The sequence below is a fragment of the Cyphellophora europaea genome (genome assembly GCF_000365145.1).
Source record: "Cyphellophora europaea CBS 101466 unplaced genomic scaffold supercont1.3, whole genome shotgun sequence".
NCBI classification, from domain to species: domain Eukaryota; kingdom Fungi; phylum Ascomycota; class Eurotiomycetes; order Chaetothyriales; family Cyphellophoraceae; genus Cyphellophora; species Cyphellophora europaea.
The window spans coordinates 2,599,545-2,665,532 of NW_008481809.1; the positions used below are offsets into that span (position 1 = coordinate 2,599,545).

Genomic DNA, 65,988 nt, shown 5'->3' on the forward strand with positions numbered 1-65,988 from the left:
GTGCTAAACGTCTTCCAGGATAAGAAAGACGACATCCTGAACTGGGCTGGCAAGGATGGTTCCTTCCAGCGGCAGCAATCGCAGTTCCGTAACTGGATCGAGAACAAGCCTGACGCCCAATTCCCGGCGGAGAAAGACCGCTATCACCTTTACGTTAGCTATGCTTGTCCGTGGGGTAAGTGGCACGCCGAACCAAAAGGGCTCGTACTGACTCCATAGCTCACCGGACACTCATCGTCCGCAAATTGAAAGGTTTAGAAGACATTATTCCCTATACCTCGGTGCACTGGGAGATGCTAGAGAAAGGTCTGGCCCGCTGTTCTGTTCGGGGACGTGCTCTGACACCCCACAGGCTGGCGCTTCGCACGCTCTGATGAGAAAGTTCCCGGGGAAACACACCCAGACCCGCTCCATCCCGACTTCACGCACCTACGCGACATTTACTTCTCGGTCAACCCGGATTACTCTGGCCGCTTCACCGTTCCAACTCTGTACGATAAGAAGCAGAAGACCATCGTCTCCAATGAATCCGCGGAAATCATCCGCATGTTCTACAGCGCATTCGACGACATCATCGACGAAAAGTACCGCAATGTCCATCTACTGCCCGTCTCGTTAAAGTCCCAGATCGAAGAGACCAACGAGTGGACCTACAATGACATCAACAACGGGGTCTACAAGTCCGGCTTCGCCACCGCCCAGGACGCATACGAAAAGGCCGTGACACAGCTCTTCAAATCTCTGGACCGCGCGGAGGAGCACCTGGCCAAGAACGCCGCGCCGTATTACTACGGCAAGGACATCACCGAGGCGGACGTGCGGCTGTTCACCACGATCGTTCGTTTCGATCCAGTCTATGTGCAGCACTTCAAGTGTAACATCCGCGACATCAGGTCGGGCTACCCTGCCCTGCACAAGTGGCTCCGAGAGCTGTATTGGAAGGTGCCGGCGTTTGGAGAGACGACCGAGTTCGAGCATATCAAAGGACACTATACCAAGAGTCACAGGCAGTAGGTTTTCCACAGGATTTTGTATGGTCGATGGGGATGTCGGTTGGCTAACGAGAAGACAGGATCAACCCGCACAGCATCACGCCGGTAGGGCCCATCCCGAATATTTTGGAAGTAGATGAGGAAGTGCCAGCCGTGAAGGCGGCAAAAGCTTGAGGTCCGATGAGCGGCGTAAGGTACGCGTGAATGTCGGTTAAACATGAGCAGGAAGAAATACAAGTACAGTTTGAGCCCGACATTCTCTACTTGCTCTCTTAGTAAACCTAACAACACCTTCCGACTGTAGGGTCATGAACGGTTTTTATTGCCTCGTATGAGGCACGAATAGCTTGATCGCTTCAACAGTATGGTATCAGAAATGCACCTCCTCTCGTTCTTAGACCGCTCCGCCGCCACCACCACCATCTCCCCCTCCGCCACCACCGCCATCCCCTCCACTCCCTCCAGAAGCATCGCCCCAGTTCCCCACCGATTCGCCCAAAGCCCCCAATGCTTCCGCGCTTAGCTGCTTCTTGCCCTCCTTGACGTTGCGCCGCATCTCCGCCATCTGTGCCACCGCACTCAACACCACCAGCTCAAACAAGCTTTGCGGCAACCCTGGCTGATGCACCTCGACGCGCCCGCTCTTCAGCTTGTCCTCCAGCCACACCACGGCCACCACTTCGCCCAGGGGCGCCTTACCCTTCGACTTCCGGCCGGTCCACCGCGATGACCGCTTGCCGGCGGAGTCGGGCGTGGCGATGAGGCGCGCCACCGCGCGCTTGGGGCCCATGGCTGCGACTTCCCAGCGCCAGGTCTGGCCTGGTGGCGTGCAGGCGGGTGGTAGGGGTTGGGTGGGTTTGTAGCTAAGGAGAGGAGGGGCGGCGCCGTGATTACCTCCGAGGGCCAGGTCGATGCGCGTGGAGAAGGTGTGGAAGTTGGCGGTGCCGAGCTGTTGGCCGTCGCTGCGTACGAGTTTCAGCGTTGGCTCGGAGGAGAGGCTGTGGCCTTTGTGGTGGATGGCGAAGAGTGGGGTTGCGTTGCGCATGTTGGCTGAGGTGAGCGTTTCGCGCTTACTGCTGCGGCGAGAGGTGCGTGCGAGTAGGAGGGTATATGGTGTTGATTGAGGTGTGTGGGAATGAAATGGGTTGTGCGGCCGGTGATGAAAGGACTGTGGTTGAGGTGGAGGACCCCCGTAGTACAGGCTGGCGTAGCCTCCCGGGGGTTTGTGTTGTGGGTGGGGGTGAGGGGAGCCATAGTATGGCTGGTATTGGTGTTGTGGTGGTGCGCTGTTGTGGAAATGCATAGTAGCGAGTGTTATGGGGAGAAGAACAACTTCATCCTGGAATCCGAGGCCCAATATATGCTTCGACTCCCCTTGGCTGTATGAGAGGCATACGCAGATCCCCCGCGGCCGGGCTTGCTGTGGTGGTTACGCAGCATCTAGTGTAGTCGCTCGCTATGCCAGCTTACGACGCCGAGTTGGAACTCCGCAATGCGATTTGCTACCCAAAATACCGAGTCATGATGCAGCTAGGGTCTTTGTCATGGCAAGCCTCCAGGCTGCAAGAAATGAGGCTGCCAAAATGGGGTATAGATCGTAGACTGGTGGCTGTGTCTCGCAAAAATTAATCCTCGTTTGGCAGGTCCCCCATAAGCTCGAAACTGGGGCACCCCCGGACGTAACCGTATCAGTACCGTACTTGTATCGCACCCTGGTCTCGAAATAGGATCAGGTGTAGCTTGGCGTTTACTTAGCCACGACATTGGTGATCGTCGTACAAGTCATCCGACTCTATGATTGACCACTTGATTTCCATTTCACGACATGGCTTTCGTCATCTTGTCGGTGTGTCACTGGCCGATGCGACGAAACGACTCCACAGGATCACTAGGGACTGGCAGAACAGAATGCGGGTTTCGTAGAGACACCACGAGACAAAGTGACACTTCAGTCTGCTCATTTCTTGATGTAGCTCCAGCTCAAGATATCTTCAGGATTATGGCCTTAGCTACTCGGACGCCTTTCATCTCACTCAAGCTCAAGCGTTTGTCTTGCTTCTTGTCACTTTACGCGGCATCCAGACCATCGTTTCCGTGATGCAGTGTGCTACCGCCCCAGTTCATTACTCATGAGCACAGACTTGTCAGAAACAGGGTGCTGCTGTCTTCGCGAAGAATGCTACACACAGCGGAGCGGGGTTGGCGAAGTGCTGAATGCATTTGCAGTTCTTATTGCACTGCTCGTCGCTCTTTCCGTATGGGCTATCAAAATCACCGTCCCTATGAGCAATCAGTAAACTTGCATCGGTACCGCAGAAGCTTGAAACGGTGTTGTTGACAAGTGACTTCGAGATTGCGTTGAGATAGTAAACTAGAAGAGCAACAGAGGCCACACGTCCGCTCCGACCCAAGTTTGCTGAGGAATACTAACGCATCACAATAGTACTTGTATGGTGGGCCGACGCTGTATTGAGGACTGATCAGTATGACTTTCAGAGCAAGACTCAACTTGTGCGCGAAAATCCGCACAAGGCAAAAGGGACACATGGCAACTCACCATCTCCGTGACAGCTCAATGTCCTCTATCGGTTGGGCCATCGTGTCTCTTGCGTAGCACACGAAGGTCCAGAGATGGCGTTTCTCGAGCTTGCTATTGGCGGGAGCCGAGACCGCGTGGTCATTGATCTGAATGGGACTTGCAGCGGCGGGTGCTATGAAGGCGGCAGCGAGAATGATGAGGATGAACTTGGAAGTCTGCATCTTAGGTAGGTGCCCTCGTGTGATCGTGAATCTATCAGAGAATCGGAGGTGGGGAGGTGTGGACAGGGAGAGGTGAGTTGCGTCTGCCTTGGTAAAGAAAGTGGTAGGTCGAAGAGAGTCAGGTGTGTTTGCATGAGATGAAGTGAGAAGAGGTCGGAGTGCGCAAGACACCTCTGAAAGCATCAGACGTGCAAATGGGAAGTGTCTGTCGGTGGACGCTCCTGCCAACTTCACTTCGGATCACCTCCATCTCACTCTTCCGACCTCTGAATTTCATCTCTCATTTGACCACAAGCTATTGACTACATGCATTAGGTGCCTACAATCTATACCGAGAGGATTGTAGCTCTTCATTTAGGCTTGGGCGTTCAACAGAGCTTCGCAATCCATACAAACCTGCCGACACATCAGCGCAGCATCACTGCTGCATTCGATCACGCTGTCAACCTCTTCCGATCCTGAAACTCTCAAACGTCTGGCAAGTCACACACCGAAGCCATATTACAGTCGGTAACAGGGGTGACGGAGCACCCACTTCTTTGCATGCAGTGGTTGCAGTTTGAATACACTTACACCACTGCAGATCACCGTCGACAGCGCATCAGCATATTCGTGCAAAGGTTGTAACCACGAGAGTTCTTGAGCATTAGTTTGCATCATAGGACAACAAGGACTTCCAGATGTCTCGCTGGTCACTGTTTCCCGTTATGCTCTGCATCTTCTTTGCCACCTCTGGAGCCATTGCACTTCCAACCCTACCTACTGTTGCCAGCATCGATACTCTCATGCCATCTCAGCAGCTCTCGGACGCGTCCTCTGGTCCTGAATTCACGGCACATACTCTCACCAAGCGCCACCAATACGCCATGCTCTGTGGAGAGGAGAAAAACGGCGTCTATAAGGAAGATACCAAGCTGAGCAGGAGATGCTTGCTGCCTCCAGAAAGTACTGTCTAGCTCCTCATATTTGAGCATTGCTGACAGTAACAGTACAAGTACATATGCGACGCTGGTAAGTGGCTGCACTCTTGGCCAAGCCTCTCCGTTCCCCATTCAGCCGTGTTTGAACTCGTGAGGGTGTGCCCACTTCGAAAGCGAGCTATTGACAGCTATCACTCCGTAGATGGGGATTTAGACTGGTATACCACTCTTGGCAAGGAGAACGAAGACTGCGATCGAAAGTGCAAAGTGAGATTGTCTTTCCACCAAACGAGGAAAAAGCCATTCACAGCAGTGACTAACAGAACGCAGTGTGTAAAGAGGTTTGAGAACTCTGCTCCATTATGCATTGCTATCGGAGCACTGGTCGTGTTGGCATGTGGCAACGTATGCGCGCGTGAAGCAATACGCCAATATAGGGCCAACAGGCTCATTTCGACCCACGAGGCAGCGTCTAGATACGCTTCAAAGCATTCCATGGGAAGCAGATGGCTGGCATGTTGTCAAAATGGGACACTCGCAACATTATGATGTGCCTTTCGGGTCACACAACCACAATCCTAGATAACTTCACCACTACTGGGCCACTTTCCACATTTCTGCCCCGAAAGTATGTCACGTCTATCTCAGCCATCACTCCGGCTCCATTAGATACGGTCACAGCGCGCTAGAGAGGACCCTATCAGACCGACTCCACCCATATTCATCTTACCAACCGGGACTACGGTTCAAGTATACTCTACGGTCCGATACGCTCTACCTTCGACGTAAATACAAGCCACCCACTCTTGGTTGCTGCTATCAAGAAGGTCTTCGCGATCAGTATCTCCAGAAGAGTCAGCACACTCTACCGACGATGCATGCCTCCGACGACCTCATCATGCCCTTGCTCACTGACAGCTCAGCCTATCCTACCAACAGCTTCGATTGCCCAGAACCTCCCGAACTCAACTCTCGTTCCTAAATTTTTTAAAAGCATAATCTGGAGAAAAGATTCCACCACCCCCTGGTCTGCCGGACAAAGGGTCCAATGGAGGCCCCCAACCTCGCTGAGAACATCACACTCGAAACTAGACGTCTTGGTCCGCCCTACAGGTATACCTGCAAGCCATATCCACTTGGGATGTTTCCAGCTTATTATCTCCCTATTACGCAAGCCAACGCCGCTAGTGCTCCTGGCACAGTCCTTGACGCTGACAATGAGGACTACAGGCATGGAGCTTACCTACGAGCAAGCCGATGCCGCTTGCGACTTGCAATGTGAGGTAAGGCGCCACTGGACTTACTGCCGATTCGTGCCGGCCGAGTTGGGCTACGAGAACCCTATATTTGCTGCTGGGAATACCGCGGAGCATGACTGCTGACATCGTGCCGTATATTATGAAGATAAGTTCAATATTCCGATTCCGCCCTGTCGTATAAAGGATGTGCGCCGCATCCACGATCATTACATGCTGAATTGCTTCAAGTGACCCGGAGAGCGGGGCTGGAGCCGACGTTAGTTCCACATAGGCATACTTGGTGAGAGGTTCAGAGTCTGTGAGAGGCAAGTGACTTGGAAGGGGCAAGGGGCGTACGAATCAGACTAGGTTGATAGCTAAGCATGAATATCACTCCAGCTTTATTCTTCAATGGTCAGGACGGTCGTTGCGGCTCTGTTGCTAACAATTTCGCAACTTATCGTCGCTTCGAGACGTCCACCCATCTGACATCGCTCGTCACTCATAATGCTGGTCCACTCAGGGATTATCGAGATCAGTGCTCCAGCTCACCTCCTTCGACTCGTCCAAGACCGCGATGACCTCCTCACACTTGCCACGGATACTTTGCCACGCATCCTTTCCAATCACCAAGCGCAATGGCACCGGCTGGCCCGTCTTCTCCGTCAACGTATCCACAATGACCTTCGCCCCCTTCTTAATATCCCCCGGCTGTTTGCCGTTATAGGCCTCCATCAATGCCTCGCCTTTACGCACCTGCGTGCCCTCATAATCTTCAATCAACCCGCTCCTGTCCTTCTTCGCATCGGAGCCCAGGAAATTGCTGCGGAAATACCCGGGCTCAACCGTGCACACCTTGATTCCAAACTCCTTGAGCTCCAGATTCATGCTCTCGCTTAGGCCGCTCACCGCCCACTTGGACGCGCAGTACAGCCCCACACCGGCGTACCGGTTCCACGCGCCGACGCTGGAGATGTTGGCGATGACACCGCTGCGCGCCTTGCGCATATACGGCAGGACCGCGCGCGTCACGTTCAACAGCCCAAAGACGTTGGTGTCGAACTGCGCCTGCGTCTCCTCGGGCGTGATTTCCTCGAGGCCGCCCGTCTGGCTGTATCCGGCGTTGTTGACGAGGTAGTCGATGCGGTTGTGGATCGCGAAGGCCTGGGACGCGATCTCCTTGAGCGTAGGGAGCGGAGCCGTGACGTCGAGTGCTAGCGTTGACGCGCCGGCGGCGGCGAGGTTGGAGAGTTTGGCTGGGTTGCGGGCCGTGGCGATGACGGCGTCGCCGCGCGAGAGGGCTTCTTGGACAAGGGCGCCGCCGAAGCCGGAGGAGCAGCCTGTGATGAGCCAGACTTTAGGAGACATGGTTGTAGGTGGCTTGACAGGACTAGTGGTGGGAGGTCGATGCAGATTCTGGTTCTCTACTCTGCAGCAAGGTGCTGGTGCTTTGTGATCTGTTGGGGTTTGAGAGGAGGACGAATCCTTTATAGAACCCCGATGCGTCGACGTTTTGGTCTCTCCACATGCGTCGGTCTCAGGCGTATGAGGTCGTCTCTGCGCCTAGAACATTAGTGTATGTTGGTCGATGACAAAGAGCAAGCTAGTTGTCGACAGGTTGAATTCTCCAGCCCTGATCGTATTATATGAACACTCTGGGGGGGAAATAGTCGGAGATGTGTCTGCATACTGCATGCGGCCGATGCGGCCGCAAACTCCGCATGTGCCAAGGCGGGTGAGAACAGTCGTATCTGCGGTCGCTATCCTGGACCAAGAGCCTGGGCAAAAGCCTCACGAAGCTAGATGACACCGCAAATTGCTGTAGACTATCCAGAACAATCGTCTGTCAAGCCTGAAAGTAGTGATGCTGTCTAGATCCTGCCAATCTTGAATCAGCTGGCGGTCCCATGAGCCAAGAGACCAAAAAAAAGCGAGTGAGTGGTCATCAAGGATTGTCAGCATCTTCATCCAGGTCGCCTTGCATTATAGCCTGATAGCGCTCCCAGTGCCTAGACGACTTTCTCGAGATCCCTGTATCCACTCGCTGACACATGTCGTCAAGCCAATGCTGTACTGCGTTTGTAATCTATTGTAAAAGAACCCGCATGAGACCTGTCCGAAAGCCCTCAGGCATTCGAAGAGGGCACATCAACAAGTTACTACAACGACCCGATTTGTGCAAGAATCGGTCGTGCTTCTGGCTGGAAACGTAGAGCTTTAACGAAGTCTGTAGCTCGTCAACATGTTGGTCGCCGATGAACCTCACACCTGGCGAGTTCCCGAGGCTGCGCTATTCTACTTTTGGCAGGTCCACCAGGACGTCATTTTCGCGGGCGACCAAAGTTCTTTGAACAATTTATGTCAAGCAAAAGATCTTGAGGGCCTCGTCGTGTTGGCTGTCCGCTCCTTAAGGCTCAGAACGAGCATCAGAAGAATGCGCGAAGATGAGTGACCGTCGCCGTGTCAATGGCCCCAGCGGGGGTACGATCCCTCCCACACCTCTCCCATCGCCCGAAGGACGAACACAGCGGAGCAGAAAGCCAAACCAACTACGTAACATCTGTAGGTTGAGGTTTCAGGCTCTTATGTTCCTGTCAGCTAACCAAGCAGACCTTCAGACTGGCACCATACCTGCTGCCAGTGGCTCTGCATACTACGAACTCGAAGCACCTGCCTCAAACAATGCGCTCGTTCCAACAACATCTACAATCAAATTGTCGTGCGCAATACACGGCCCAAAACCACTTCCTCGAAATAGTAACTTCTCACCCAACCTTCAACTGAACGCTTCCGTGAAATACGCACCATTCGCTACACGAGTCAGAAGAGGCTATATTCGAGACCCTACCGAGCGTGACTTGGGGGTACATCTTGAGAATGCGTTGAAGGGGTTGATCATTCCGGACAGATGGCCAAAGAGCTCAATCGATGTTGCGGTCACAGTACTTGAGGGGGAAGACAATGAAGACACATTTCCAGGGCAGTCGCTGGGAAGTGTAGCAGCTCAGGTGGGACTGATGAATATTCTTGCGGGGTGCATTACCGTGGCCACTGCAGCACTGCTTGATGCGAGAATCGACAGTCTCGACATGATGACAGGTGGCGTCGCTGCCTCCGTTGCAGCGCCTGGTCCAACAACGATCCGGGTTCTGGATCCCTCGGCCACCGAGCATGAGTCTTTTCAAGCTGCATGTGCGGTGGGCTATCTACCCGGAAGGGACGAAGTTACAGAGGTTTGGACTACTGGTGTCACATCAGAGAAGGCGCAAAGCAACGTCTCAGGGTTCGATGAGCTCTTGGATAGTGCCGTTGGTGCCGCGAAGGCAGTACACGCTGTGTTGAACGAAGTCATACGGGAATCAGCTTCACGTCAGTCCGAAGTCTCTTCCGGCAAGATTAAAGGCAAGTCAGCCATGAATGACGAGATGAATGATATCGAAATGAAAACTTGAATCGGCCTTCTGGGTTGCGACCAGCAATTCAACTCTTTACGCAGGCCTTGTCTCAAAAACTCCTCCGATTTGATCGCTGTGCGATGAGAATTGGTAACGTCGGTGCTAGCTCACCTGTGGCTTCAATATTCACTGCCGGAAAAAGTGGTGCCTGATGAGTCCCTCGATCCGGTCGAGTCTTACATCTCTACTACTTCTTCGACCCACCTACGAAACCACCAGGTAGCTCGATGCCGCACACCCTCAACGACCTTGTCCCTCATCGGTTGGCACGATGTCGTCCAAGCCGGTCAGTGAGGCCGCTTACTTTCTGTATCAATGCATCAACCACGGTGGCACCAAGGTGAGCAGAATCGAGACTGCAAAGACGTGTGACACTGACTTCTCAAAGCTCGACTTCAAGCTCATCGGAGAGGCTCTCGATCTGAAGACTGGTACTGCCAACATGAGATACACTCGGTTCCGCGAGAGAATCAACAAGGCTGGCGTCGTTCAGGGTAGAGCTTGGAGTGGTCAACTAAACGATGCCGATGCCGTATTCCTATTCCAGTGCATTCGAGCTTGCGACATTAAGGTCCCTGCATGTATCATCCCTAAATGACTAGGAGAACTAACATGGCTAGGTTGACTTCAACGCCGTCGGCGACGCGCTAGGTCTGAAGGCTGGAACTGCCCACATGAGATACACCCGGCTGCGACACAAGTACGATGAAATCGACTCAAGCGCTGGTGCTGCTCCGTCTGCTGCCGTCTCTGCTCCTCCGTCGCCCAACGTGTCTGTGTCCGAGCCAACCGAAAAGGCCGAAGACGACGTTGCAAAGAAGCGAAAGGCAGCCACATCGGACGAGTCTGGCAACGATACCAAGCGCGCGACACCCAAGAAGCAGAAAGTTGACGCAAAAGCGGCACCCGACAAGATCAAGATCGAAGAAGAGCCGGCAGTCGAGAAGCGTCAGACCCGCGGCAAGAAAATTGACCTGGCCGAATCTCTTGACAGTGACGACGACTCTGCTGCGATTCCCTCCACTGATGGAGCCAAGGACTCGTTTAGTGATGATTACGAGCCGCACGACACCGATAGCGACTACATCTTGAGTGACGAGGACACTCCCAAGGCGGCTGTGGTTGGACGACGTCGTGTCCCTGGAAGCACTCGTTCTTCTGTTCAGAAGGTCATCAAGCGACGACTTCAGCACACCCCAGCTGGTCTATCCGGAGTCAAGATGTGGCAGACAAGCAAGACAGTCCGTCACGCTGCGAAGCAGACGATTCCAGCTCCTGTCAAGGCTGTCCCAACTCCTCCCAAGGCATTTGCAGTTCCTGCTGCTTCCGTGGCTACCACTCCCACCCTTAGAATTCCAGACGATCGCGAAGCTACAGCCACTTCCGACGCAAGCAACGAATCAGTGACGCCTTCTTACCATGCTCTTCAGCTTCAGCACGATCTCATCACCACTACCAGTGCAACCCCTCCCGGCGAAGAGACCGTTCTACCGTCTGTCGAGGCCATCGAGGACAAGAGTGAGTTGCCTCACCCCCCCCCCCCCCCCCCCCACGACTACAGTGCTAATGCATCATTACAGGCCCAGGTCTCTTGACACGCTTCGTCTCGTGGTGGAAGTAGTTGCGCCGTTCCGAGTGCGGCTAATGAGGTTGGGACAGAATACGGTGTTAAAGGCTGGAAGCTCGGCAAGGATTTGAACTATGGTTAGCAAGCATCGATTCGACCAGGCGATAGCTGAACTATCAGGTGGTGATGCTCATGATGCATTTGCAATGAACCATTCTCCGTGGTGACTGCATTCTGAGAGTGCAAACTGGCTAGGGTAGTCTTGAGGTCTCGAAGCTGACACTCGAAACGCACGTAAGTGTAGGTACGCAGTAGAGAAGGACTTTTGCACCAAACCTCGCCTGGCCCTGTGGCTGCTGCGGCTGAGACGGTGATCGCCCTAAGACATTACTCATCTGACCAGAAACCCTAAAACCCTGTTGGCAGCACCCTGATTAATTTTAGACCGTGGCAACAGAGGTCCAATAAGCATTTGCTTGACCTATACTAGATACAAGCCAAATGTCTCGCTTTGGCCTTCAATTCGCTATGGCAGCCACCGGATCTGGTTCCCACGGTCACGGACGCCCATGGGACGAGCGAGCTGGGCTGCTTCGGGGACGATGGGCTGCGCATCATTACACACTGACCTGAACGCGCTGGTCTCATTCGCCGCACGATGGTTGCCTCTTCCAGCCAAGTGCCAGGAACCACGACAAGCCGCAACCATGAACGACGGTTTTGTGGCTCCCAGGCTTTCCGATCTAGCCAGGATCTTCCGAAACACAGCCCTACGCTTTGCCTGCTAAGCCATTATGGCCCCTATGAATGTCCCTAGCCGTTGGCGAGGTTGGATCAAGATGTCCCCGCTGCTAAGGATTACTTGCAGGCCTAAATTCCTTGAGGCGCAGTCTCTCGAGGGAAGAAAAACAAAACCCCATCATGGTACCACTCTGAAGACCACAGCGCCTTGCGTCTGATGTCCACATTGCGCACTCAATGACAGCCATGCGACAGGACGATGGCTTCTGGAGTATCGACAATGACAAATGTAAGGCAATGGCACAGCGCCCATCAAGACCAAGGACTGACAGCTGCAGCACAATCATGGAGACCGAGTAAAACAGAATCGCGCGAATATGCGCCCTTCACTACAAGAACACCATGGCTCGTCACTCTGCTCGTAGTAATATTAGGCTGCATTGCCGCGCTCGAAACTGCTTTTCATTCAGGCGTCGATGCGGACGATCCCAACGACTCTGCTACCCTGGCTCGGAGGCAAGAAGATAGCACAACTCTACCCGAGTTTTCAATCCTCACAACTACCGATTCCGAGCCTACCATTACAACGTCTATCGAGCCCTCAACGACTGTTATCCCTTCGACAACATCAACTCCTACAACAAGTGCTGTGACGTCCCCAACAACATCTGGCCCTACAACGAGTCGTGTGGCATCCCCGACAACATCGAGAGACAGCACTTCCCCCACCGAGATCACTGCCTCCTACGCCAATCCTGACGGCTTTATCACCAACAAAACGCCGACAACCTCGAGATCCAACGATGTCACCGCAGCAAGCACGGACGAGGATGCGCATATCACCAACGCGACCCCGACAACATCGCTTTCCCCCGATCCGCCCGTCACAGAATCCGCAGACCCCGAGTCGTTCATCACTACTGATGCCCCTTCGGGTGAGACTCTGCATCTAACTGTTGTCACCGTATCACCTGAGACGGCGACACAAGTGACCACCGATTCCATGGGGTCTACGGTCACTAATACTGTGGTCGTTTCTGTGAGCTCTACGGTCACCACTTCAGAAATCATATCGAACGGACTGGTAACGCTGGCAATTTCGCCAACAGTTCTAACAACCGTGATTGGCGGCGAAACTCAGGTTATCTCGACGTCTACAACAGTCACAGCTCCAGCATCGTCGAGCACGCCAACGGCACCAGCTGGCGTCAAGTCTTCGCAAGTGCAAATCTCGAAGACATACAAAGACCACGACTTCTTCTTGTCATCATATCTGGCAGTCTTAGTCGCTGTGCTGCTAAAGCTTACCTGGGGTCTTGTCTTCTCGGGTCTGAAGATGCTCGAGCCCTTCTACCAGCTCTCAAAACCTGGTGGAGCCACACCGTCCGAATCCTTGCTTGCTGACTACCTGTCTGCGGCGTATGGATGGACTCACATTCGTCACATCTTCAGTGGGCACTGGGTCATGCTTTTTAGCACCTTTGCTTACATCGCAATGGCCACACTGAGTCCCATCGCATCTGAGTCCATGGCGACAGTTGCCACGCAGTTCTGTCCCCAGCCATCTGGAATAATGCAGCCCTGCAGTCCAGTGTGGGTCATCAACAAGGGCCCCGCACGTGCTCTGGAGGGCATCCTGATCGCCGTTGCTGTGCTGATCATTCTGGTCATCGTCTTCAATTTCCGTCGCAAATCTGGCATCCACAGCAACCCCTCTTCGATTGCCACCATGGCCTCACTTCTTTCCCACGACGACATGCTTCAAGATCTTCGCCAACTCGATCCCTCTGCGTCAGACAAGTCCATTCTCGCCGCGCTATCGGGCACCCGATATGTTCTCACATCCTACACCGACGCAACCGGCCTCCCGCGTTATGGCATCACCAAATCCACCTCTTCAATGACCAGCAACCCCTACTCGCTCGGAAGCGCCAACAACTTCGACGCCTCGTCAAGACACCAATACGCCGCTCTGACCAACCCAAACAACATGTCCCTGCAAGAGTACCCAATCAGAGAGCAAAAACCCTTCTCAGTCTCCTGGCGCCTCGTCCGCGACGCCATCTTCATCCTCGTGATCCTCGCACTCTTCGGCATCGTGCTAGCATACTATCTCGTAGGCAACCGCTCGGCCTTTAACAACTGGTTCAACTCCGGCGGCTTCGGCCCCAAATTCACCCTCACCCTCATCGCCGCCCTCATCGACTTCGGATGGAAGACGCTGGAGCGCGAGGTCCGGATTCTGGCACCCTACCGCCGTCTGGGCGCCCGCCGCGCCCGCGCCGACAAGAGCGTGCTCGTCGACGTCGCGGGCGTCCCGCTCAGCGCCCTGTGGGGCGCGATGCGGCGCGGCGAGGTGTTTCACTCCATCGTCGCCGTCACGGCCATCCTGTCGGACGTGCTGATCATCACGGTCGGCGGCGTGCCCTTCAGCCAGGGCCGCTTCTTCGACGCCTACCTCTACAGCTCGTACATTTCGCTGGCGATCCTGGGCTGGATGGTCCTCGTCATGCTGGCCGTCTTCTGGTGGCGCGCGCAGGTCAAGCGGCTGCGGCTGCCGCGCGAGCCGGACACGATCCTGAGCGTGTGGCTGATGATGGCCGATGAGGGCAACGGCCTGCTGCGCGAGTACGGCGGGTGGGAGACGACGCGGGGCGCGGAACGAGATCGGGCCGCGAAGCGCAGGGGCGCGATATACAGTGGTGGCTGGATGAAGGTCGAGGATGGGAGCGAGAGGTGGTGTATCAGTGTGGATGATGGCGTGGCCGGTGGTGGTGGCGGCGGCGGTGGCAGTCTGGTCTCCTATGACTATGGTACGGTCAGATATTGAGGTGTCTCACGATCTGGTAATGAGCGATGATCTATATACAAAAAAAGGGGAGGAAGCGATGGTTTATTACGATAGGTAATGAATATACATATATACATATATATGAATGCAGAGTGTTGTGCACTGTGCTTATAAACCCCCCCATCGGTCGTTCTAGCATCCACATTTCCCCCCCGTCCCGCCACCGCTGCAAATACGGCGCCCACCCCTGCCCTTGGCTAATTGGAAAGTCCGCCTTCACGAGAGACTTGCCAGGAGGGGTAAGGAGTAAAAGGAAGCTGGATTTGCCGTCATCGCACGAGACTGCTCAAAAGGAAGTATCATTCATTACTCATGCAACAAGAAGCACTACCTGGGACGTATCGCCGTCGCTGATGCGCACCCTCCTCCGTAGGTCATTGCGGTTTCCCCCGCGGTTTCTCTGCCGCGTCCCTATTCGCCTCCCCCCGCCCACTGCCCCATACCAGCCCTTCCCACACTACACAAACTCCTTACTATTCGTCTCCCTCGCGTCCTCCCCCTTGGCGTGCTCCTCCTTGAGACTGCCCGTCCGCTTGCGGCCCTGTTGCGCACCGGCACCAATGCTCACATTGCTGGTTGCACCGGCCGCAGCACCGCCAAAGCCGACGTTCTGGACGCGCTGGTTCTGGGGCAGCTCGAAGCCATAGTCTTCGTCGGCGCCGTCGTCTTCGAGGTCGAGGTGCTTGCGGCGGTGCTCGGCGGATTCACCGGCCTTGTTCTTCTGGCGGCGGCGCCAGACGATCCAGCTCGCGGCGGCGGCGAAGAGGAAGAGGAGGCTGTAGTGGGGAAGATGGGGTTAGTTGAAGTTAATGAAGTTTTGGGATGTAGTGGCTGCTGGAGTGGGGACACATTGTGTCGATGGAGACGAGCAAAGGGGAGAGGCAGAGGGTTAAAGGGGGAAAGGGACGTACACAAGGCCAATGACGATGGGCATCACCGTCTTTTGGAAGTTGCTGACGGGCAGCTCGGCTTCGCCTTGGACTGGCTTGTCCTGGTCATCCTCGGCGCGCTTTACGAGCGCAGAACCGGCACCGCCGATTGCATCCTCGAGTCCCTGCTTCGCGGCCGCGAGTCTCTGCGCAGCGGAGTCATGTGAGAGGTCACGCCGGAAGAGCTTGGATGATGATGAGATGGAGCCTTCGAGGGCGGATTTGGCGGCTGCGAGGCGGTCGGCGGCAGAGGCGGCGATTCGATCACGCTTGGACAGCGGGGAGTGAGAGGCTTCGAAGACGCCTTTGATTTCAGCGAGGTGCTCCTTGGCGACGGCGGAGAGGTCGCGCTTCGAGAGTGGTGAGTGAGAAGATTCGAAGGCGCCTTTGATCTGAGCAAGGTGCTCTTTGGCGGCGGCGGAGAGGTCACGCTTGGACAGCTGGGGGTGGGACTGGGTGTAATAGGATTCAAGGCTGCCTTTGGCGGCGGCCAGTCGGTCAGCTGCTGAAGACATTTTGGCGGTAGAGATTGTGGTGGCAATGGGGGATGGTATGTAAGTTGGACCGAGAGGTCGAATGCGGCTGTGGTTAGGCAAGCGCGCGATGGAATGAATGATGGATCAAAGCCGTATTTCAGGATAGGCGCGAGGTGCAAGTCGCTATGACGGTTGTCCAAAGGCGATGGTAAGTGTCTGCTCGATGAAGCTGTAATGACCAGGTGGTCCGTGGCGTATGTGCGAAATAAACAAAGGCACGCTTCACGTTGGTCGTGGTGGCTTGAAATGAACGTCGAGAATTAAAGGTGAACAAGAAACCCAACGGAACGTCGATCAACACATGGTCCTATCCCTTTCGACACCTGTTTCTGCGGAGTGACAGAATCTGGATTTCTGGGGAAGGAGAGGGAGGAAACAAGGGAGATCTTTGCCTGGTCGCTGAAACGGGACCTGAAGCACACACGCGCGCCCGTCGCAACGGGACATTTGCAAATCAAACCTGAAAGGTTGCGGGGCGCAGGCACCCCAGGCACCCCTGACTCCCGAGCTTTACAGGGGCGGGTTTCTGCATTCCGCACGGAGATTGGCTGCAAGGCACCACGGGGAATCCATCGTGCCAAAGGCGGAAATTGCCGTGCATATTTTCGGCAACGGCGCAGGGCCGCAGTGGTGGAGGAACATCGTGCGCAATTGGCTGATGCGAGTAGCATGTCTCAGGAAAGCAGATACAGGTACTAGGAATCAGTCGTCATGTCGAAGATGTTGTCATTCACTCAACTGTCGCCCTGTAGGCGAATGGTCATGGCCACCACGTAGTTTCGGTGACTCGCAAGCAAAAATCAAAACAGAAACCAAAAAGCCCAAAACACTCGATCGGTGAATACTCGTGGTATTCACCACTCATTCCCGGTCAAGACGCTTCACAAACAACCAAAAAAGACAACACGCACACGTCCAGCCAACGCCGACACCCCAACGCCACCACAAGGCTACTCGTCGTCGAGCACGATGTGCTCGTTGCACGGGCACATCATGTCTGGGAAGCCTATCGAACACCAAATTAGCAAATCTCTTTGTGAAGCACGGAAAGGGGTGAATTGACTTACGACCGCAGAACGCAACACAGGCACACGGAGCCCAGCACACACAAACACCCGCCTCGACGTACTCCTCGACCGTCATGTGGCCTTTCTCGTAACGGTGCTGGCCCACCGCCACGCCGTTGAGGCGCGCGATCGCAGCCTCGTAGTGCACCTGCACGCGCTTGAAGGCTTGCTCGCCGCTGCGCTGGGCAGCGACGTGCGCGGCAGAGGCCAAGTCGCTCTTGAGCTCGAGGTTCGTGAGCATGCCTTGCTCACGGCGCGTGAGGCGGTCGCCGGCGGCGAAGCGCGCAGCCAGGTCGATGCTGCCATTGCGGGGGGCCTTGGAGAATGCCGAATTGGCATACATGCCGTTGGCGTTGGCACCGGTGGGGTCCCCGTAGACGTAGTAGGATTGACCAATGCCACGTGTACCAAGGTAGTCGCTGGTGATGGCTGTGAACTGTCCTGGGTATGCGGCGAAGTTGGGAGTGCACGGTGTGAGATCGGACTCGACCGAGGGGACTGGCGAGTTGAGACGAGACAGCTCGTTCTCGATGTGGTCGTCAAGCTGGTCAAGAAGGCGCGACGCTTCGATGCAGTCTAGGCGAGAGCGCTTGGCAGCCTCAACGGCAGAGCGGGGCGTGCGAGCCTCAGATGCGGAGCGCTTCTTGCTGTTGGCTCTCGTAGTGATGAGCTCAGGAACGGTGGTGACAACGTTGTTGACCGATTGGTAATTCTTCTCTGCCGAAGACAGCATGGTTTGGTGCTTTTCCAAGCGGCGAAGCGCGATCGGCGTGTGAGGAGGAACCTGGTAGATCTCGTATGGACCGGGGGGAGGGACGACCGGCTCGACAGCGTACTCATAGGCGGGTTCCTGGTGGTTGAAGTCAACCTGCGCACCGAAGTCCTCGTAGTCTGGGAGATCAGAGTAGTCATCCTCGTCCATGAGCCCAAGCACATCGTCAAGCTCGATGTTGGAACGTCTGGGGGGAGTGATCTCTCGGATGTAGTGAGTACTGTCATCATCTGGCTCGGAGTCTGTGCCGTGGATAATCACGATCTCTCTGATGTAGTGCTCGCCATTCTGCACGTTCTCAACGTCAGACTCATCTTCTTCCTGGGTCTCGTCACCACCTTCTTCGCCGGATGGCGCCAGCTCCTCACTGGGACTGAGGAACAGTGTGCAAGGGACCGGAATGGGTTGGCCTGTGGGGACAAATCTATCGGAGAAAGGCTCAAGGTCGCTGCTTGACTCTGCCTCGTCATCCGCATCATCGCTTGGACGATTATCGAAGTGGGATGGACCAGGGTCAGTATCGATGCCGGTGTTGGGAGCAGCTGCTTGGAAATCGTTAGAAGCTTTGACTAGCAACGAAGCAAATGCTTACTGGGAACATTGACAAGACGACCGTACTGGTCGACCGGACTCTGGCTGAAGAAATCAAGGTTGTTGGTAGTTTGCTCAGCGGCCTCATGGGGAGTGCCAGGCGTCTCGGATAGGACACCATCATCTTCGTCATGAGAAACGCCGTCGTTGTCCTTCTTGACAGCTTGAATCCAGTCCAGGATGTGGTAGTGTTGGAACGGGTCGACCACAAAGTCTTCGCCCTTGAGGCCAGACTTGCCGAGCGTTCTCTTGAAGTGGTAGATGGTGTCAGAGTCTTGAGTAGGAGATATGACAGGAGTGGCGCGGGAGGTTCCAAGCTGGCGCTCGAAGGCGGCACGGTCGAAGGTGTCAGACATGGTGAAGCTTTGGGAGAGAAGATTCTGTTCCGGACAGAAGGAGAGTGTCTTTTGTCTGTCAGAGACTACTAGAGCTGTAGTGCAAGGAAGTGGTTGAGCAGATGCTTGTGATGAACGAGATGATGATGATTCGAAGGAAGAAGTTGGTAGAGGTCGAGGTATTCGAGGACGAGACTTCTTTTTAGAAGTTTGCAAAATCCCGCTGTCCCGCCATGCTGGTTCCCAGCCTCCCACCATGTAACGCGTCAATAGCACGACTCCTATTCAGAAGGGCGGAAGAATAGGAGGCGGAGAGGCTGGTCAGCGGGGCGGACGCTCGAGGGCGGAGCCGTTGCAGAGTGATTGAGTGAATGAACCCGGAACGCCTTTGCCAGAGGTTAGACGGGAAAGCAACCGCATTGCTCCATCTGTTGTCCCACGCAGGACTCTCACTAGAGCATTAAGATGCTTAGACACAGGTTGTCAATCGATGTTGTCGAGTACGAGACTGCCATCGCCGCCGCGCAGGCCGCGCAGATCGCACCCAGTTGCGCCAGGTCAGGACGAGGATAAGCTAGCACAGTGAATGGATTCCCAGCCATCTCAGGTTTAGCATGCTTCTTGCATCGTATGGCAAGTGTGGTGCGAAAGGTTTGCGAGGCTGGTCAGTATTCACCTTCGTTCTGCCCGTGGAGGCATAAGGGAATGGACTTGGCGATGAATATCGGATGATGCAGCACAGGTTGCGGCATCTTGACCTGAGGCTCCTATTGTCAAGGTAGGAGACGATACAACCACAAGAGGCCGCTCTTTGCTCATGCTGGGGACCACAGACGCTGATGTGTGTCATGCGATCAACTTACTCTGATTCTTCTCGAACGCCGGTGGTGGGCCAGGGTTCATCGGTCACGGGATATGGGAAAACGATGCGACTACGTCAAGTCAAGGCTCTCTGCTTGCCAGCAAGAAGGCACATTGCCTGGCGGACAGACCATGTAAGGTTCAAGATCGTGATTGGAACGAATCAGTAGGTAGGAGGCATAGACACTGGGAAGGTCGCTCACAACGCCCAGCAGTAGAGTCTATGCAGGACAGTGAAGTTGTCGTCTCAACCACGTGCGCTGATTAGCGCAGACTTGAGGTGATATATAGCTCTCTAAGTAGACGGAAGCCATGTCTGGTGATACTCAGTATTGCCCCTGATAGGAGGAAACGTGCGAGGTCCCCGTTGACATGTAGTCTGATTTCTTGGCGACCAGGCTCAGGCCAAAAGGGGCGAGAACCAATCACGTGCTCGTGACGTAGCTGCGGTTTCTGGATGCACTTCACTTCAATCGCAGGCGGCAAGTGTTGAGTCCAACCAGCGTTTACAATTCTGACAACCCTTTCGCTTCATCAGAGGCTCTTAGAACTGGGGACACCTCGAGCATCGAGCATTACCTCACCGCATATTGTTGAGTTGAAAGCGACTCTTTGCGATCATGGCGTCGAGCTCATCACCACCATCCCAAATGCTATAGTATGTTGTCGCCGACAGCTTTGCTTCGAAGTCGGTACTAACGCCGGTCAAGTGCGTGCATTGCACATGGCACCACGATATTGACAGAACACACGTCGCCAGGGACCTCTGCCTCGTCTGCCTCGTCTCTGGCTTCGGTCATTCTCCCCAAGATCTCGCACTCGACACCTGCGAAGCTCACCTACACACACGATAAGCTGTTCGTGCACTACATCGCCGACTCGCCTTCGTCTTCGTCGAACGCACCCGATGAGCAGCTGAGCAGCCATGCCGCATTGACGTACCTCGTTGTCGCGCAGGCGGAGCTTGGGCGGAGAGTGCCGTTTGCGTTCCTTCTCGAGATGAAGAAAAAGTACCTCGGGCAATTCAAGCCAGAAGACACGGATTACCAGTCGCTGCCAGCGTATGGTACTGCTGCTTTCAACAGCCAACTCAAGGGCATGCTTCAACAATACAATGTCTCACCACCCAGCGATTCATTGTCCAACGCCCGCCGGGAAATCGATAGCGTCAAGGACATCATGACGGAGAACATCGAGAGAGTGCTGGAGCGCGGAGAACGGATTGACCTGTTAGTGGACAAAACGGATCGCCTGGGCGGGAGCGCGCGAGACTTTCGTGTTCGCAGCCGGGGGTTGAGGCGACAGATGTGGTGGAAAAACGTGCGCATCATGGTCCTGCTCGTGGTCGTGGTGATTTTCCTGATCTACCTGTTTGTGGGTTTTGGTTGCGGCTTGCCGGGCTGGAGCAGGTGCATTGGATGAGTGATTTGGTTAGGTGCGTTGACTCGAGGAGGCGTTCGGAGCCAAGGAAGCGTGCATAGTGTGCCTTTAAACCTTTTTGTACAACATAGTGTTGAGCGAACAGCTCTAGACAAAGACATCCAATGTATAAGTCGCATGGAAGTTTCATCGATGTGGGCAGCACGGCTGCTCCGCTGATCCCAGGAACTTTGGGGATGGCGGAGCACCCTTCTGGCGAATATAATTGGTGGATGTGTACCCCGCGGATCGAGAGCAGGCAACCACTGCCCTGGTGACCATGCGTCCCAGGCTCACCCTTGACACCCACGACCATTTTCTTTCTACCTCTGTCTTGTTGAATGTCTTCGATACGGCTCACTTCTTTCTTGAACGGTTGCCGGGCTCCGATTTCTGCTTCAGACAAAGGCATCACGTTCTATTCTCTCCTCACCTGTTCTAATACAACACCTTCAGCCTTGTCCTGCATTCACCCTCCACAAACTCCTGATCATCGGTTTACCACTGAACTTTTTGCCAATCAAAAGTCTCTGCATATTAACCTGCCACCAGGAGAATCAACTTCTTTCAGCAGCGGCCCTCTGCCGTCTTTGGATCGCGCCTTGGGCTGACTTGACACTTGGTGGCATTTCATCCAACTCTCTCAAAGCGCAAACATCTGAATCTTGGGATTCACCAACCTCTTCCGCCCGCACATAGCCCGTCACAATCCCCAGCATGACTTCGCCTCGAGATACTGGTCAAGGAGACCCTGACCTCAGCCATGCCATCGCTCAGTCAATATGGGACGAACAAGCTCGTCAGGCCAGAAGCCAGGAGCGACGTGACAGTGTTGAGCCTGAAAAAAGTATTCCGGACAGAAGCCCCGATAGCATTCCTCATGATCCTATCAAGGCTATGACCATGAACGTCGACCTCCGTCTAGGAAACGAGTTCACTCCAATCGCCGATGAGGCTGGTGACACTCTTATCTACATTGGCATCCCACCACCTCTGCGAGATCAGTCACGAGACGAGTACACCCACATCCGCAAACACTTCGATACTTTTTTCTTGGTCAAGAGCAGCGACATCAAGGCTCTGCATTCCAGCAAGTTCGACAAGCTACTCGGCGCTACCCCGTGCATCCGCGCCGAAACGCGCTTCAAGAAGCTCGACACGTTCAAGAAATTCAATCCTTCTCTCAAAGCACGGGTCAAATATCATGTGGATTTGCGCCCGCCAAATGAAGACGACGAGGCCGTCCTTCTGATAACTGACTTAAGTTGCAGCTACGGTATCCGTGCCTGGCACCTAGCCCAAGACATGTTCGACCTGCCGCCTTCTGCTGTTGCCGGAACAGACCATCTTGACTATCCCTCAAATCCTTACTATCTCGAATACCGACGAGCTCGCGAAGGACCGTACAAAATCGGGGACCTGCCACTTGCAACAGAATACTGCCCTCTACGCCACCATTCCGGGCTTGAGCGCCTCTTCAATGCAATGACTGGGGGCGATCCAAAGCTGGATTCTGCTCCCAAAATGTGGACATACTTTGCTCTCGCTCGATATTTCGGCTGTGCGCAGAGTCCGCAGATCAACAAATGGATTCTGCAGTGGCTCCAGAAGACGGGAAACGCCAACTTTGTCCAGAACAACCCCGAAATTGGCTACCGCATCGGCCTGGCTTGCGTTTGGCCAGATCTCACCCGAGATTCCTTCGCCGTTTTGGTTGGCGAGAAGGCTTTGATGGACGTTTGTCACCAATTTGTCGGTCAAGTCGCGAATTCCGACCATTCGATGCATGGCCGTCCCCTAGAAATCCTCGACGACGACGAACGTAATCGCGTTGGTCATGCTGCATCGTCCATGGTCGTACGGCTTCGTCGGGTCATCGACACCATGGTCTTGGAGCCAGACTGGTTGGGAGAAAGTCCTGCATACCAGAAACTCCTGCAATGCGCCCCCAGAAATGACTGGGAAGCCCAGATTGTTCAGGTTGCGCAACAAGCCGTTGTAGACTTCGTCAAATACAGGCTGAAGGCCATCATGATCAAAGCCTTGGTGGGTACCCACGACCATCTACGGCCCGCAGGCCGCGAGACTCAACTACCCCATGCGAAGCACTCCCTGTTCTTCGTTGACACTTACAACAATCTTCCATATCTTGCACGACCTTTTACTCGAAGTTTCTGGATGGCCGTTGCGGAGATCGACTTCAAGAAAGACGTGGACCTGCGCTTGGATAACGCATCCGCGTGGGATGGCGATCTGGCTGAGCAGAAAAACACTATTATCCGAGACATGACTTTGGAACCGCAGGATAGGAATAGGGCATCTGCGGTAGATCGCAAGATCATGATGGTCAATGACTTGTTGTATCCTCCCAAGCCGATATTTCCTGAAGCGAGGTCTAACACATACAACGACCCAGGTGCCTGGGATGGGCACTCATTTGCTGAGTCCCAGATCTCGATAGCAACGAACGCAAATACCACGCCCCTTTTGCAGCAGAAACGTGAACAGATCGGCGAATTTGATCCTGGCACTTCCCCCGGGAAGCGGCGCAAGACGTCCGACGACGGCCCAGCGCTTGCCTTGCCTATCCGACCAGCTCCTGCGCCCACTACATTCCTCGACGAGAGACCTGCCTTCACTTCAACTCTTCTGAACACTTCGCCCGAAAAGAGAACCTTATTCGCAAGCCGAAGCAGCGGCACGTCGCCCATAAAGGAAGAAACTGCAACCACCACGACAGCTACCCCCAGATCCAACATCTCCTGGCCCCACATGACCCAAAAGTGGCCTTCTATCGGCAGCGTTTTCGGAGCAAGGTCCAATCTGCCACAACCTGCAGAAGACGGGTTTTCGCACCCAGACGACGCTTGGAACAGTGGAGTCTTCGGTGCTACCCCTGGAGATGGACTCCCTGATAGTGTTCGGCCAGGTAACAGCAATCTTGATGGTGTACAACTGGCGAACATGGCTAGTCAGGAGTCTGCGGGCTCTTGGGACGATCCCACAGAAGGGAAGGCTCTCAAGTCCAAGTGGTCCGCCGACTTAGGCGCCGGGGATCCGGACCACCTCCATGTCGACTGGGAGTCCGTGTCAAAGGCTCCTAAAATGAACCCAAAGAAGAAGCCTGAGCGCCGCGTGTTACAGCAGTTCTCCGATCTACCCTATCAGACTCAGTGGAGCTACGGCAACCAGATCAACTTTGTCGATATGATGATCCAGTTCAGTCGCTCTCTACGGAACCGTGCACAAGAAATAGTGTATCCCGCGCACATCTTCCACGAGAGCTTCTCGATGCCGACTGATCTTATTGACCACGTCTTCTGTCTCACAGACGAAGAATGGAAGTTCCTGCCCTTATCTGTTGGAGGTTTCGATGACGGCACCGGCGGCGTCTTCGACGAAACTATCCCAAATCTCGAAGCTGGCGGATTTCGGGGCGGGAAGCGTGGTATTGGCAAGGTCGATACGGCCACCGATGACTCCGAGAGTGGGTCGAGCAGCTTTGACGACGTGGCGAGTGAGGCTGTCAGCACGGTCGGCAAAGCCAGCAAGATTGCCACGGATGGCACAGAGACGGTCAAGAGCTTTGATAATGATCAGGAGAGTGATACTGACTTCGACTACACCGACCTTTACGGGCAAGTGCAGCAGATGCACATCGAACAGGCTCTCAAGGAAGCTGAGAAGGGTGGCGGACATTTTCTGGCTGACAGTGACGATGGAGATGTCTCAACCATCATGGGTGCGGGCAGCGATGTGCAAGGCCACTTCTTCGGTGACGATGCCGATGACTTTCTTAACGAAGACGACGGTGACAACATTGAAGAGTCGTCCAAGGACAGCAAAGGCAAATACGCAAAGCCTGACGATACGAATGACGACGATGACGATGACGACACTTTCGAACTTGTCGACATATAGTGCGATAAGCTTCACCACGGTAACTTTCATATGGTAACGATGTGGGAGCTAAGTGTCATGATAACCACGGCTGGCGTACTCTTGTGGGAAAATAATCAGTCATGAGAGTATCAAGCGCGGGCACTAAGATTCTGTCTGCCTCTCGAAGAATATCCCGGAATCACACAACGTGGGCTGGCGGCGTTCCAGGGCCGCATCCAGCGCGTGAATTTTCAGGGCTTTATCGATGGGCATCGATCACGATGGACTGTGTCTCGTGCTCCGACTGCGATTTCCAAATCCAAAAGGGTAGAAGAAAAAGAACTCGAAAAAGCAGAGCAGATGCGAACAGATCATTCAGTAGCCAAATAGGTTACACAGATAAAAGAACGAAATCAAGGACCATCGTATTCTGCAACTTGCCCGCGCCCCCCTTTTCCTAACTTTGGGATCTCTAGAATGCTTTCTTGAAGACGAGGGCGGAGGCCATGAACGTGTCATGCCCGGTCGACGCTCGAACACCTCCTTTTAGGCAACCGGCACAGCTCTGCCTAGGGCATCATCTCAGGGACCCGCGATGAAGCATAGTAAAGATACCCCTCCTTGGACTAGAATGGGGCGTGAACGGAAGGCTAGTAACAGCAGTTTCAATTTTGATTTTGGATCAATAACTATGTGGAACGATCGACACCATGCCGTCCCGTGATGCAAGGCTGTTGAAGGGATGTGTGAGTAATGCTCGACTTCCGACCTCAGTTTGTTAGACCCTGGCTCCTCCTCGAATCGTGCCGCCCAGCTCCAGCTTCGAGTGCTCGTCCAGATAATTTCGCCTTGGTTTATTTCGATATTCAATACATTCTGAGAAGGGTTCCTTGGTTGATAGTTGGCAAGTAGTGATGAGCTCGACGCAATCTCCACTGTTCGATCTCTCATTTACTTCACAACACGTTAGTGCCAGCGTCACACAATGATATCGAAAGAGCTAACCGAGATCTCATCCATGCCCATGTCATCAGCAGCGGCTGGGGCAGCGGTAGCAGCAGCTCCGTTGGCAGCGACACCTTGAGCAGGAGCAGCAGCATTATTGTTGGCGTTGAAATAGTCGGTCATCTCGGCATCGAGTTCCTCAGCCGTCTTGGGCTTGGAACGCTGCGTGCGAGTCTTCTTGTTCGTGTTGGCCTTGCGACCTTTGGCACCATCCTTGGCAGTAGCCTTGGTGGCAGTGGCAGACTTGGGCTTAGCCTTGGGGTTGGCACTGTCCTGCATCAGTGGACCTGACTTGGAATTGTGCTTAGGATTGGCGTACGCAACACGCTCAGACAGTGGCTTGGCCTCCGGGACCGTGACACTGCTGGCTTCGACCACCACCTCAATCTATCCGGGTTAGAAATGGCCCAGTCGTGTAAAGAGTTGTTGCTTGCCTTCATTGGACGCTTATCGACCAGCATGCCATTGAGCTCTTTGGCCGCCTTGGCGGCGACGCCAGGCTTGTTGAAGGATATGTCGGCAATGCCACGGCTCTGGCCATTCTGGTTGTACTGAAGAGAGACTTTCTTGACCTGACCAACAGATTTGGAGAAGTATTCCTATTCGCGCCAGGTGATCAGTATGATGCTGCAATCGTGCTTGGTGTAAGATGTCGACATCCGCCCATCCTCGCACCCTCGTCCCCGGCCATTCGTCCTCGTGTCAGAAAGCAGCTCGCGGTTCGAATCAGGGATCCAGCTCCTGGAGAACATCGTCCGTCAAAGCAAATCAGCAGGAGCGTGAGCAATTTGCGCACAACCGCGCGGAGCTAAGAACATGGCATCGAGCAGTCGAAAGTTGTGCGTGGTATGTTTGGAAACAAGGCGTAAAGTGGCGTGTAGTTGATGCAGAGATGTTGTGGTGATGTTCCAATGCGTACTTGATGTGTTCTTAACTCGATGCTCGTGGTGGGGCTGCTCAAGGATCAAGGCTCTTTTACCGAGTCTTGATCCAGGATTGCTCGGCTCAACTGCAAAATGCGATGATTTCGGATGTTCGTGAAGTGCTTGCGCACAACGGGAGGGATGAGCATTTCTGCATCAGCCTTGTCCCGAGTGGTGTGCACCACAATCGCACAACGGTGGCTAGCCGGCACGATGTGGTTCTGCACGATCGAAGGGGAGTCATACAGAGCATCAAGGACCAAAGGTCAACTCAAGCGTCTGTTCCAGTCTCAACCCTCATGCCAGCATTCCAGCATGGCTAGGTGAACCAGTTGTCACTCTTGTTCAACAAGGACAACACGCTCTCAACCGCTTCGGGTCTCCAAAGCAGGATAGGAATTGCACGCGGACGGCGATGGAAATCCAAGGTCTCTAGGCCTCTTCATCAACATACCTTGATCTGGGCCTCATTGACGTCGTAGGGCTAGACTGTTAGCTAGGAATCGCAACTGAGGGCTTAAGTAGACTCACTAGACCACTGACGACAATCTTGCTGGGCTGAGCGGAAGCTGACGCGCCACCAGCGGGCTTGACGGCAGATTTCGCAGGCTTGGTAGCCTTCTTGACACCACCAACAGGAGCAGCACGAGCCTTGACACCAACAGGCTTGCGACGGCGCTGATTGTCGCGCTTCGCCTTCTTCTGGCTATCGATGATGGAATCGAGAGATTGGTCTAGCCGGCCAGACATCTTGATCGATTTGAATCGGATCGAAGAGAGGATAGAAGGATGAGGATGAAGCGTTTACGCGTGGTCCTTGCGCGCTTTGGCGTGTTTGTCGCAACGAAGCGGAAAAGCCGGATTGGATGAGGGTATTATGCAGTTGAAGTCGCCGAATGCGGATGTGCGAAAATAATCAATGGAAGTGAAGGAGTGAGTGATCTTTGAATGAAAAACGTCGACAGGTTTGTATTGAGGACGACGTGTCGAGATGATAAGGAAGAAGAACTGCTGAGGAGGCAGGGGAGGTCGCAAGCGCAATTGCAGCTCAAGGCAGCCGCGCCCCGGGCGACGCATTTGGCAACCGCAGAGCGCTAGTCTAGATTGAGTATTGATCACGTGGTCTTTCCAGCAGCGATTCAGCGGTTCCTCGAAACAACAGGCTTGTGGCGACTGTATCGTGTCACTGAGAACGAAGATGCCCCGGCCTCTCTACCGCATTCTCCATCTTGCGATCCAGTAGATCGTGGTGGGTTCGCAACACCGTATAGCAGACATTTTATCCGGCGGAATAAGTTTGGAGTGCATCGACTTTCTCAACGCTCATGAACCCTCGTGAAATCCGTCAACTTCGTAATGCTTCCAACTTCATGCGCATATTGGCAATGTCCTGTTCCGACACTTCATTTGATGGCTCCTCAATCTGACTAGGAGCCTCTGGAAAGGCTTCCTCGGACTGTTCAAGATATTTGTCCTTCTCCTTGCCCAACGCGTCGGCAATGATCTTGTTGATCTCGGCTTCGCTCTCATCAAGCCCGTCCTCTTCCAGTTCTTCTCCTGGCAGCATGTCATCGACCATCTCCTCGATAACTCCAGCCTTCATTAACTCCTGGCTAAGCTCATTCATTGTACCGGCCAGCTCAGGTAGGCGGATAAGCGAGTTGACGTTTTTCATTACAGTTGTGCTGTCTCTCAAGCTGGTCTGTATCTTTTTGAGCGCAAAGGTCTCATTGACCTGCATCTGGATGCTGTCAAGCTGCGCTTTGTTGGTGTTGAGGCGATTGATGCTTTTCCTAACTCCAGCCGACTCCTTGGCTAGCTGTCGTACCGCCTGCAAGGCTTGCTTTCTTTGCGAAGGGTTCTTCTCTGCTCTGCGGAAGTCTGCTCGTATTTGTGCTTCAGCTTTGCGTCTGGCGTTGGTTTGATCTTGGATCTGGCGATCGATCTGCCGCCGGCTCTTGCGGATGAGGCTATCGCATTTTCGTTTCTGTTTGCATCAGTAGAGCCGCTGACAACCATGCGCGTAACATACCTGCTCCTTAGGATCGGGCTTGAAGAAGACCGACTTGAAAGTATCCATTGCGCGGAATGGGATAGGTTGTGTTGATGTTGCGACTGCACGAGCGACCACAATTACATGACGCAGGCCCCGCAGAGCGTGGCTGTTGACTCCACGTTATAACCCAATCCGTCGTCTCCAGCATAAAATTGTAATTGATGCCTGCGATGGACGACGTTGCATGTGTTAGGGTTAGATGAAGGCAACTACGACACCGAGAGGGCTGGGCGATCCCCGAACGGTGGTGTGGAGGGGCTTCAGGCACCGTTGCCTAGACGCAGGACTGCTACCACGGTAGGGCGCTTAGCAGAACGCAGGTCTTGCTGATTAAGAGCGCAAGGCTTAAATGCGCATGCCACGATAGGTGCAGTGGGCAGTGGGCAGTAGGCAGGCGGTGCGGTGAGAGACTGATGAAAATCGCGAGAGACTGACGCATGGCGGGGGGCTGGACTCAGGCAAGCGCAAGGCACCCACTCTGCGGTCACTACGGAGTAAGTGCAACGATCTTCCACAGCTGAACCTTCGATGTCATTCGTTCCATTTCTGAATCCTCAGAGCCTTGCACTTCTTTTGCAAACTGCGACCGGCACACACAAACTCCCGCCCCAAACCGCTTCTGCTTCTCTCATTCATCTTCACTGCGCAACACTCCCAAAGTAGACTCCATCCATCCCTCGCACCTCCCCTCCCAAGCTCCGTCGCTACTTATTCCATACCCCGCCATGGCTTCCTCAGACAAGGCGACTCCCGAAGGTATGTTTCTGCGCCGCATCGGTTTTGGACACCCATTCTAGATCACTCTCTGACTCTCACCAGTCCTGTGGGCTCAGCGTTCTTCTGAGACCGAGCCCGAGAAGAACTATGTCATCCTCACAATCAGTGTTCCCGATGTACCCAAAGAGTCTCTGAAGCTTGACCTGAAGCCTACCGGTCTCAAGTTTGAGGGTACCTCAGACACGAAGAAAACCACCTATCTCCTCGACATTGAATTCTTTGCCGAGGTCGACACCGAAAATTCCAAGACGCACCACACCCCGGCCAACATCCAAATGATCCTGCGGAAGAAGGAGCTCAAGGAGGAATACTGGCCTCGCCTGCTCAAGGACAAGGCTAAGGTGCATTTCCTGCGGACGGACTTCGACAAGGTAAGCAGACTGCGTGTGTGTGTGCTGGACACGTCACTAACAGTCGGTAGTGGGTCGACGAGGACGAGCAGAACGAGGCTCCTGAAGACGATTACCTGAATCAGTTCGGTGGTGGTATGGGTGAGGACGGTGGATTCGGTGGCATTGACTTCTCTAAACTCGGAGGTGGCGCTGGAGGCATGCCTGGCATGGAAGGCATCGGTGCGGAAGGCGGCGACGACGATGACGACGATGAGGATGATGAGGACATGCCTGACCTCGAGGAGGATGACAAGGCCGCTGACAAGGGCAAGGCCAAGGCTTAGAAAGCGACTTTGCCGCTATCTTCCCAGCAAGCTACGTCTACCGCGGAACTGAATGCGAGATGAGCTTCCTGAACCTCTCGCTGGAGTTGCCGGAGGTGCTATGGATGTGCTTGGATCAGGCTATGGCAGGTCGGTCAAGCACCCCCGCAATGGACGAACGACACCACTTCTTCACCTTCGATATGGAGTACACGTCAGACGATACCAAAGACCAGGCGCACTGACAAGAGGCCTAATACCATCGAGTTGTTGCTTTCTTCTGAAAGCACCTCCAGTCCATTGCCCCGTTCGTTTCAGCTTTGCTTTTGCTTTTCATGACGTACTCTAGCAACACGATGGCATCCAGTACTGACCAAGTCGTAAGGCTGGTTGGAATGACTAGGTAGGTATGGAGCTCAGAGCCAGCAAACTTGATCCCCAGGCGGGAAACCTGGAGAGCAAGGAACAGCACGATAGCATGTGTTCACACCCGGCTAGTTTGCTGCTCTGACAGCAGTCTCCATGCTGCGTTCGTCGATCAATGTTGAGTCGAGCCCACACCCGGACAGTTATAGCCCAGCACAGCTCACCACTGATCAGCCCTATCTTGATCGCCAAAGGACCCACACGTGTAGCATTGGCCCGAGCACCCATATGCAATGCTTGACTTAGCCACACCTGATGCGAGAGACCTTTCAGATCGCCCGTGTTCGCCTAGACTCTGCATGCTGTTGGATCTCGCCTACCGAGGCAATTGAGACACCCTATACTTGCAAAACTCACGCGTAGTCGCAGCACTCAAGCGCATCTGGTTCATATTGAGTCGTGTTCTTCTGCAATAGGATCGCTATCAAGGTACTACAACACCATAATCTAGAACCCGCTCGAAGAGCCACACAGAAGCTTTCAATTCATTGAGCCTGGTTGATGTGAATCGTCCAGAAACAGTATACAGAACTTTTGTGGCATTAGAAAAGAAAAGGCCGCGGAATTGTTGTACACCATGGGTGAGCCGATAGGGTCCCGACACGCTGAGAGATATGCTACTCCGGCGAACCCTGTCTAGGACAGCGCAGACGAACCACGGGAATGGCTTCGAACGACTGGGTGGCCGTTGTGCCCGGCTTCGTTGTGGTCGTGCTTGCAATTCCTTGGACCCTGGCGTGCGAAGATCCCTTCAACCTTCCATGGAGCTCTTCGTAGGAGATAAAACGTTGCATCGACAGCCAAGGACGAGCTCGCCTCCAGCCCTTGCTCGACTGCTTTTGGAGCGTGAATGACCTCCGTTTCTGACATCTTTTCTGACTCTGTGGAAGCAAGAGTCTCAAAGCTCGGCCGAGGCGTCCAACCAGGCCGCACAGTGTCGACCTTTCTGAGAGGCCGATGCCTAGCCTCCACCTCGCCGTCTACTCCATGCTCCACCGCCACTTCCTTCGTTCCCCTGCTCACCCAGTTGCCGCTCTCTGTCCAGCATTGCGTCGAAATCCTTCTGCGCCTGTCCCTTTGCATATTGCTTCTCCTCTTCCTCCCTACCATAGCTGAATCGCTCTCCTTGCCCTCCAGCATAGGAAGGGGTTGACTGAGGCTGGGTTCCAGTCCCTTGACGTGCTTCGGTACGGATCTCTGCCCAGCTGCGGCGCGGCTTCTGCTGCTGAACTGCCGCAGGATTATACTGTGGTGAGTCTGGGTCGGAAGAACTATTGCTGAGAGGATCTTCGTTGAAGCTGAACGGGTCGGCGTCCTGCTGCGACATCTGATTCGGTGGGGCGGAGGACGCGGGAGAATAGTCCTGATTAGAAGGGCGCTGATTCCGGCGCGCTAAACCTTGATGCTGCTGTGGCGTTTGCGAGGGAAAATGTGAAGGCGAAGGCCGCGCGGAAGCAGCAACATCGCCCGTGTCGTTCATGGCATCAGAGTAGCCAACGCCCGCACCGCCGTCGTAGCCATCGCCTTGGTCACTAAACGAGTATTCGCTAGATGCATCGTCCTGACCAACTGTTGACCCAGATTCCTGGCCTGACGCGTTAGGTAGATTCCCTGCAATTCGTTGTAGACCGCCATTCTGCATCTGACCCTTTAGTTTTTCCAGTAGAGGTCTTGTGCGATCATCCCTGTATAACCCTACCGTCATATTCGTATCGCCTAGGCTCCGGAAGACTGGGCTCAGTGAGAAGATACCGAGTGCAGCATAGACATTGAAACGAGTGATCTGCCACATTATTCTTGCAAAATCACCTTTGAGAATGGGGAGGTACCTGTTGGGGAAGTTGAGGTACCGTGCTGGATCCTTGGGTTTCATGAAAGGGAATTTCATGTTGGGTTTTCCACGCTGCCAAAAGAAAGCTGCAGCGCCGAATGCCGCGCCAACACCACCGTAAGAATAAAGCATCCTTTTGCTGGCATACTTGGCGAAGCCTTCTGCTTCTTGCTGAGTCAACTGTGCCTTTGTAATGTTCTCGACTCCGCGGATAGTGTCGATAATGAAGATGCCGGTCGTGCTGGCGCGACTGCTACCGCCGAAAAGGATGGATGAGGTAAAGGATGATAGCGGAATGGCAGAGTACTCTAGAGTGAAGGATCGGCGACGGTTGTTGAGGGTATATGCAAGGGTAACATTGGTCGGAGTGGGAGTTACGGAGTAGTCGCTACGGATGGCGATGACTTCTTGCAGACGAGACTTTTGCGAGCGATCGCGTTGAGAGACTGGGCCTTCGCCTTCGCCTTGTTGTGTTGGTCGGGCTCCAGGTCCCAGGGACGGCGGGTATTGCGAAGGTGGAGGCTGCTGCGAGCTCATGATGGCGGTCGTGTGAGGTAGGAGGGACAAGAGACGGAGCTCAATGGGCGACGTATGCCTTGACTTGCAGAGGTCAGTCCATCCCAACAAGACTCAGACTGACAACAGCTGCGGAATCTGGCCTTGACCTAGAGATCGTTGCGTTGCATACAAGGTGATGGGTTGTCAAGGGGGCATTGAGGGGAACATTTGCTGCAGCTTCGCGATGGTGGTGGTTAGTAGTGGAGAGATCCAATAGAAAGACGTCATAGGCGGTCGCTCCGCACTTTGTTCCCTGGGGCGCACTCGAGGTTGTCCCTCTGGAACGGCTCTTCAGTCTCGTCCTGCATCCCAATCGACTACGAATACATTGCAATTGAAACAAAAATACCTTCCTCGATTCTGAAGTGCAAGGCAGTACACCTGTCCGAGCCACCTGACGAGCCTTTTGCTTTGCTCTGAGACGCTATGAACGAACTTTGGCCCTTCAGTGGAGTCAGCGGTGGTAGCGTTTCTACATGAAGAGTTCTGCGCTGGCGAAGGAGCAGCGGACGACCGATATGAGCAATACTGACTGTAGACGCGTGGGACAGTCGGCATCTGACGAGCCCAAGCATCAGCCAACGGGGCACGAACGCAGGTAAGATGATGAGTTTCAGATGTCTTGTCTTCCAAGAGAGCCGGCATATGGAGCACCTCGGGCCCCCAGAAACGTGCTCATCCTCGTCCTCACGCCACGGCGCGTCAGAACTTGGGAACGATTCATCAGACATCATCCCTGAACTGACTGTTATCATCGTGTCCTATTCTGATGATCTGTACTGTTGGGCTATTTTGCCTCTGATTCATGGCCTTTTGAACATACCTGCATTAATGTCGCTCTTTCCTTACGTTACAGCCGTCTGCCTGTTTTATACCCAGCTTGCGTTAGCTGCTACCGTCCAGTATGACTTTAACATCACTTGGGTCTGGGCGAATCCGGATGGCCTCTTTCCTCGTCCTGTCATTGGCGTCAACGACCAATGGCCGCCACCGCCCCTAAATGCTGCAGTAGGAGACATGGTCATCGTCAATGTCCTTAATTCGCTTGGCAACCAGTCTACCTCACTGCATTTCCATGGCCTTTTCATGAACGGAACTTCTCACATGGACGGAACGAGCTGGGTCAGTCAGTGTGCAATCGGCCCAGATTCCACATTTCAGTACAGGTTCACTGTAAGTCAATCCACCTCTACAACCACAGACAAGAATGCCAATGTCCTCAAAAGGTCAAGCAACCAGGCGCCTATTGGTATCATTCGCACACGGAGGCACAGTATCCCGATGGGTTAAGGGGCTTGATGATTGTCGATGATCCCGAGTCTCCGTATCGCTCCGAGTACGATGATGAGCTCGTGCTGTCACTATCGGATTGGTATCACGATCCGATGCCTACTCTTCTATCGACTTACGATCAACAAACCAAAATGATGGGTCGCGAGCCTGTCCCTGACTCAAATCTCATCAACGATACTCGCGACGCAAAGGTCCGAATTGAACCTGGGAGAACGTATCTGGTCCGAGTTGCCAACATAGGTGCTCTTGTTGGGCAGTATTTCTGGATCCGCGATCACGTCCTAACGATCGTGGAGATTGATGGTGTTTACACTAAAGTCGCGGAAACTGACATGATCTATATCGCTGCCGGCCAAAGATACAGTTTTCTTCTGAAGACTAGGGAAGCGTCTTCGGCAAACTTCCCAATCGTCTCACGCATGGACAATAGCTCTTTTGCCACCAGCAGTGACAAACTCAAGAGCCTCGATGGCGTAGCCTGGCTCACCTATGGCGATGACTTGCCCAACTTGCAACCAGGGGAAGTCGACGAGCTCAAGCCGTTGGACGATCTAACGCTGGCGCCCTACGATGAACAGCCGTTGCTTGAAGTCGACCACAACATCACACTCAACATTGATATGCACGTCCGGGATGATGGCATCAATCATTGGATGTTTAATGATCAGCACTACGAGAAGCCAACACTCCCCTCCCTTTTTGCTGCACTTTCTTTTGGTCCTGAGGCGGCGGACCCCAATACTTACGGACCTACGACACAGACGCACGTTCTTGAGCATGGTGCTGTCGTCGAGATCGAGATGTCTAACAAGCATATGTATCCACACCCGATTCACCTCCACGGACACAACTTCCAAGTGACGCACCGGAGCAGTAAGTCACTCAACGACACTCCTGCCGACCAGGCGCCGATGCGCAGAGATACAGTCGTAGTCAACGGCCATGGGACACTGAAGCTGCGGTTCCGGGCAGATAACCCAGGTGTTTGGCTTTTCCATTGCCATATGGAGTGGCACGCTCACTCAGGGCTAATGGCAACTCTCATCGAAGCACCAACCGAATTGCAGAAGCAGCTGGCGGGCAAGGTCGATCAGCTTAGTGCTGATCCGGCGAAAGCATGTCGAACAGGCCATACGGAGACAGCGACACCAGAATCACCACTCGAAGCTCAGCCGGAGTCCGGAGAAGATGATCAACCGGCGAAACAGAGTCTCGTCTGGTTAACGCTACCGATGCCAATCCTGGCCATCGCGCTAGGCGCCATCTTGATGACGGTGATCGTGCTAGCTTATGTCTGCTTTGGTGGCAGGCAGTTCGGATTGAGAAACGCTGCCTACTCCTTGGTACCGGTGACCGATATGGAGAACGAGACGAAATAGCAGGAGGTCGACCACTTTTGTATATAGTTATGTATATAGAGAAGACCCGTCAAGAGCCAGATACCCCACTCGAAAACCAGCCGATCAATCAAATGACGTCGTCGGGGATTTCGCCCCACAAAATCTCTTGTCTGCCACAACCGCTTCGTTGCAGCCTCAACGCTCGTGACTCCTTCTTAATCAACTTGCGTTGAGCCTCCATATATCTGTGCACATGGCACGCCCTTGAATTCGTAGATCAGGGATTTCTAATTCTTCTCCCTGCCACAGCTAGCGTTCGGCACCTCTTTCTGCAGAGCCACATATCAAACCACCTCGAAGTCTAGAAACCCCCACCAGAAAGCGCCATCATGCCTCCCAAAAAGCAAGATGCGGGCCCGAAAAAGAAAGCGACGGTAGACGACAAAACTTTCGGCATGAAGAACAAAAAGGGCGGCTCCGCAAAGAGGCAAATCGCTCAATTACAGGCGCAAGCAAAGTCCAACAAATCTCCCGAAGAAAAGAAGAAGGAGGCCGAGAAGGAGCAAAGGGCGAAGGAAAAAGCCGCCGCCGAGGCCGCCAAAGCCGAGGCCGCGGAACTCTTCAAACCGATCCAGACGCAGAAGGTGCCCTTTGGCGTCGATCCTAAAACGGTGCTGTGCGAGTTCTTCAAGAAGGGTAATTGCGAGAAGGGCAAAAAATGCAAGTTCAGCCACGACCTGGACGTGGGGCGGAAGAGCGCGAAGAAGGACCTGTATGTGGACGAGCGCGAAGCCGAGAAGGAGGAGAAAGAGAAGGATAAAATGGATGATTGGGACGAGGCGAAGCTACGCGAGGTGGTGCTCAGCAAACACGGCAACCCCAAGACGACGACCGACAAGGTCTGCAAGTATTTTATTCAGGCGGTCGAGGACGGCAAGTATGGATGGTTCTGGACGTGTCCGAACGGAGGCAACAAGTGCATGTACAAGCATTCCTTACCGCCCGGGTAAGTCTTCATGCATTGATTTGTGTCCGGGCAGATATGCTAACAAAGTGTGCCACAGATTCGTGCTAAAAACCAAAGAACAGCGAGCGCTCGAAAAAGCGGAGATGGCCAACTCGCCACTCGCGACTCTGACGCTCGAGGACTTCCTAGAAAGCGAGCGGCACAAGTTGACCGGCACCCTCACGCCCGTCACGCCCGACAGCTTCGCCAAGTGGAAGAAGGAGCGTCTCGACAAGAAGGCCGCGGAGAAGCAGGCCATGGAGGCCAAGGAAGCCACGGGCCGAGCGATGTTTGAGGCGGGCGGCTGGAGGGATAACGACAGCGACGACGACAGCGACAGCGACGACGACAATAATGGCGATGATGTGTGGAATCTGGAAGCGATGAGGAAAGAGACGGAAAGGGCACGACAGAAGAAGGAAGACGAGCGTCTGGCGCGTTTGGAGGGTAGGCCAGTGCCAGACCGCGACGGAGATGATGCGGCGGCAGACGACGACGACGACGACGGTGGAGAGGGCAGCAGCGGCCAGGGCTGAGAAAATCTTGGTCTGAGTGTCACTCATGGCCTGCATCGCCCCTTCGTCTTCGACCGCTGCCATCGCGCGAACGAGGATGACGATTCCAAGAAGTGAAAACGGTCCCAGTGGCGGACCAAGCTTCTAAACTTTCTACTTATTGCTCTTTAGCGATTCAGAGGGGACCTTTGACGGTATCCACCGACACTACGCTTCTTACGACATATACCACGTGCAGAACGCCGAATCAGCAGGGGCTAAGCTGTCCAGCTCATGCTGGGCCAAGCGCTCCAGCATAGCGACGTCTTGCTGCGGGATGAGTTGGACTGGTGGCACGGGGAGACGAGTCTGGTGATGGCGGGGATTAGCTCCGTGGTTGCTACATCAAGGCTCAACTGCGAACGTCTAGGAGAATTTCCGATAGAGGGGCATTTCCCGTTGGCATCCACCAAATGGAGTAAACCACTAGCACACGCCTGAAAAGCCACGTTTTTGCAATCGTTCGCGGGCCCCTCTCGAAACAGATTCTGATCTTCTTCGCCGCCCACGATATGTGAAAGGCTCAGCCTCGTCCGCGATTCTGATGTTGGGATCCAAGCTCCAATTGTTCTTTGCATTCCCTCTTCATGCCCGTTACAACCTTAGCGATTACCGTTCATTGCACCCTGACCACACCTTGTGCTCCGGTGACGGGGCGATGTGTCGACAAGCTCTGTTCGGTTTGGTGTCCGCTGGTCCCGTACCAAGAGTTGCGAAAGCCTTCTCCTGGATGAACTCGAGACTTCTCCCAAAAGTGAGTTGGGGAGTGCTTTCGTACTCGAGCAGCGGCATGCCGTTCCTAGAGATGTGTCCTCCTCCTTCAGAGCGCTCGAAGTCTCCATCGTGAAGTCGATGTGTTCGAGGCTCCCACTTCCGTGGAAGGAGGAGAGTTGAAGTGACTGCATTGCCCTTCGTCAGAGTCATGACACTGGGCGCACCGCTCGCGATTTGGGGGTAAACATGACCAAGCTGATCGCAACTGGTGTCAGCTCCTTTGCTAGGGCCAATGGCGCTATACCATGTTGCTGATGTTCTTCAACCACGCTATAGGGTTGTTCCCGGCATGCTTCTGCCACCTCTTTGTTTCCCCTCGCTACACGCCCCCACCACTCCTACCAACATTCACACTCAGATCGCCGCGGTTCTCCTGCGCGATCCAGTTGCGCCTGCCCTCCTCTTCCAGCAATCTGCGCTCTAGCTCGCGCTGGTTCTGTCTCCTCTTGAGCACGGCGTAGCTCAGCAGAGGCGTGACGACGAGGCCAGCGAGGAAGAGCTTGCGGCCGCGGGAGAGGATTGGGCCAGGGTTGTGCGACGGGATGGACGACATTCTGGTGTTTCTTTTGACGTTCCAGGAGGGGGAGCCCGTGGTCACGTTGGTTGTGCTGGATGGGGTCGAGTTCGAGTAATACCGGGCCGTGTCAGACGGTTGATGCGTGACGTTCACGCACGACGTCGGTTCGTAGCTCTGGTGAGATTCCGTGAGCAGGGTTGGTGCGGTGACAGTATTATATTTCAGATGTGCTCGTGAATCCGCCCGGAGCTCGGACCTTGGACCTTGGAGCAGGACGAGGTGTGGGGAAATGGCGCTAGCCCTTATTAGGAGACTCATCAGGCAGTGAATCATCGCCAATTATCGTTTGACAGATCGGCCCTGTCAGTGGAAACAGCTGATCAGGTCGAAGCGCTGCTTGGACAGGGCAGTCCAAGATGTTTGGCGGCTAGTAACGAGCCAGGCGAGGACATCGAGAGTAAAGTTGGGTCGCGAATAAAGAAGAAGAGAAACAAGAACACGCGAAAATGAGGTAGCTTACTTGGGGAGGGAATTCCATCGGCAGCACCGTGCTTGTAGTCGGGCAGTGACAGTGAGAAGGAACTATTTGCCGTGCCAAACATTCGTGGAGTATGTGTATGGGAGGAGAAGGTCTCTAGTTGTGCAGTTGCTGCGCTGGTCTGTCGTTAATGGTAGTACATACAGAGGTATACAACCACGACATATCGTCGCTATTCGCTCGCTCGCTCGCTCACACTCATGGTATTGATAGCCCAGCTCCTCTCGATCACAGTTACCCTAAGTCCGTCATGAATTGAAGTGGCTCAAATGAATGATGTCCCGTTCCATGTCCATCCAGACGCCAATCTCTTCCCAGTATGGAGCAGTATCAACGTCTGTGGGGCTCCTTTTCCTCCTTTTCCTCCTTTTCCTCCTTTTCCTCCTTTTCCTCCTTTTCCTCCTTTTCCTCCTTTTCCTCCATTTCCTCCATTTCCTCCTTTGCCTCATTATTTGCTTTCCTGTTCCCCCACATTACCACAAATAGTGTCGCTAGATATCACCAAGTCTGCCCGAAATCTCACACCTGCATAGATTGGTGTGGGAAAGCGGTGTTAGTCTCATACGGTGATTGGACCTGGAAGCCTTCGCCATTGGGGGGTTGTGGCGGGCTGCGCACGGCATTGTCCCTGTTCTGGCTCGCGCTTCTCATCTTACCCGCAAAATTTTTGATCTTGCCCATGAATTGATTCTCACTACCACCATTGGCACTTCTCCCTCGTCGGTGACCCAGTCCAGGATGCGCGCTGGATGGTCCGCTGTCGTCCACAGGGTTTGCAGACGGCGGGAGAGGAATCCGTGACGCATTTGCCGAGTCTGTCCGCACAGACAAGCTCGGACGTGTCTTGGGTGGAGCCGGTGGTGGCGGAGGTGGTGGAGGTGACACCAAGTGCTGCAGTTCTGGTAGTATGGGCGGCTGAGGCGCTCCTTGTTGCTCTGGTGCAATGATCAGATTCCCAACCTCTTCCATTCGGGGCGAGACACGCAATCGATCTCTCGAGGCACCTCGACTGCGTTCATCGCGGTTACGTGACGTGTCTCGGGACCTGGATAGTTGATGGTCATAAGCGGGATGACGAGGCAACTGCGCAAGCGCCGCCTCAATTTCTGCTGCTGTGCGATAATCCTCCACCACAAGGCCACGAGAAGCGTTACGAGAATGGGGTTTGCTCGTCTGACTGCTGTTAAGACGAGGACTCTCTGAAGGCTCAAGCTTGGGCGTGAAAGTCCTCCTGGGAAGTAGGTCCAAATCCGATTGGTGTTCATTCAGAGATCCTGGAGTCACCTGCATCGCCCTTGGGGTAGACGGCCGCCGCAGTCGTGGTTCACCATATCTCGTCCCCGGCTCGTCGGTATTTGCACGATACAGAGGAGGTGCATGGCTTTCGGATGCCGACTTGCCATGTGCAGCCTGGCCGGGAAGCGGGATATTGGGCGCCGAAGGACGTCGAGCCAAAGACAAACGTCGAGCTTCCAGCTCAGCGGCAGCTATCCCTTTCGACAAATCCTTGGCTCTACCATCCGCTCGAGGTTGAGGATTGCTTCTCGACCTAATTTCAGGATCGAGGGGTAGCGCCGAGGAGCTATCGCCTGTGAGTGAATCATAGCCGAGTCCATTGGCTTGACGTCGTCCCTCAGATCGCGCGGCCGAATCATCACGGTGACGGCGATTTTTCCCACTCTTGGTGCTGATGCTACTCTTCCGTGAAAGAGGTCCTTCCCCTTCCTCGGTCTGCCGACTCCTGGACCGGTGTCGGGGCTTACGGCGCTCGTTGGAGCGATCCCGATGGGAGCTAGGTTCGCGAGAGCGGTGTTGACGATCAGCCGAAACAAGGCGAAGGGAAGGATCAGAAAGTTGATTTCGATCTTCCTCCGAGGGTACCATGGGCAGAGGTGACGAGGGAGAACGTCGGCCGCTCGCCTCCTTGCGAGACTTGCTACGACTTCTGCGCTCAGGGCTCTCGCCGCGGCGGTCTCCTTTCGCACCATGCCGCGTTCGGCTTCCGGCTTGGGCGGAGCGAGACCGTTGCCTTGGAGCCTCTTCTTTGCTCGGATGTGCTCGGTGTTTGCCTAGGCGTGAGCGGCTTGCAGGAGTGCCTCCTCTTTCGGCTGATATGGTTGAAGCAAAAGTCTGCATGCTGTCGACGCTGTCAGTGTACATGCGGAGATCCTCCGGTGACATGGGGACGGGCGAGGAAGGTGAGCGCTTAGCAGGGTTGACTGTGCGGTCTCGATCATCCCTCACGTCGGAGTCTCGGCGAAGAAGTGGGCGGCTTCGTTTCTCTGACATTTTCTGCGAGGCTGTCTCTCGAGACCGCGCGTTATTGTTATAATAGTGCGTTTGCTCCAGGCTGCTGATATACTGGTCGATATTTCTGCCACTGAAGCTCGGGCTCTTTGTTCGGCTCGCGTATGACTCACCCGTCCGGGGAGGACTGGTCACCTCACTATTGGTGTCAAATTGTGTGGTACTATGGGTGTTTCCTGTCCTGGTGCCAGAATAGCGGTCGCTTGACTCGTAGTCTCCAATGGGAGTCATCTGAATGGAGAGGCCATCAGGTTTCTTGCTTTTGGACCCAATCCATGGTTTCTGGTCAAGAGCGGCAAGTTCATCCAGATCACTCGTCCGTGACTCTGGACGTTGCGAATGAGAGGGAAAGTCAACCGGCGGCACTCGTTGTCTCACAGCAGTCTTTGGTGTTTGCTTGTCTCTGAAAGAACTTGGAGGGTTGTAGACAGCTGGTGTAAGCATGAGCAATGCATCGCCTGGCTCATCAGACTGTTGCAATTCCGGAGCATTTTGATCCTGATCGCTCGCCTCTTTAGCACTACTGCTGCGCCTCTCTACGTCTGATTGGGAATCGCCCGGCGTGGGTAAGCGTTTAGGTGGCAGGGGGGGAGGAGGAGACGTTTTGAATGAGGGACCATCAACATCGACAGGCGTCTCGCCAATCGATGGCAGTCTATGCTTGTGCATCGCACTAGGCGTGCGTGCTGACATGACGGCATTGAGACTTCGAACGTTATTCTGCCGATAACTACCGCTTCCTCCAGGCGATATTGCGGATCGATCAATTGCGGACTCAGCAATCGGAGTGACTGTGGCGCCAACAGTTGGGGTGTAGTCCTCCGACTTGAGTCCAGGGAACTTGTACTGTGGGTTTGTTTGTACGCCAAAGGACGTAATGAGCTTCAAGGCGGAGGTTTGCGGCGTTATGCGGGAATGCTGAGCGGCAGCGGTTCGGAAAGGTGTCGGAGGAGCAGGCATTGCGACCGGCGTTGGTGCATCCATGGTGCGGCGACGCTCCAGCGTTTTGCGGTAGATTTCAGGGAACGTGCCTGAACCTTCGTTCGGAGCAGCAAGAATGGGAATTTCTTGCGGACTAATTTGCATCGGCTGCGCAGAGAGCTGCGCTGCGGTGGGCGATGTCCAAGGTTCTGTAGGCTCGACGCCTGTACAGGAAAAGCACCTCATCGCAAGCTGTTGTTGAGAGTTCTCTACAACATGCTCGCCCCATCTTCTGACCAAATGACATTGCCTTTGCCAGTCGCTGGGCGTGACGAGGCAGGTCAACAGAACAGCCTCTAGGTACTGATTGCGTGACACATAGACCTCAATCGCGTCTGAACGATCCCCTAGACAGAGAAGAGTTGCAACAGCAGCATGGATGTCACCACGGCTGAGCATCTTTTCAATGAAGACCTGACAGATTCGCTTCGAGCTAGACGAATGATCCATCGTGCCGAGCGCAAGCATCATCCAATCCATGGTCGAGAGCACGCTAGTCTGACCCATGACTTCACAAAGGTAGCTGTCGTCTTCGTTGAGCCAAATGGACAGAAAGATGGCATGCTGGCTGTCTGGTGGGTGCATACTCAACTCTTCTCGAACGAGATCTCGAATGTCTTCTTTCCAACCAAACACAGTCTCAAGCATCTGCCGCCGCAAGTTATCTGGTGTCATCTCGGCATCACTGAGTTGCCGCGGATTCTTGTATGGCACATCATTCAGACGAGAGCGCGTATATGGGAAGAGATCGTCTACAGGTCGCTCCTCTGGACTCATGATTACTTCTTGGCGTAGCCGAGAGGCTTTTCGGTAGGCCTTCGACGAAGCTGGGGATTTGAGCTGGTCGTGTAGATAGATTGGCTGGCTACCTGCAGAGAAAGTCGTGCCCGTAAGTTCGCTCTGTCGGGCAGGCGAACTGACATCTTTCGGCTTAGGATTGTGCTTGGGTGGCTTAGGATTAAAAGACGAAACCGCGGCCGCACTAGACTGAGGGCTTGCCAGACGATTGCGCTCTGTCTGTACCTTGTGCCGCACAACTGGGGATGCATCGTCTTCACTGCCTGACGTCGTCCAGCCCAGTTGTTTATTCTCTTCCGGGGGCGTTGGTGGAATCGTGGTCGGCATATTGCGGATATTCTGCACGATCTGGCCTTGTTCGATATCGTACTGTTGTATGGTGTAGTCCGGTCCTAGGGTAAAGAGAGATGCGCTGGGACCGTATGCTGCAATTCCCCGCACACCGTCCACGACCGGAATCATTTCATACTTGACATCCTTGGTACGCACGTCCCACGCCCAGGTTTCTGATTCGGAATATTGGACTACTCTGCCGTTCTTGGACCAGGCGATCCACGTCCGGCCAGAGATGAAATTCGGATCTGGCCGCTTGAGAACGCGGATGACCCTAGGCTGTTCCGATGTCGGTGGCTTGGAGACACTCCATACTCTAAGATCCCCGTCGGCCGTCTGGGTCGCTAGCATGTCCGACTTCTGTTTGGAAGAGGATGCGTGCCAAGTCAGAGACGCGATGGGGGAGGGTGCGCGAGGTGTAGTCAGGGTGTGGAGTATTGTAAACGACGGCTGAAGCGCTGCCAAGAGAATGGAGCCATTGTTGTAGCCGATGGCATATGTCTTACAATCTGATGAGGGCGCAAGGGCCGTGATGGGGTCAAAGATGGTCCTTGCCGAAACGTGCTCGCTGGTGGAGGGTTCGAAGAGGATGACCTCACCCTTGCCGTTGCCTATAGCCAGTCAGCGAGTAAGAAGTGGTAAGAGTTGAACAACATACCGAAAGCTATGTTGCCGTTACGCATCCATGAGGCAACCTTCAGTGGCTCATACGAAGCAAACCTTGATATTTGGTCCCCCGTAAATAGATCCCAAACTATGGCCGTCTGGCGAGCATCATATGTGACCACTAGTCGCCCAGCCCCAGTCTCGCTGACATTGTCTACTGCGATGAGCTGGATTGTGTCTGTATGCTTCTGGAAGCGTCTCTCGATCGCAAGTGAGTCGTGATGGAGGCATAGTACGTTGGACCCTTGTGCATAGAGGAATAAGGATCCGGTGGAGGCGCAGGGCTCAAACGGGGCGGTCGCGGCAGCATTCTTGCCCTTGGGAAGGGAAGGCACCATTGGGTCTCTCCTTCGGTCAGATGTTGAGTGCTGTCTGGACAACCCGGAGGAGGCCATCTACAGCAGGGTAAGACTGCGGCACGGGGTTAAGATATCGGCCTGTGAAAGGGGACCAGGTGGCAAACCTTATCAGGACAAGGTGATGAGCAACATTGGCACGGGCCGTCAAGGAGAGGCGGATGGGTATTCGCAATGCGCAGGGCTAAGAGGTCTCGATCGCTCGAGGTGTGGTTGGGCGCACAAGTATGTGCAGCGAGGCAGGCGCTTAGAGGAGGTCTGAGTCTGGTGGTCGGGAAAGATATGACTCGGGCAAAGTAGGAGATCTTGAAGTCGCTCTGGGAACCAAAAGCAGACGGGCGCAGTCGCGCAACAAGGTATTGCGGCCGTTGAAGGTATCACGATGTACCTCTCATGTGATGCGGGGTGGAGTAGCTGACGACTGGGGGATATTCGAGAGCACTGAGGCCGCTAGGGCAATGGTGTCTCTGGTCAACGAGGCTGAGGTAGTGAACAGGTGGTGAATGGAAACAGCGACCAGGACAGCAGCTTGGAACAGGAGCAAATGATCAAGATAGAGGTACCAACGACAGTTGAGAAGAGGCAGGTTGGAGCTCTCACTGGCCGGTTGGGGCCAGCAACCGATGATTGCAGGCCCCGCAGCACGGTAGCCGTTCGAGGAATAGCATGAAGACCCTGGAAGACTTGTGGATGCATCGCAGTTGGACAAAGCAACGGTATGAGGTGCAGAGAGGTTGAAGTCGAGAAATCCAGGCACGACGCTGGCAGCGAGAGCGGGGATTGGATGAATAGGCCAGAAAAGCCGCCCGACTGCGCATTTTCGCACACTTCACATCACATCAGTAACCAATGGAAGGCTGGAACACGACTAAGATCGCTGCTCCAAGCTGCTAGTGGGGTGGGAGGGACCGGGGCCGATCGTATGACCTGGCGGCTATCTCTCGAAGCACATTGGACTTGGGGCATAGGCTTGGGGCTACTGTAATCATCGCTCACTGGCAGCAATCTTGGTAGTGCACTATGTAAAGTGCGTAATATCGTCTACCACTGACGGCAAAGCCTCACCAATAGCCTCACATTGATAGACGATATCAGGACTTTCATATTGATGGTTGAGCATGGCCAAAAGTCCAGGTACCCGTGGGGCCTCTGCCACGCCATCAATGCACTGCTCAGCTATCGATAGGCTGGAGCACAGAGTTGCGCGAGTGGCCGCCCGGAGCCCCGCAGCTCCCGCCTAAGACCAAGCTTTTTTGTTGCCTTGCTCCGGGCTTTTGACCCAATCGTCCACGAGCGATGCAGCCAGATTCAAAATTCCTTCTACCGCTTTTCTCGATAATGGCACTGTCTCGCGATGTTGCAGTTGTTGATCGACAGGTGTTCGGGCACATCTGCGTCGTCCGGCACGCGACAGCGTTTGAACATGTCCTCGCCGACTTGATCGCCGGGATCTGCAGTCGCGCGCTTTTGCTTCGGCGGCTGCGACCGCCTGCGACCCGCCTGACGAATATAGTGGCCCCGAAGCTTGGATCGACTTTTCTATCGACTTCAACATGGGGCCTCAAGGGAATGCGTACGTATGAGTTCGCGACTGTGACGTCGAGATCTGATACTCATTTGTTGAGGCGGCAAAGGGAGCTGATATGAGCGCTGGTAACGACCTATTGCCGCGAGCTCCCGCCAAAAGCAAGGTAATGCTGTCCCACAATGTCTGAAACGCGCTCTACGGATTCCTGGGTCTCTTCGGTCCACACCAGATGCCGAATCGTATTGCTGGCCGTAGACTTTCGAGTGCATCTGCCCCCTTTGTTTCCAAAGTCAACGGCATGTTGGGCGGATGTCCAGTCCAAACACGAGCTGCAGGGTAGACGCTGCCAGTGGGGGCGAAAAGGAGGTATCACACGTACCGATCATTTTGCATGGGCGACCTTGTTCAGCCTGTCCGACAAGGGGCATCTTCCACTGCTACCCAGCGACCAGACCGCCTCATCCTCGTCGTTGGTCTTTGTCTCACGAAAGAACGATAGATGGCGCCGACGGCACAGCAAGACATGCGAGCCCGCGGTCTAAGACTTCCACGCTGAGCGGCACAGATAAGTGATAAGCCCACTGCCAAATGAACCGCTAACCCTTTACTCCGTACTTTGCTCAAGGCCCTAGACTAGTGCGAACGCCTTGCATCACAAGGCGTATCCTTTTGAGCGGCAAGCCAGTCGCAACATGAAGGACGTGGGGACGAGCTCAATGCGCTGGCAAGTGAGTAACCTGAGGTAAGATCAGAAAGCCAAATGACATCATCGCCTCGCCTGCTACCAAGCTCGTAGCGACAACGAGGTGCTATTGGCGAAAGAGCTATACTATAGTGCTGTGAGGCCTACAACACGAGATGTTAGACGCTCAACAGGACGTTTCATTGCACTAACATTCGGCCAAGTACACGAAACAAAGATGTCACGGTGCAAGTAATGGTCTCTCAAATCGCTAATTGTGCAGCCACATTTCATTGCGCCTCCCATCCACTAATGGAACCTGAGTCGCGCAACGCTATGCCATTTCCCACACAGCGGAACACGTCTCGCTGCCGCCATTTTCAGCTCCCAACCCGAAATCCTGACAGATGAACGCCACACCACCTAGATCCCAGCGCGCAAGCATCCTAAACACCGCTCACGCCCAAAGCCCAACTCATGCCCCTAACCTTCCAGCTCTCCGGCCTCTTGGCTCTCCTTCTCTCGGCTGTCCTGCCTCTCTCCTCATCACTGCCTGACCCACCACTGCGTTCTCCACCCGCAGCAGCGCCGTCCACACTCCCGCGCGGCGAGGACTGCTTCGACGACCCCTTGCGCTGCTGCTGCTGCTGCTGCTCGGCCTTCTGCACCACCTTGCTCTGCCGCTTCCACGCGTCGACGCTGAGGTGGCTGTTGAGGGTGACGTTGTCCCAGTGGTGGGATTCGGTGTCGAGGCGGTGGGAGTCGGATGGTTGGGTGGGTGCAGTGTGGTATGGGGAAGGGCAGAAGTGGTGATGGGGTGCTGTTGGGTTCGGAGGGGAGGCGGACGTAGGGTATTGTTTGCTGTTGGATGTGTTGTTGGTTGACGGGATGGCGGATTGTGGAGATGAGGAGGAGGATGAGGTGCTGGAGGCGGAGAAGAAAGAGAGGCGCCGTATGCGGGGCGAAGAGGGTTGGGACCCGGTTGACGTGGAATGGGTGAGGGAGGGCATTCTTCTTATGGGGCGATTGGGGAGGCGAAAGAGGTAGATTGCGCGTTGCGGCTACGATTCCTTTGAGAAGATTTGATTGTGGAGCGTTGGAAGAGCAGTGATAGAGATCTGAGGCACGAACGTAGTGTTGTGCTATACTGTAGATCAGTGCCGGCGCTTGTTGACTGTACTCGAACTTTTATACCGTCCGTGCTTGGGTACTTCGAGTTAAGCTGTGTGTACGAGATGAAGTAGCGATCAACCGCCCAGATATTTCAAGAGATTTAAGTCAGCTCGGTAAAGCCTTGATCAACGAAGATGACGGGAGAGACAGACTACCGATATCCGTCGCATACCTAGAATAACGCCCTCCATCGATGGTGACCGACCGAAGTTCATGTTGGTGGAAATCCAAGTGGTCCAGCAGTCCCAAGACGAGTTTGCAACGCGTCACCATTTCCGTTATCATCCAGTGAGGAGAACCCGGTGCGCGCGGATTTGCTCAAGTGGTATAGTATACGAGCAGCAGAAGGTGGCTGTGTATTCTGCGTCGGTCACTAAAGGAACATTGCCGTGCACTTTTGCTGGAGCCTAGTGGTCAGCATGAAGCAAAAGGTCATTCGCATCTGATAGCACTGTGATCGTGCTAACGCTCTCGATATCTTGACCTCGTCGGGAGAGGTGCAAAGTCCACGGTAATGATGACATATGATTGGTGAGGCTTGGCGGGAAGTATGATGCCTTCAACGCATCGGTTTTGCCACTTCCGTAACCGCGTCACACCTGGCGACAGCACAGCCTTCCTCAATGCTTGCGGTCGTGGAGTCGAGCATGAAAGTGTGATACGCTGCTTCGAACTCACCACTTACCTGCAGCCCCGTGCTCGCTATGTCTCGAATTTGGGAGTGCTCAATCGCTGGGACATCCCGGGACCTTGCTGACGGCTCCTGGCCAGCTACAAGTCACTTTCCGAGAAACGCGCACCGGCACCCCCGACACTGGCCATGAAAAATATTCTGCCATCGCAGTGGACGAGCCGCATTTCCTCATAGCAAGTATAGCGAGGCGGGCGCGCCAAGCCATACTAACGCGGACTCGTATTCCGCGCAAAGGAAGACCGCCCACGAATTGAGAGGTCGTCGCTCATGGAATCATCCTAGGAAAGGACGGTCAGTCGAAAAGAGTCGTCAGTGCAACAGTGCAGCGTAGGAGGGTCGACGATGTTTGCATACAACCACCTCTAGCGCGGCAGCGGTAACACGGGCTGTCTTCTGCTCAACTCGCTCTGCCGTGTTTCTGGAAGCAGTAGTACGGAGGACATGGCCCAAGACCATCTTCTGCGGCGCAGCGCTAAACGCTCTATCATGTTTTGCACATATGGAGACTCACAGCTCACTGAAATTGCGTCGTCTAGTGCGTACCACCTCATCGCCACAAAGCCGCTCTTTGTTCTGCGGTGAGCGCGCAATTGGGGGGAGATCGCCTCAGTTATGCAACAAAAGAGCGGTCTGTGCCGCCACTACCACACAGCTTTCAGATCTCGATGGACGTTCTCATTGACAAGTGGTGAACTTCCAAATCAGTGTTGAGTCTCTACCCACTGGACGTCTCCGGATTTCGCACAGCAAACCATGATAGCTTCGGCAGAACGATAAGGTATTATTGGCAGGAAGAGTCGCATTTACGGGCCACTTGACAGGACATTGACAAGGGCCACCCACACTTCATCCCGCGGAAGGCTTGGGGCGACGATGTCGATCGCGCCCCTTGCCGCTTCCCCCTGATTGACGTCCCCACTATTGCCCCGGGGGGGCGCGGGCGGCCCTTTCCGCCACCATGTCGCCGGGGAAGCAAGGGTAAGCGCCACCGTCGCCGCCACCGAACCTTCTTAGGGGAAATGGCAGCACCGCCGGGCCCCGGGGAAGCCATGGCTTCTTCTCGCTAGAGGTCCAAAGGGGACATGGTGGCGCCCTTGAAATGTGACAGGGGCTCCCTTTCCGACGCCACGGGCCGCGAGGCGCGATAAGATGGCAACTCCGTGCGATAGGTGATCTCGGCTAAGGGGGTGGTGGGATGGGTCAATCTCCATCCCCGCGACAGTGCATCACCGCTTGTTGGGTTCAAGGGTAGAGACAGGTACGGGACGACGCCCTTGCTTGAGGATTGCAACTTGCGTCGCTTCCGTACTCCTGGCTCATCGGTAGCCATCAGGAATACGGAACATATGGTACAGGTCATCGGAATGCTGGGGCTGAACAGATCTGACAGACACCGATCCGGGACAGCTTCATCAAGCGGAAGAAGCTGACTAGCCAATGATGTCCATATACCACTCTGTTTATTCCCTGATATTCAGAGCTAGGGTGTTTGACATTGGCTGCTTAGTGTTAGGATGTGATAGGAGAGGAGATCTTCGCGCGAAGGGCGGCAGACAGGCTCACTGAAGCGTTGAGCTCGTCGGGGGGTTCAGCTTTACCCGTCGACGTTTTGTCCAGAGTAGGCAAGAGTGAGGCGGAGCAAGCGGGGGTGTCGCACTTTGAGAAACTCACAGTTTTGGCTACTTTGATAGGTTTGAATTCCAAGCTCAGTCCTAAAGTCTGGAGTAGCACTTCCGTAGAGCATTGGCTGGGGAAGTCAGCTTGTGAAATTAACGAAGTCGTAGAAACAATTCGGATGGCACAAACGGTCCGGTGCTCAGCTACCTTCACCGCGCTCGCATCGCGTAAGCGCGTTTACACGCTTGTTGCGCATATCGGGTACAAATCAGCCTGAACCGCGGGCAAACACACGTTGAGCCTACTTTGTTCGAGCCGTGGCTAATTTGTCAACAACCACCTTTAAGATGTAGCCTACGCGATGCTGTCGTTGCCGACGTTTGTCCTCCCGGGCCCTTAAACATTGCCCAAACGACGCGGGTCTCGAGTCTCGACTTTCCTTGCCCAAGGGAGCTTAAGAGAAGTCGCCTGGGCAACCCCTGCATACCACGCGAGGGAGTGGTGACGACGCGTCGAAACCCGCAGTGCCGCCGGAGCCGCAGATCTCCCGTCTGGCCTTGAATACTCCGTACTAATGCTTCCCCGTAAACCACCTCTAATGATTCAAGTCATTCCCCGCTTCCGCATTCGATAGCTTTGCACAGAATTCCAGCCTTCAATTCCGTTTCGAGCAGTTCCGAGCCGCAAATGGAAGGGGCTGGATCGGACTTGCCCTTCTCGCAAGGCCGAGGTTGCAGGTACCAACCTTCAGGCGGATTGTGGGTGCGCACGGTAAGTACATGGTACCTGTGAACGGTCTGGACTTCGAGCATTGCGCAGGTCCATATTGGAGAGCAGATCTAGAGTACTGTGGACACGGCTAAGCCCAAAGCACGGTCTCTGGCTGGTGTCGGTGGGCAAAACCCGAGCTTGCCCCATCGCACTCCAGACCATCTTGGCCATGGATACACTACTGCGGACAGGCATCGCTTGAGAACAACGGCCCTCGCTGGCCCCGATGGTGGGACTCTCTCAAAGCGAGTGGGACTTCTAGCCAGATGTTTCTCGAAAACCTCCAGTGTCCCATCGCGTCTCGGAGAACTTCTTTTGGCTCACCGCAGTCCCTGCTGATGGGGCACTGTCACGCCCCATCATTGCAAGCAATTTCGGTACCAGAGCTGAGGGCTTTGGTCTCGCCGTCCGCCAACGTTCAGCGTCCAGCGTGAGAAAGGTACCACTTTTTACTCCATACCAGTCCGCAATGGATGCCGGCTTCTTCGCCGATACACCCCGACACTCAAGAAACCCAAAGGCAAGCCAGGCCAAAGATCTGCCCTTGGCATGATCGACAGGTCTTCCTGCGGCGAAGAGAAGTAGCCTGGCGCACAGTCGACCGCACCTGCAAACCCGTGCGGCAGAGTGCTGACCGCCGGCGGCTGAGGTCTACTCCGCAAGGCTTTGGAGGCCCATTATCGTGTCCGCGGTCCGGCGACACGAGAATGATCGGGTCTCACGACGATAGAACACTAGCTAGTAGTCACTAGTAAATGTAATTCCGGGGTACAGTATGCAGGGTTCCGTCCGAGCACGGAACACGAACACTGTTGCAGCTTGCTCAGAGCCCCATCTATCGCAGTTACCCCAACGCCATCAGTTGGAGTAGAGGGTAGACCGCTAAACCGCCCACAACGCTCAAAAATTGATCGGCAGAGGCACTGCGGGGACAGTGTTCCGAGGGGTGTTCGGCAACACGCCGAACCTCCCCCAGCAGCAACCCCCTCGGCCCGGCGCAAGAAAATGGCACGGAAGCGTTTAGCGAACCATGAGGGGAAGCTGCCCGCCGGAGGATAGCATCAAAGGTAGGTCTACGAAAACGAGAAGAAAGTGTAATTTCGCACGAAGTAGCAGTACGGGTGTCGGTCGGGACGTAGCAAGGCGGTGTGGCAGGTTGCGCTTCACCGTAAAATCCTCCTGCCTGCAAAGAATATGCATATGCATGTGTGCCCGGCAGGTGATGCGAAATAGCACATGCGTTGTTGGCCGGGGGGGCTGCGATGCATGTGCTGTGTGTGTTGGCAGGCAACCAGTAGAGTAGAAGTAAAGCCACGACTCACGTGGCGGAAGGAAGGCACAGGCGACGGACCGCCTCATATGACCATTTTGTGCCAGTCAGTCACCGCTGCTGGTGCTGGTTAGGCAGAAATGATGACGCCCGCAATCTGTGGCGCGCGCATTGGAACTGCTGCATGTTGCGGGAGCAACAGTTTGGACTGCGATACACCAATAACGATGATTCCCTTTGGAAGGAAATAGCTGTCGCCCAAAGGGAGCAAGTAAGCGAAAGCGAGCGTGGGCGAAGATAGAGAAGATCAATAATAAAATTCACATTCATCAGCCCGCCGGCCAAAAGTAGGCAGGCAAGCAAAGCAAGCAAGCAAAATTCGTGTTGTGTCAAGCCCGGGTGTATGTCCCATGGGCGTGGGTTCGTCGGGCTCATGGTTGGGTGCCCGCTTGCCCTTGGGTGCGAGTCGCTTTGGCAGAGTTTTGAACGCGACAGGGAAAAAGGTGCTAGGAGTGGGGGTGGGCAGAACGGGATTTTCTCTGGGCCACTGGAACGGAGAACCGGTCCGCGCTAGTCGACGGACAAAACACCCATGACATGTGGGATGCCATGCCGGTGCAAGCAGGATGGCTGGGTGGTGAGTCAGTGTTTCCAGTCATGCCCGTCATCGCGCCCAACCGTTTCGTTGTCAGCAACCGCCAGCATACAGACATTCCCCGTGTTGGACGGATGAGTCGAGTGGCGAAGGGGATTCAAGAAGGGAGGCTGTGCAAAGGAGAGAAAATCATGGAAACTTGAGACAGAGCACGAAACAGAAGGCAATGGTAGATGTGTGTGGCAATAAAACTTGTTTATTGCGGGTTAGCTATTAGGTGGCTATGTTTTTTGTCTGGCCATGCCACTGTAGTGGCAACTATGGGCCACAGACCGACGCGTCAAAATGCAAATAATGAAGCCTCCGTGGGCGGTCAACTGGGGTATTGAAGAAATGTCCATCCAAGATGGCCTGTAATGCCGATCCTCCCGCATGCTGATGATGATAGTGGCGGTGATGATGATGATGCTGCTGCCTGTAGTATTGTACATCGTTCTCGCTGGAAATGATTCGCTTGCTGTGGCTCGTATGCTCATGAAGAATTAAGACCCGAAAATGCTCTGAAAAGTAGTAGCCGGTCACATGGGACCGTTCAACCCATTGAGGCCGCGTCGAACTGTGTTTGACCGGCGCTTGAGCTGACTAGGCCGACGAGCCTTTTCTTGGTTGGTACCAGGTTGGAAGCGCACTTGCTTTCTCCGGGGAGAAAGAGTCTCGCGACGCGCGCGGTCCTCACGCTCCTCTTGGGCTTGAAGCTCGCGTAGATGCGCGATCTGCTCTTCTATCGTCATTTCAGCGACGCGCTTGGCAGGCGTCGGGATAGTCTCGACAGGGATGTTGAGGTTGAGCAGATCGTCGTCCGAGAGGTAAGAATTGGGTTCCGAGGCAGCAGAGCTGGGGCCCAGGCATGAGCGGTATGGCGAAGCAAGCCAGGTGGTTTGCGAGGACGAGGCGCTACTCGAGCGGCGCATTGGTGCTGAGGTGGGGTGGCTAGTAGGCGCTGGCGCGTGCGACGAATGTGATGTGGACGAGCTGGAGGACGTGCGCGAAAGCGGTATTGAGAAGGAGGAGAACGCGCAAGGGAAGTTGGCAGAATCGCGTGATGACGAACGCGCCATGTCGAAGGACGTGGCTGGCGGAGAGATGTTTGAGTATGGCGAGGTGAATAGTGGCGGTCGATTGTATTTGGCCATTGTGTCTGTGTGGTGTGCGGGGATGAGATTGTTGGCGATAACCATATAGATATATAGGAGTGAGAGGTGGCGAGGAGGCGGTCGGTGTGTTTGTGTTTTCTTTTCGGATAAGACGTGGAAAGTTGTTTGTGTTTCTACGTCAGTGCATATGCAGGACGCTGTATGGCGATCGCGGAACGCGGTGATGTCCCAGATCGGAGATCTGTCGTATCCGACGGAATTGGCAACCAACGGCTCCTCCGTACTACCAGAATTGGATGGCTGGCAATTAGATATGTTGTCGGTACTGATGGAATGTGTTGATGAGATGCAAGATCGATGCCCAGATGGCGACCAGATGTAGGGGTCTTTGGGGTAATATAGAATAGTGGGTGGATGATTGCTTTTACCCCCTTGACTTTGGCACGGTAGTATTCGAGCTGACTACTGGAGCCGGGTCGGTGGGGTGGGATTTCGCCCTCTTCTCGGGAATGGGGCCCAGGTGCACTCGGATCCGCCAAGCGATAAACCCTGTCGATGTGGACCGGGTGGGTTTCCTTGGGCCGGTGGGACAGTTTTGGACAGTTTTGGGCGCTATCCCGTGCGCCGGCCGTCAGTTTCAAGACCGCGGCGGGACCTCGGTTCCGGTGCAGGGGCTGCTCTCTAGCGAAGCCTCCTTGATGTGATCGGTAAAGTGTGTGGACGTTTCCGGAGTACGGAGTAGAGTGAGGAGTGCTGTGAAAAGGAAGAAAGGTGGCTTCGGAACGAGAAACAGGAGCAGGCCAGGCAGTAATAATACTTTTGCAGCTGATGACTCGAGAGCGTGACAATTGCAATTGGAGGTGTCTTTGACCGCCTGGAACACTCTGGGGCCAGTCAACGGGCGTAGAATGCTGGGTAAATGCCCAAAGTGGTACGGGAGTTGGTATAATTGGCGGCCAGGTGAGCACCGAGGCGTGGCTGAGGGCGGATGGCGCCTTGAGGTCCCGCGACCAGGACTAGGCAGGGGTCCGGCGACCAGCGATTCTGGCGGTCGACTCACCGATCCGGTGATGGAGCTCGTTCCGTGGGGGAAAGACCTCGGGGAAGGAGGCCTCGGTCGTTTCGGTGGACCACCGGTGGCCACCCAGGGCTTGGAAGTGCTGGTTCCCAAACGGGATTTGCTCCGGTTAAATTCAGTAGAGGCCAACCGGCCGATGATAGTCCGGCGAGTCGACAGCGAGACTACCAGACGATGGCGACTGGTTTGCTTCCGTCTTGCCCCTGGCTGAGTTTCGATAATAACCCCAAAGACTACAGAGGTCAGTCCGAAAACGAATATGATCCAGTGAGGTCCGCGTGGCCGTGATGCGCTTTGTGATGGGTCAAGCGATACCGCGTAGCGTGGGATGCTGGGCCAGAACTACTACCAGGTGACAGGTTCTCGATTCCGGATCACATACAAAGTACAGAGGAGTGATGGAGAGGCCACAGGCGCGGACGAGACCGACGACTAACAGCAGCTTGCTCTTATGATTATTCACAGGGCCGTCGGCGACTTGCGCCTGCACATCGTTCACATCGTCGCTGCTATTGCCTTCTTCGGGACCCGAACGTTGAGCCGTGATGAAACAAACCTGTTTCCTTTTCTCGTCTACGAGGGTGATCCGGACTGCCAAAACACTCCGGCGCCTGTCGTTGCGACGGCGGTGACTTCATCAATGATATCCCAGGCTGGCAGTTGGCAGCTTGGTCCGCAAGTCCGACGGAGAGGGCTACTGCCTAGTTGAGGAGTTGGGGTGTCAATCTGGCAGCCTGAGCGCCTAAAACCACTGCCCGCAAACTGCCTATAGGACCGCACCTTAAGGCCTCTTACTCATCGCAACCTCACCTGCATCTTGCACCGTGCCACCGTCGCATTTTAGGGCTGATTACACACTGCCCTTGCTAAACATGGTCTCAACGTTCTCCCGTCGTCGTTCATTGTGCGACAACACATGTCTGTAGTTCCCATCGTTGCCACCTGAGGCGGTCCAAAAGAACGGCCCTCGCCACATTACGCTATCGGCGGCCTGAGGTGTTCCCTCGGCACTGGCTTACCGCATGCCCCAGATTTCTGTGCCACGAGCCCGCGCTGCCACTGCAAAGCTGAAAACAAGAAGCTGAGGGTGTTTTTCGGCCTTGGCGAAGTCTTGCACCTCTCCCACTGACCTCATCGTCGACAATACCATTGGATTCTGACTCGCATCCACGAATTGACTCACAACTTTCGACGGGATAGAATCCGAGGTCTTGCGATGATCGAGCAGAGGGGGATTCGGTCGCGTTCCGTCAGCCGGACGTGCGAGGGTCAGTCATCACCCACGCATCATGCACGATTATCGAACGCCAAGGACACAGGGTCCCAAGTACGTCCCCGAAGCTGACCATCAACCCTCCCTCATTGCGCAGTGGTTGTTACTTTAGCCTTCCGCATTTTGCGCATTCCGTGCTCAGATTCTTCTGCCATGTGAAGAGTAAGGTCACACGTGTCTAGTGCACAGAGCAGCATGGATTTTTGCCTGTGGCAAACCAACCACTTCGGTGATTCAACCCCGAGCCGGTATGTTATTGTATTTTGCAAGAAAAAAACTTCTCATGGTCCAAGATGTCCCACTTCTCCCAATGCCTACCCTTTCCGTGCAAAGACTAAACGACCCCCACCCGCCACATGGCTACGACCCTTAGGCTTTTGCAGAGCTGCAAGCAGCCATTTGTCCAGTTCCTGCGATCTCTTTCTCCACCTGCACGATAACTGACTCCATACCGCCGGGATGCAACGTGGAAGAAAATCGTCAACGCCACTGGTCCAGCGCCGCACGATATTGTCTTGTCCACATGTGCGCATGGAGTACAAGTACATAAAACCCACTGAAAATTCGAGCTGTGGATATGAAAAGAATTCTTCTGGAAAAAGCAGTTGCTAGCCAGCTGTCGACAATCGTCCCGCACGATGAAACGGACACTGTCCCGACTGGACCGAGGGCAACGGCGTGACAAGACTCATGGCCCCGTTCCATTCCGAACACGAATGCTAGAATAGATCTAGCATGACCCCGCAGAAGTCATCGGGTGTTGACAACTCTGGGGTACGTACATGATCCCGAATGTTCGGATGCCGTCTTCTTGTGCTTCCCCATACTGCCGAGGCCAAGATGATAGAGACGCGAGAAGAGATTCGCTTCAATCCCGCTAATTTCTAGAAACCCCGTGTCTTGGAGTGCTGGGGAAGTTCTTGGGGAAGTCGTCGGCGATGATACGGCTCTCGAAGCAGATGGTAGGTCATGTAAGCTACCCTCTACCCAGGACAAGGACAAATGTCGGAATAGAATCCGCCTACGTGTTGGAGATGATTGATAGCTTTTGCCGATGCCGTAGTGACTATTGCGTAGTGCGGCCCGAAACCGTTGTTGAATGTATCTCGAGAAGACTGCTACCTTCGGGTGGCTGGTCTCGAAAAATAAGGACCACCTATCACATCCAAAAGTCACGCGCTCGAAGTTCAACAGAGAAAACAGCTGATACCAGGGCAGCCAAGTCTCTCGCCTGTCTATGGCGGCAGTACAAAGAATACTTCCAGCCTGGGGAGGCCAGCGCCAAGACTTTTACTGCCTGGAATGGATCGTCGAGCATCGAGACTGGATCTCACCGTACATTCGTTATATATCTGTGCTTAAAAACTCTGTCATGTCGGTATTCTCATAGTCGTTGATCAAATAGTCCCACATCCCCCAGTCCATCTCACTGTCGAGACCTGCTCCGTTGCTGGTGGCATGGTCGTGAACCGCTTGCAATGGATCAGCGTTTGCAGCAAGGTACTCGTTCGCTCGAGCGTCTGCCATCGACTCTGAAAAAGACTGACCTAACGGGCCGGAGTGAAAGTCCCACGGTGGCTGTTGGCTAGGCTGTGCGGGCACGCTCTGCGACGGCGCCCACCCTCCTAGATTAGGATTGCCCGATTCTTCCCTTTGCTGACGTATCCTCAGGATGCGCGGAGGTACCTGAAGAGCAGATTGTGGATCTCGCTCTTGGAGTGCTTGCTCTCTCGCCAACCAGGCTCTCAGCGCCAAAGTACAGACTGCAGTATGCAGCGGGATCTTTACGTCGATAAACATGGCGTGATGCTCGAAGATACTGTCGACCTTGTCCCAAGCTTCGGCGGCGTCGTCCCTGGTCGGATGCTTGCGCAATTCTTCCAGCAAGTAGACGAGTGCCTGCCATTGAATGTATTCATTCGAATGCCATGCGAAGCGTTGTAAGGATGGTGTGGTGCAGAGTAAGAGATCCAGGTCGATTATCTTCACTGCCCAGCCCCATAGTCGCCGTCTTTGCTCCTCGGGTATCGGGGTGTGGCCCTTCCATTGCTTTGGGTGGTGTGCCATGAGCCTCATATACGCCGCAGCCCCCCTGATGTGGATCATGGCGAGAAGTTCTTGTGGTACCGACGGATCGCAGTAGCGGACGAATCTATCTTGCACACGATTCTCGAGCTCGTCGATCAAGTCGTCATTGTGTCGTGGATCTTCTTGGGGGGCGTTGGGAGCATAGTTTAAGCCTGGGGCCGGCGTCGAGCCCTTCGTCATACGTTCCTTCCAAAAGTTTCCGTTCTCGCAACGTAGCGCTACGTTGATCATCTCGGTTGCACGATCCTCGCCCCGCCGACTCATCACCTCTTCAAGCTCCTCTTCTGTCTGGCCAGGCCAGATGTCAATATCGTCGACATTGCGAGGAGGCTTAGTCTCAAAATGGTAGAACTCGCCGAGCTGGGTCGAGCCAGTTTTCTCGGCAGAGCGAAATTCTAGCCAGAGTATCTGCCACCACAATCGACGTCGCATCTCGGTCTCGAATACTGGTAATCCCAACGAAACCCCGTCGCGATGAAGTCCTAGTCCTTGGGCGATTCGACTGGCCACACCTGTCAGAGACCATAAAGTGCGGCCGTCTATATTAGTGCGCGCTGATAGCTACACAGAAGTCAGCTTTGGTTGCAGCTCACGAGGCCGAGAAGATAGCCATGGCCTGAACACGATGCAGAAAGTCACCACTAACCAGATAAATCACAAAAGCAGTAAGCACCCGCAAGTCAGAAGTCCTGAGGAACTTGGCTCTAGCCAGCGCACCCCTACAGGCGTAGCGATATCTCTTTTGCAGAACCGATTTTGAGTCTGAAAGTAGATTTTGGCACTCATCCGGACTTAGGCTTCCGACCGCTGTGAAGTACATGGCAAAGAGCAAGGCCTCACTTGCCCGGTCGATACTCCTTACGTCTTCACAAGCTCTCTGAATAAGCTTCTCGGTTACTGGGCGATGGACTAGCTTGCTCAGTGGATTGACGTTGTCGAGATAGACGCGCCAGAGCTTCCAAATGTCACTGGCTGGTGGGTGCAGGGTGACAATGCTAGTACGTCCGGTGGAATATAGCTCGAGTATAAGGTCATAGCTGTCGTCGATTGGATCATTGTTACTGTCGGTCTCGGAATGCTCTTCGTAGTTGGTCTCATGGGCTTCCAGGAGCTCGCCTCCAACCGAGTTCCACAGGTCATTGTCGACGAAACGTGCGTTCCGCTCGTTCGTGAGTATCAGCTTTCCCTGTGTGGAACTAGGACTGCTGGCAGCCGCAGACGGGCTGCGTCCGACACTTTCATCGGCGCTGTGAGTCCGCAACAACCGGTTCGCACGATGGAGCCGTTCGAGGAGCCTTGCTCGTTAGTCACCTGGAGGGATCACGAGCGCGTTGTCGTCACATACAGTTCTTCGCGCCTTCTACGTCTTGGTGCCGCAGGAACTCGTTCTATACATTCGAGGTCCGAGTCGACGCATCTTCGGCATGGATAGGCTTTCTCGCACCTAACCTTTCTCTGGAAACATCGCTCGCAAGAAAACCTTGCGCCTGACTGGGTCTGATCCATACTTGTTAAATAAAGGACGCGCTGAAGATCAGCAGTCACTTTGATGGGCTAGGAGTATTCGGTTGACAATGATTAATGGTTGAAACAAGGTTGGCAAGGAACAAATGTGCTCAAGATGTTGCCGTGGCTCCTCTCTCACGGTGCAAACAAACTCGAAATCTGGTTCTAGACATCGCATAGTCATCAGTGCCGACGGCACATATGACGAGGACCCCATGAAGGATGACGACCGCGAAGGAGGTCGGTGTTGCAAGTAGCTTTGCGTTCATGGGTGGACTATTTGACGGACCTTCTGGCTCGGCGCCGAGATCCCTACATGTGGGGCCCGAAACTAAACTAAACCTCGATCCCCCTTGCCAGTAGAATCTGGACGTGTTCTAAGCATCACCTCCTCGGATGTGAGGTCGAGGTCACAAAACCTTTACTACCGAACTGAGACCAGGCTCCCAACTACCATCGTCAATAAAAGCAGCATTTCTCGCAGCCCACCTAGTCAGTAAGGCCAGGCGAAGCCAGATGCCATTCAACCAATCATTGGGGCTCACTCCCTGGCCAAGCCGCCTCGTGAAGTCCTTCCATTGTCAGGTCATTTGTCCAGCGCAGGTAGTCGTGAAGAACGTGTCCGCAAGCTGATAGTCAGCAGTGCTCACATCTGTCTAGCCTTGTCCACCAAGGGCATCATCATAGCCTCTCGGGCTTATCGGCTATGCTCGAAGCTTGAGCGAATGCAGTTATCACTCATGCGGGTGATATATCGCGAAAGCTTGAACGATAGAAGCCCTAATCGCCTTTGGTTCGTGCTGACTCTGGAAGAAGCAGTGTGATATCCATGCTGTCACTGCTCATGACACCCTTCCGTTGTTGGTCGCGAGGCGACCACGGAAGACGCTACCTAAGATCTCAGGCAGTAAAAGTCTTGGCGTGTCTGCTGTTCGCTGGAGGGTGGTTTACTTCACTTATTGTGGGCGTACAGCATCTACCCCAAGTCAAAAAGCCCGCCTCAGCCGTTCTCAGACTGCCAACGTGGAGCGCGGAGAGGTTGACCGGGTGATGAATGAAGGGTATTTGACCGTAAATTCGAAGGACAAGCTTTACCCTCACCTGAACTCCGCCAGCCCCGCCATCTTAACCTGTCAACTGTCCTGGTAGCGTATTGGGCAGCCACTGCCATAGCTGTACGCCTCTTATGGGAAAGTTAGTCTTTCTACAGAACCCTTTGCGTCCACTACGGATCCAGCTGCTGCCAATGTCAAACTGCGTCATCTTACCACTGTTCCTACAATCCGTAGTATCAAAGACAGCAATGACCTACACAGCGTTAGCAGAGAGCGCTTGCGGCATTGATAAGCTCGGAGAAAAGGAGTGGGGGCACGTACATCATACCTGCTAGTGTCCGCACGCGCGCAGGTATCGGTAAGAAACCAAAAATCGTTCATCGCGGCCGCTTTGGAATTAGATCCCAGGCTGTAGCACCCGGAAGCACCCCCGATCTGCTGTCCGAGCTGGTCAGGCCTTATGTTCACAGGTTTTGTCGGGTTAGCTGCGAGAGTGAGAGGTAAAACATTCTCAGAGGTGCCAGTTTTGGTGCAAGAGTTGCTGGAAAAGGCAAATTTGCAGCCCCATTTTGGCTCGGCAGGGTTCATGTTGGGTCCAGATGCACGTCTGGCCAGGTCGAGGGCGTTGTGGACAAAAGTTTTGTTAGTGTACGCGTAATGGTCTGGTGTAGGGACCGCAGAGACGAGGGCCACCAAGGCTGGTATCAAAGCTGTGGCAGACACTCGCATTTCGAGGACACGATGTGATTGTTTCAAGTTGATTGGGAGAGAAACGCACCGACAAACCTCGGTGGACAGCGGGCCTATACCGCAGGTAAACAATTTCTCGGGCTCTTGCCCAATGGTCGTGACATGTTCTTTGTCCCTGATCCATTGTCGGACATCTGCGCATTTAGAATTCCTTGAAGACTCCAGCGGTAAGAAAGAACTTCCTTTGTGCTTCACCACGTACCACATCGACTGGACGTCAGGGTCACAGCAAAGCAGTTCCATTCCCAAGTGGGGGTAAAGAGTTCAGGGGATCAGAGGAGGGCGGTCATGTCATTTGAACTACCTGTACCATCGTCATTTAAAAGGCTCCACTCATTCACTGCCTGATACTCGAAACCCATCCCATTGACCCATCCACAAAGGGCGACGTTGAGCTCGTATGTAGCTGGATGTTTAGGCACCGAATGCCTTTTCGTAGTCGGTCAAAGCTAGCCAACGTTAGCACACCGAGATCGGAATGGGACAAAGCAACTTACTGAAGCGATAAGCAACCTTGTTCTTGGAAACGCGCTCAACAGCCTCTGCGCAACCCTTCTCACCAACAGGCAGGGTCTCAACCATAGGGAATAGCTTGTTGTCGGCGGAGAACTTGAGCATATCCAGCATCTCCGGTCGTGAGCCAATGTGGGACGCGCCAATAGAAGAACCGTTCGCCATGAAACCCTGAGCCTTGAACGGAGGAAGAGGCTCATCGGGCAGGCCGACCTGGTGGAAGGGAGCATTGACGTTGCAAATCGATAGGTACTTGGCGATGTCGAAAGTGTGGGTCATATCGGCGGTGTTGAGCACAAAGTCGAACTTGAACGCAAGCGGCTTCTCCCAGCCTTCCTCGTTGCTGAGCACGAACTCCTTGGCGCCTAACTTGATGGCATCGTCCTTCTTACGTGGGGAGTGCGAGATGACAGTCACTTCGGCACCGAGACCCGCGGCCCAAAGAACGGCGAAATGGCCGAGACCACCCATTCCCACGACCGCTACTTTTTTGCCCTTGGTAACACCCGCTCTTTTCAGAGGTGACCAGACAGTCAATCCCGCGCACATCATGGGTGCTGCCAGCTCCGATGGGATCGCGTCTGGTATAGGGAAGACGAAATACTCATGAGCACGAATATGTGAGGCGTAGCCGCCTTGAGTAATTGTCTCGTCCGGATCGACCTCCTTGGGGTAGGGGGCACCGAAGGTGTCTGGGGCGGTCAGCTACATCGCAGAAGAAAGTGGTTAACGTACCAACTTGGTGCGGGCAATAGTTCTCGTTATCGCTCTTGCACTGAGGGCACTTCAGGCAGGCCCAGATCTGAGCGCCAACGCCAACGCGGTCGCCCTCCTTGACGGTCTTGACCTTGGACCCGACCTTGATAGCCTTGCCAACAATCTCATGTCCTACGCAGATAGGCAGAGGGGCACCACCCCAGCCGCCGTTGATGGTGTGTACATCACTACCGCAGACGCCGCAGCACTCAATCTTGATATCGACATCGTTGTCGCCAAAGACTTTGGGTTTGAACTGCCGATGTCAGTCTATCACTGGGAAGAGTCCGGGTGCCTGGAATCACCTCTTGCTTCTTGACTGTGCAGTGTTAGCATCTAGATGAATGTGACGGAGGTTTTTCTCTTACAATCAGTCCACTTGTCGTGGTCGTTGATCATGAAACCTTCGAACTTGTCTGGATAACCCATGTTGCTGGTATTGGTGAGGTGTGCTGGAGGAGTCTGATAGTGTGTGTTGAGGAATGAGCAGAGCGGAAATAGCACAGAATGTAGATGTCACGAGCAGGAGCGAAATGGGGCGACGGGCAATTGTCATTTTTATTTCAGCCAGAATTTGCGTATGGCCGTGGGGCATTGGGTGGCATTCAGGAACGCGCTTTTGCGATTTGTGACGTGTGCCTGGCTGGCGAGCTTAACTTTTGGAGATGTCATTGCTCGCCGACACGGAATCCACTCCGGGCCATTACCCCCACCGTGCTCCTCAACCCCTCTCTACACACCGTGCGCCCGGCGCCTCAGCCGAGATCTCAGTTCCAGGTACCTGCTGGAGGCCCGAGGATCTTTGCAGTAGATATGGTCAGCCATGTTGCCTTTTGCTGAATCACAATTCTTCTATCTTCTTGTTGATACATGGCACGTGATGGCTTAGCACTCTAGCCATCCCTTGCCTTTCATCGGTACAGACTCCACAACATCAACGGTGACGTAAAGACAAATTGTCTGAATATCCAAGCGTCATACCTAGCCATCGTTTGCCATATGATGTTACGGTGACGGAAGGACAGATGTTGTCCCCAGGCGGGATACGAGGGACGGATACCTGCTGTTGTGATTACTCGTCCGCATCTGCATAATTCACGGCGCGCTTCGTGGCTCTACCACTTTGTCGACGACTGACTCGACCCGGCCTGGAAGCTTGTATCGGCGCCGCATGTTCGTCATCCGTGAGATCTGGCATGTCCAAGTCATCGCCGTTTTCAGCCTCGTCATCCTCACTTGTACTAGGCGTGGGGGCAGGTTTCGCCTTCTTAGCTGACTTTGGCGCCCTCACAGGCTTCGAGGCTTTTGGCTTATCATATACCGATTTCGAGGCTGCCAGATCCTTGACGGGAGTCGCGCCGTTGACAAGCTCCGAGGCGCTGACGGAGGCTGATGCATCTCTGTCTTGCTCAGCACTGGCCTCTCTCGCAGCCTGCCATTGAGCTTTCTCCGCTCTTTTTTCCGCCGCTTTCTGAGCCGTAGACTTGATCTTGGCCGGGTCTCTCGGTTTGATCTCGCGTTTCTTCGGCCGAAGCCACTCTTCCATGCCTGGGGGCCAGTAGACTCGCCCCTCGGGCCCGCCCATAGCGACCTCTTCATCGGGAATTAAAGGTGGGGGTTGTGGTTCGGGTTCCTCTTCGACTTGTTCCCCCACCTTCTTTTTGGGCGTCTTCTTTTTGGGCGTCTTCTTTTTGGGCGGCTTCCATGGCTTATTCTCATCACCACGGACATGTGGCAGTATGTCACTGAATGTCTTAAAGCCCGGCAGCTTGAATGTACGCATGAGCTCAAATACTGCCTGCTCTTTATCCTTGGCTTCGATCATCAGGTCCATGTCGGGTGCACATGGTGGCAGGGTCGCAACACGGGGGTTATGCTTCCGGCGCTGTCGAGCGGTGATAGCCGACGGGGTAGGCTCCGAGTAATGCATCTTTTGTGTAATGCCTTTGCGAGTCCATGTAGCCCGGATGCGATCGTAGAGATTCATGATATCTAGCGTACCCTCACGAATCTTGTCAGCGTCGAAGACCAAGTTGTGGTGGTGGAAGTCAAGCACCAATGGAATGTTGAGCTCTTCACAAATGGGCAGCAGGTCGTGAACGCTATAGCATACATCGTCGTTTTCGAGCACCAGTCGCTTTTTGATCGGGTCGGACAACTTGGCATAGTTCTCTCTGAAACGCTCAAGCGTGGCGACCTTGTCACCGAAAATTCCACCCATATGCAGAATCATAACGGCGTCCCTATCCTGCTGAGGAGGCATTTTGAGCAGGTCGAGGAGTTCACAGTGGAATTCCAGGTCACGTATGGAGGCGGTGATAACCTCCTTACGTGGAGAGCCCAGCTGCGTGAATTGCCCGGGATGGGTGGTTAGTCTGTGTCCCAGCTCGGCTGCGACACGACCAGCATCTGCTAGTACCTCGGAGGCGAAGGGCGCCAACTTATAACCGTAGACATCATGCGAGGCAAAGGGAAACATCTCAGATGAGAGTCTTAGGAACTTGATGCCGAATCGTTCATTCCACCGAAGCATTTTGACGATGTCGCGGGCGTTGGCTAGACCCAGTCCTTCGACGTATGCCTGACCTCTTGCAATGTCTGCTGGCTGTTCCTTATCCGGCCGATTCTTGGTCGGGTGTTCTGATTGGGATGAATCCTTCAGGGGGTGTCGATGTTCGAGAATTGACGCTATGCGACACGTCCGCGATGAAAAGACCGGAGGATTTGCAGTTCGCAGATATGTGTTCAGGCAGGCGTAGCCCAGCCTTCCCTTCCATGGCAAGGGTAGGTACGAGCTGTTGACAGGAGGTGGTCGTGCCAAGGCCTCTTTCAGCTCCTCAGCGTCTGCCTCTTCGTCACCTTCGGCTTCAGGGTC

General features: G+C 54.4%; 22 protein-coding genes across 22 annotated transcripts in view; 9 read left to right on the forward strand and 13 right to left on the reverse strand.

Moving 5' to 3' along the window:
* Window positions 1–1,166, forward strand: part of HMPREF1541_03900 (uncharacterized protein) — a gene marked incomplete at both ends in the record, with an annotated part of 1,220 nt that extends 54 nt beyond the window's left edge. Inside the window, 4 exons of the mRNA XM_008718248.1 lie at window positions 1–175; window positions 220–306; window positions 353–1,010; window positions 1,073–1,166. The exon at window positions 1–175 is cut by the window's left edge and continues 54 nt beyond it. Of these exons, the coding sequence (XP_008716470.1) occupies window positions 1–175; window positions 220–306; window positions 353–1,010; window positions 1,073–1,166 (1,014 nt within the window). The remainder of the gene's footprint in view (window positions 176–219; window positions 307–352; window positions 1,011–1,072) is intronic.
* Window positions 1,167–1,386: 220 nt separating this feature from the next.
* On the reverse strand, window positions 1,387–2,037 carry HMPREF1541_03901 (uncharacterized protein; the record flags this gene model as incomplete). The annotated part of the gene is made up of 1 exon (XM_008718249.1): window positions 1,387–2,037. The coding sequence occupies one exon, from the start codon at window positions 2,035–2,037 to the stop codon at window positions 1,387–1,389; it is 651 nt and encodes a 216-aa protein (XP_008716471.1).
* Window positions 2,038–6,429: 4,392 nt separating this feature from the next.
* On the reverse strand, window positions 6,430–7,278 carry HMPREF1541_03902 (uncharacterized protein; the record flags this gene model as incomplete). The annotated part of the gene is made up of 1 exon (XM_008718250.1): window positions 6,430–7,278. The coding sequence occupies one exon, from the start codon at window positions 7,276–7,278 to the stop codon at window positions 6,430–6,432; it is 849 nt and encodes a 282-aa protein (XP_008716472.1).
* Window positions 7,279–8,354: 1,076 nt separating this feature from the next.
* Window positions 8,355–9,362, forward strand: HMPREF1541_03903 (uncharacterized protein; the record flags this gene model as incomplete). Its single annotated transcript, XM_008718251.1, has 2 exons — window positions 8,355–8,472; window positions 8,521–9,362. The coding sequence occupies 2 exons, from the start codon at window positions 8,355–8,357 to the stop codon at window positions 9,360–9,362; spliced, it is 960 nt and encodes a 319-aa protein (XP_008716473.1).
* A 274-nt stretch (window positions 9,363–9,636) lies between these two features.
* Window positions 9,637–10,986, forward strand: HMPREF1541_03904 (uncharacterized protein; the record flags this gene model as incomplete). Its single annotated transcript, XM_008718252.1, has 4 exons — window positions 9,637–9,705; window positions 9,754–9,936; window positions 9,986–10,883; window positions 10,946–10,986. 4 exons carry the CDS (start codon window positions 9,637–9,639, stop codon window positions 10,984–10,986), a joined length of 1,191 nt encoding a protein of 396 aa, XP_008716474.1.
* A 967-nt stretch (window positions 10,987–11,953) lies between these two features.
* Window positions 11,954–14,503, forward strand: HMPREF1541_03905 (uncharacterized protein; the record flags this gene model as incomplete). The annotated part of the gene is made up of 1 exon (XM_008718253.1): window positions 11,954–14,503. The coding sequence occupies one exon, from the start codon at window positions 11,954–11,956 to the stop codon at window positions 14,501–14,503; it is 2,550 nt and encodes an 849-aa protein (XP_008716475.1).
* A 478-nt stretch (window positions 14,504–14,981) lies between these two features.
* HMPREF1541_03906 (uncharacterized protein) lies at window positions 14,982–15,968 on the reverse strand (the record flags this gene model as incomplete). Its single annotated transcript, XM_008718254.1, has 2 exons — window positions 14,982–15,300; window positions 15,436–15,968. 2 exons carry the CDS (start codon window positions 15,966–15,968, stop codon window positions 14,982–14,984), a joined length of 852 nt encoding a protein of 283 aa, XP_008716476.1.
* Window positions 15,969–16,939: 971 nt separating this feature from the next.
* HMPREF1541_03907 (uncharacterized protein) lies at window positions 16,940–18,775 on the reverse strand (the record flags this gene model as incomplete). The annotated part of the gene is made up of 3 exons (XM_008718255.1): window positions 16,940–16,995; window positions 17,057–18,373; window positions 18,421–18,775. The coding sequence occupies 3 exons, from the start codon at window positions 18,773–18,775 to the stop codon at window positions 16,940–16,942; spliced, it is 1,728 nt and encodes a 575-aa protein (XP_008716477.1).
* A 1,460-nt stretch (window positions 18,776–20,235) lies between these two features.
* HMPREF1541_03908 (uncharacterized protein) lies at window positions 20,236–21,037 on the forward strand (the record flags this gene model as incomplete). The annotated part of the gene is made up of 2 exons (XM_008718256.1): window positions 20,236–20,273; window positions 20,326–21,037. 2 exons carry the CDS (start codon window positions 20,236–20,238, stop codon window positions 21,035–21,037), a joined length of 750 nt encoding a protein of 249 aa, XP_008716478.1.
* Window positions 21,038–21,751: 714 nt separating this feature from the next.
* HMPREF1541_03909 (uncharacterized protein) lies at window positions 21,752–24,955 on the forward strand (the record flags this gene model as incomplete). The annotated part of the gene is made up of 1 exon (XM_008718257.1): window positions 21,752–24,955. The coding sequence occupies one exon, from the start codon at window positions 21,752–21,754 to the stop codon at window positions 24,953–24,955; it is 3,204 nt and encodes a 1,067-aa protein (XP_008716479.1).
* A 939-nt stretch (window positions 24,956–25,894) lies between these two features.
* HMPREF1541_03910 (uncharacterized protein) lies at window positions 25,895–27,594 on the reverse strand (the record flags this gene model as incomplete). The annotated part of the gene is made up of 4 exons (XM_008718258.1): window positions 25,895–26,308; window positions 26,377–26,520; window positions 27,299–27,328; window positions 27,376–27,594. 4 exons carry the CDS (start codon window positions 27,592–27,594, stop codon window positions 25,895–25,897), a joined length of 807 nt encoding a protein of 268 aa, XP_008716480.1.
* Window positions 27,595–28,189: 595 nt separating this feature from the next.
* Window positions 28,190–28,924, reverse strand: HMPREF1541_03911 (uncharacterized protein; the record flags this gene model as incomplete). Its single annotated transcript, XM_008718259.1, has 2 exons — window positions 28,190–28,831; window positions 28,877–28,924. 2 exons carry the CDS (start codon window positions 28,922–28,924, stop codon window positions 28,190–28,192), a joined length of 690 nt encoding a protein of 229 aa, XP_008716481.1.
* Window positions 28,925–29,625: 701 nt separating this feature from the next.
* On the forward strand, window positions 29,626–30,353 carry HMPREF1541_03912 (uncharacterized protein; the record flags this gene model as incomplete). The annotated part of the gene is made up of 3 exons (XM_008718260.1): window positions 29,626–29,656; window positions 29,720–30,048; window positions 30,099–30,353. The coding sequence occupies 3 exons, from the start codon at window positions 29,626–29,628 to the stop codon at window positions 30,351–30,353; spliced, it is 615 nt and encodes a 204-aa protein (XP_008716482.1).
* Window positions 30,354–31,719: 1,366 nt separating this feature from the next.
* Window positions 31,720–33,126, reverse strand: HMPREF1541_03913 (uncharacterized protein; the record flags this gene model as incomplete). Its single annotated transcript, XM_008718261.1, has 1 exon — window positions 31,720–33,126. One exon carries the CDS (start codon window positions 33,124–33,126, stop codon window positions 31,720–31,722), a length of 1,407 nt encoding a protein of 468 aa, XP_008716483.1.
* An 852-nt stretch (window positions 33,127–33,978) lies between these two features.
* HMPREF1541_03914 (uncharacterized protein) lies at window positions 33,979–35,819 on the forward strand (the record flags this gene model as incomplete). Its single annotated transcript, XM_008718262.1, has 2 exons — window positions 33,979–34,320; window positions 34,374–35,819. The coding sequence occupies 2 exons, from the start codon at window positions 33,979–33,981 to the stop codon at window positions 35,817–35,819; spliced, it is 1,788 nt and encodes a 595-aa protein (XP_008716484.1).
* Window positions 35,820–36,169: 350 nt separating this feature from the next.
* HMPREF1541_03915 (uncharacterized protein) lies at window positions 36,170–37,322 on the forward strand (the record flags this gene model as incomplete). Its single annotated transcript, XM_008718263.1, has 2 exons — window positions 36,170–36,786; window positions 36,845–37,322. The coding sequence occupies 2 exons, from the start codon at window positions 36,170–36,172 to the stop codon at window positions 37,320–37,322; spliced, it is 1,095 nt and encodes a 364-aa protein (XP_008716485.1).
* Window positions 37,323–38,433: 1,111 nt separating this feature from the next.
* HMPREF1541_03916 (uncharacterized protein) lies at window positions 38,434–38,667 on the reverse strand (the record flags this gene model as incomplete). Its single annotated transcript, XM_008718264.1, has 1 exon — window positions 38,434–38,667. One exon carries the CDS (start codon window positions 38,665–38,667, stop codon window positions 38,434–38,436), a length of 234 nt encoding a protein of 77 aa, XP_008716486.1.
* Window positions 38,668–39,688: 1,021 nt separating this feature from the next.
* Window positions 39,689–44,649, reverse strand: HMPREF1541_03917 (uncharacterized protein; the record flags this gene model as incomplete). The annotated part of the gene is made up of 2 exons (XM_008718265.1): window positions 39,689–44,199; window positions 44,247–44,649. The coding sequence occupies 2 exons, from the start codon at window positions 44,647–44,649 to the stop codon at window positions 39,689–39,691; spliced, it is 4,914 nt and encodes a 1,637-aa protein (XP_008716487.1).
* An 8,869-nt stretch (window positions 44,650–53,518) lies between these two features.
* Window positions 53,519–54,133, reverse strand: HMPREF1541_03918 (uncharacterized protein; the record flags this gene model as incomplete). The annotated part of the gene is made up of 1 exon (XM_008718266.1): window positions 53,519–54,133. One exon carries the CDS (start codon window positions 54,131–54,133, stop codon window positions 53,519–53,521), a length of 615 nt encoding a protein of 204 aa, XP_008716488.1.
* Window positions 54,134–57,789: 3,656 nt separating this feature from the next.
* On the reverse strand, window positions 57,790–59,950 carry HMPREF1541_03919 (uncharacterized protein; the record flags this gene model as incomplete). The annotated part of the gene is made up of 3 exons (XM_008718267.1): window positions 57,790–59,094; window positions 59,180–59,828; window positions 59,928–59,950. The coding sequence occupies 3 exons, from the start codon at window positions 59,948–59,950 to the stop codon at window positions 57,790–57,792; spliced, it is 1,977 nt and encodes a 658-aa protein (XP_008716489.1).
* Window positions 59,951–62,258: 2,308 nt separating this feature from the next.
* On the reverse strand, window positions 62,259–63,542 carry HMPREF1541_03920 (uncharacterized protein; the record flags this gene model as incomplete). Its single annotated transcript, XM_008718268.1, has 4 exons — window positions 62,259–62,293; window positions 62,342–63,049; window positions 63,093–63,369; window positions 63,465–63,542. 4 exons carry the CDS (start codon window positions 63,540–63,542, stop codon window positions 62,259–62,261), a joined length of 1,098 nt encoding a protein of 365 aa, XP_008716490.1.
* A 643-nt stretch (window positions 63,543–64,185) lies between these two features.
* Window positions 64,186–65,988, reverse strand: part of HMPREF1541_03921 (UV damage endonuclease UvdE) — a gene marked incomplete at both ends in the record, with an annotated part of 2,148 nt that continues 345 nt past the window's right edge. The window contains one exon of the mRNA XM_008718269.1: window positions 64,186–65,988. This exon is cut by the window's right edge and continues 345 nt beyond it. Within this exon, the coding sequence (XP_008716491.1) occupies window positions 64,186–65,988 (1,803 nt within the window).